Source organism: Triticum aestivum, chromosome 7B, assembly GCF_018294505.1.
Source record: "Triticum aestivum cultivar Chinese Spring chromosome 7B, IWGSC CS RefSeq v2.1, whole genome shotgun sequence".
In the NCBI taxonomy this organism is placed as follows: domain Eukaryota; kingdom Viridiplantae; phylum Streptophyta; class Magnoliopsida; order Poales; family Poaceae; genus Triticum; species Triticum aestivum.
The window spans coordinates 681371202-681443290 of NC_057813.1; the positions used below are offsets into that span (position 1 = coordinate 681371202).

A 72089-nucleotide genomic window follows, 5' to 3' on the forward strand; every position below is an offset into this window, starting at 1 on the left:
AATCATGGAGTACTTTGTGAATCTTTCCTTAATAGTTTCTTAAACAACAAGTTAATATACTAGGAATCTAAAAATGTTTTGTTAAAGCATTTACATCATACACTTTCTTTACCAAAATATATGTTTTGAACAAGAATCTTGAAAAAAACTAGACATGTTTTCTCGGATATGTCTACATATCATCCGATATATCACCCGACATCCGACATTTGATATGTCGAAGCCAAACCGATACGAACCCGATATCCGATATTTTGAAGCTTGGGCGTCAGTATGCTGATGAAAGAAGCCACAACTCTCGCGCACCAGATGAAGCCTGTGACAGCTGCCCTGGGCACGGGGCAGGCCACTGGAGTGTGATGTTTCTTTGCTGAAATTGATCCCTGAGCTCATATGAAGTGATGCTAGCTTGTGCACTTAGTTGGTTCCCCTTGTGTTGATGGGTTGGTTGTCTTTTGTTAGGGTTTCCTGGTTAGTAGTGTTGATAGACTTGCTAGTTATCATTTGTCTTTTGGTTTGAAACTATATCTGTATATGTGTTGCCAGGTTTTCACCCTGTAGCGAATGTTTCGAGCCGAGCATTGGCAATGGGTCTTCTGGCAATGCACCAACTCGCCTCCCCATCTTTTCTGTATCCTTTCCGTGTTGGTAATTGTATTGGTTCGGTGAACTTTGTATTTCCATTAAGCAATTAATGGAAAGGGGATGCCCGGTTGGATAAAATAATAATAATTGATTAGTTGAACAACCATTATCTCATCTGCCTCGAGCAGTGAATGGAGACACAGGAGGACTGGGTCTATACAAATAAGAAACAAGTATGGAGTACAACACATAGTGGGTAGGATGAAACATATATGGTCAACAAATAATAAATAAATGGGGGTGGCGCGATAGGTGGTTCTTTGTTTTGAATACTAGTATATAACAGTGGTCATTAATTGAACAGTTCAAAATACAACTCATCTGCCTCGATCAGCGAATGTAGACACTGGAGGACTAGGTCCATACCCACCATAAGCTCGCCATGGATGCATCGTGCCGAGGATAAACATAGTCAACGAAGAAGCGAAGCTCTGATGTAGGGAAGAGACACAAAAACGGCTCTCCCATTTCTCGGAAACACCGCCGAAGAAAGACCATGGTTCGGTGAACTTTGTATTTCCATTAAGCAATTAATGGAAAGGGGATGCCAGGTTGGATTAAATAATAATAATTGATTAGTTGAACAGCCATTATCTCATCTGCCTCGAGCAGTGAATGGAGACACAGGAGGACTGGGTCTATACAAATAAGAAACAAGTATGGAGTACATCACATATTGGGTAGGATGAAACATATATGGTCAACAAGTAATAAATAAATTGGGGTGGCGCGATAGGTGGTTCTTGGTTTTGAATACTAGTATATAACAGTGGTCATTAATTGAAAAGTTCAAAATACAACTCATCTGCCTCGAGCAGCGAATGTAGACACTGGAGGACTAGGTCCATACCCACCATAAGCTCGCCATGGATGCATCGTGCCGAGGATAAACATAGTCAACGAAGAAGCGAAGCTCTGATGTAGGGAAGAGACACAAAAACGGCTCTCCCATTTCTCGGAAACACCGCCGAAGAAAGACCATGGTTCGGTGAACTTTGTATTTCCATTAAGCAATTAATGGAAAGGGGATGCCAGGTTGGATAAAATAATAATAATTGATTAGTTGAACAGCCATTATCTCATCTGCCTCGAGCAGTGAATGGAGACACAGGAGGACTGGGTCTATACAAATAAGAAACAAGTATGGAGTACATCACATAGTGGGTAGGATGAAACATATATGGTCAACAAGTAATAAATAAATTGGGGTGGCGCGATAGGTGGTTCTTGGTTTTGAATACTAGTATATAACAGTGGTCATTAATTGAAAAGTTCAAAATACAACTCATCTGCCTCGAGCAGCGAATGTAGACACTGGAGGACTAGGTCCATACCCACCATAAGCTCGCCATGGATGCATCCTGCCGAGGATAAACATAGTCAACAAAGAAGCGAAGCTCTGATGTAGGGAAGAGACACAAAAACGGCTCTCCCATTTCTCAGAAACACCGCCGAAGAAAGACCATGGTTCAGTGAACTTTGTATTTCCATTAAGCAATTAATGGAAAGGGGATGCCCGGTTGGATAAAATAATAATAATTGATTAGTTGAACAGCCATTATCTCATCTGCCTCGAGCAGTGAATGGAGACACAGGAGGACTGGGTCTATACAAATAAGAAACAAGTATGGAGTACATCACATAGTGGGTAGGATGAAACATATATGGTCAACAAATAATAAATAAATGGGGGTGGCGCGATAGGTGGTTCTCGGTTTTGAATACTAGTATATAACAGTGGTCATTAATTGAACAGTTCAAAATACAACTCATCTGCCTCGAGCAGCGAATGTAGACACTGGAGGACTAGGTCCATACCCACCATAAGCTCGCCAGGGATGCATCGTGCCGAGGATAAACATAGTCAACGAAGAAGCGAAGCTCTCATGTAGGGAAGAGACACAAAAACGGCTCTCCCATTTCTCGGAAACACCGCGGAAAAAAGACCATGGTTCGGTGAACTTTGTATTTCCATTAAGCAATTAATGGAAAGGGGATGCCCGGTTGAATAAAATAATAATAATTGATTAGTTGAACAACCATTATCTCATCTGCCTCGAACAGTGAATGGAGACACAGGAGGACTGGGTCTATACAAATAAGAAACAAGTATGGAGTACAGCACATAGTGGGTAGGATGAAACATATATGGTCAACAAATAATAAATAAATGGGGGTGGCGCGATAGGTGGTTCTTTGTTTTGAATACTAGTATATAACAGTGGTCATTAATTGAACAGTTCAAAATACAACTCATCTGCCTTGAGCAGCGAATGTAGACACTGGAAGACTAGTTCCATACCCACCATAAGCTCGCCATGGATGCATCGTGCCGAGGATAAACATAGTCAACGAAGAAGCGAAGCTCTGATGTAGGGAAGAGACACAAAAACGGCTCTCCCATTTCTTGGAAACACCGCCGAAGAAAGACCAAGCTCGATCGGCAAGCTTACCTCGTTTCCTTGTATTGACATTTGACAGTGCTTGGTAAGTGTTGTTCGACCAGTCAGCAGGCCTCCCTTTCGCCAGCATCTGCATGAATCTCCGTCTTTCTTTTGTCCTTTTAAATATTATAAGATCGTAGGCAGAGGCGGAGAGATGCAGTAGCGGTAGCGGGTTCTGATTGATGGAGCACCTGCGAGAGTCCAAGGAAGAAGTGGAGATTGTAGAGGAGGAGGCCGAGAAATCTCCTCATGAGGCGCACAAGGGCGTTCTCTCTGATCCAAATCCTGCCAAAGGTGAGTCCCTCTCACCTACTAATGACTGCATAACTTGTTTCATTTCCATTGTGATATGATAAACTAGAAGGAATGCCCTGTTGCTTGCAACTGTTCTCCCTGTACTTAAAAGGAAGCCCTTTTTTTTATGTCACATTGTAATCATTTCTAGCATTTGCACCCAAGGGTGGCACCGATGGATTTTCTCTAGCCGGAGTACTTCCCAGTGAACAGAGGCGATATTTCCCTTTTCTCTGCCTTTTTCCCTGTGTTGTTCGGTTCCTTGATTTGAAGGGGTTTGTATGGGATTGAGAAATTTGATCCCGTACAAGTCAAAATCCACCTCAATCCTCTCCAATTCCTTTGTGGGAGGGATTAACCAAATAAGCCCTTAGGCTTTGTTCGGTCTGTGGGATCTAATCCTCTACATGATTCATTCCATCCATGTTACGTACCACTCCCTCTCTATTACTACCTCCATTTCATAATATAGTGCACATAGATTTTTTTAAAGTCATATTTCAAAAATTTGACCGAATTTATAGAAAAAACATTTATTCCACAATACCAAATATATGAAATATAAAAGTACATATTATGATAAATCCAATGAAAAATGTTTGGCATTCTAGATGTAAATATTTTTCTGCACAAAATTGATCAAAGTTTGTCAGGTTTGACTTTTCAAAAAATCTGTATACACAACATTATAAAACGGATGGAGTACTTACATTATAGGGGTACAATAATTACAGTGAAGGAAAAAAATCCAAAATTTAACTAACTGGGTTACGGCAGGTATATGTAAAGAGGATGAATAAAATAGTTCAACAGTGCATCACAAATTAAATATAATAATAAGTTGTACCATAAATATTAAAAAATGGCAAGTTGAAAGCCAAGGCGTCGAGCTTGAGATGCTTCATCTCCATCCATCCCTTGCTCAAATTCCGTTTCATCGAGTGCCAGATCAGCACCTTCAAGACTACCAACACCACCAAAGCCTTCAAGACCATCGCCACCAGCATACCACATTCGGCTTGGCGCACTTTCATAGACTTTGCACTTCCTTGGAAGTAGACGCAAGTTGTTGTGCACAAAAACCAAATCCTTAGAGCATCTTCAATAGATGATGTATATTTGGTGGTCCAAACCGGTGATGGTCCAAATTTGGAGCACCAAAAAGTGTTTTTTACATCTATGAAAAATGCTCAACTCCAACAGATGGTTCAAAACGGAGATGTAAAAAAAGAGCAACTCCAACAGATGGTCCAAAACGAAGATGCAAAACCGGCCGGCGGCCGCGCGGCTATTATTCAGCCACTATACAGCCGCACATATTACAAAAAACATCTAAAAACAACATAAAAAAATTATACATGTCCACGATATCAAATTATTACATAGTTCTTCAAATGCACGAGATCAGATGCAACACAAATACAACATAGTTTTGCACAATACGACATAGTTTTGCACAATACAACATAGTTTTGCACAAACAAATTATGAATCTATGCGGCTCTTTCGTCATGCCATTTACAATGCTCTTCCATCAAATCTTTCTGGAGTTGATCATGCACATCGGTGTCTCTAATCTCGCTGTACACCTTCATGAAACGTCTGATGCACTGTTCTTTTCGCATGGGGTTAACAGGAATGCCCATCAAGTGATAGAAGTTGTAATCTAAATGTTTTCCACGCTCGTTCTCAATGATCATATTATGCATAATCACGCAAGTAGTCATGATGTACCAAAGGATCTTTTGATCCCAGAATCTAGATGGTCCTCGCACAATAGCAAATTGAGATTGCAAAATCCCGAAAGCACTCTCAACATCTTTTCTAGCGGCCGCTTGTGCATTGTGAAAGACGAGTTCTTTCTTACCTTCGGGTTTTGCAACTGGCTTGACAAATGTACTCCACCTTGGGTAGATCCGATCTGCAAGATAGTAGTCATAGTTGTATGTGCGTCCATTTGCTTCGAAGGTCACTGGTGGTGCTTCTCCATTTGCTAACTTGGCAAACAGAGGTGACCGGTCGAGCACATTGATGTGGTTGCAAGATCCAGGCATCCCAAAATATGCATGCCAAACCATGTTTCATGATCAGCAACTGCCTCAAGAATGATAGTGGCATCCTTCCCATGACCCTTGAATTGTCCATGGCATGCTTTTGGGCAGTTCTTCCATTTCCAATGCATGCAATCCACATACCCGAGCATACCTGGAAACCCTCGAGCTTTGTTCATCTCCAAAAGCCTCTGAGTGTCCTGAGCATTGGGTGCTCTCAAGTACTGTGGAACAAACACTTCTACCATAGTCATTGCAAATTGCTTGACAAAGAAGATAGCAGTGCTCTCTGCCATCGCCAAGTTGTCATCAATGTAATCTTCTGGAACACCATATGCCTATTAGGGAACGTTGCACGCACACGCAAGATCTATCCATGAAGATGCATAGCTACGAGAGGGGAAGAGCATCTACATACCCTTGTAGATCCCCAAGTGGACGCATTTATCATGCGGTTGATGTAGTCTTACTCTTCGCGATCCGATCACGATCCAACCGATCTAGTGCCGAACGGATGACACCTCTGAGTTTAGCACACGTGCGGCTCGATGACGTCTCCTTCTTCTTGATCCAGCAAGCGAGAGAGGAGAAGTAGATGGATCACAACTAACACGACGGCGTGGTGGTGATGATGGCGGTGGAGCACCGACAGCGCTTCGCTAAGCGTCACCGGGATGAGGTGGTGGAACTATGGAGTAACATGAGAGAGAGGGGTGCCAAGGGCTTGGTGTGTCCTCATGGGGCAGCCCCTCCTCTCTATATATAGGTCGAGGGGCGTGGGAAACAGCCCCTCCAAGCCCTAGGGCGCAGCTAAGGTGGAGAGGACTTGGACTCCAAGTCCAATCCTATTTCTACTAGGACTCCTTCCTTTTTTGCCTTCCCTGGCCACATGGGCTTTTGAGGACTTGGTGCGCCTAGGACGATAGGTCCAGGGCACCTCCCCACAGACCATTCTAGCCCTTGGGTCATGGTGGACCCACCTGTGGACTTCTGGGTCCCTCCGGAATCCTCTGTAACCTTCTGGAAGCTTCCCGGTACAATACCGAAAAAACCGCACCTTTTTCTAGAACCCAAAATATGACTTCCCATATATAAATCTTTACTTCTCGACCATTCCGAGACTCCTCGTGACGTCCAGGATCTCAACCGGAACTCCAAACAACATTTGGTTACCACTCATCAAATATCCCAATACTACTCTAGCCTCAACGAACATTAAGCGTGCGACCCTACGGGTTCGGGAATTATGTAGTCATGACCGAGACACCTCTTTGGTCAATAACCAATAGCAGGACCTGAATGCCCATATTGATTCCTACATATTCCACGAAGACCTTGTTGGGGAACGTAGTAATTTCAAAATTTCCTACGCACACGCAAGATCATGGTGATGGCATAGCAACGAGAGGGGAGACTGTTGTCCATGTACCCTCGTAGACCGTAAGCGGAAGCGTTATGACAACGCGGTTGATGTAGTCGTACGTCTTCACGATTCGACCGATCCAAGCACCGAACGTACAGCACCTCCGTGTTCAGCACACGTTCAGCTTGATGACGTTCCCCAGGCTCCAATCCAGCAAAGCGTCAGGGATGAGTTCCGTTAGCACGACGGCGTGGTGACGATGATGATGTTCTACCGGCGCAGGGCTTCGGCTAAACTCCGCGACGATATGACCGAGGTGGAATATGGTGGAGGGGGGCACCGCACACGGCTAAGGAACGATCCGTAGATCAACTTGTGTGTCATGGGGTGCCCCCTGCCCCCGTATATAAGGAGCAAGGGGGAGGGGGCGGCCGGCCAAGGGAGGGCGCGCCAGGGAGGAGTCCTACTCCCACCGAGAGTAGCATTCCCTCCTTTCCTAGTCCAACTAGGACACCTTCCATGTAGTAGGAGTAGGAGAGAAGGAAAGGGAAGAGAGAAGGGAAGGAAGGAGGGGGTGCGGCCCTCCCCCTAGTCCAATTCGGACTAGGCCTTGGGAGGGCGCGCGGCCTGCCCTAGGCAGCCCCTCTCTCTTTCCCATATGGCCCAATAAGGCCCAATACTTCTCCCGGCGAATTCCCGTAACTCTCAGGTACTCCAAAAAATACCCGAATCACTCGGAACCTTTTCGAAGTCCGAATATAGTCGTCCAATATATCGATCTTTACGTCTCGACCATTTCGAGACTCCTCGTCATGTCCGTGATCACATCCGGGACTCCGAACAAACTTTGGTACATCAAAACTTATAAACTCATAATAAAACTGTCATCGTAACGTTAAGCGTGCGGACCCTACGGGTTCAAGAACTATGTAGACATGACCTAGAACTATTCTCGGTCAATAACCAATAGTGGAACCTGGATGTTCATATTGGTTCCTACATATTCTACGAAGATCTTTATCGGTCAAACTGCATAACAACATACGTTGTTCCCTTTGTCATCGGTATGTTACTTGCCCGAGATTCGACCGTCGGTATCCAATACCTAGTTCAATCTCGTTACCAGCAAGTCTCTTTACTCGTTCCTAATACATCATCCCACAACTAACTCATTAGTTGTAATGCTTGCAAGGCTTAAGTGATGAGTATTACCGAGAGGGCCCAGAGATACCTCTCTGACAATCGGAGTGACAAAACCTAATCTCGAAATACGCCAACCCAACATGTACCTTTGGAGACACCTGTAGAGCACCTTTATAATCACCCAGTTACGTTGTGACGTTTGGTAGCACAAAAAGTGTTCCTCTGGTAAACGGGAGTTGCATAATCTCATAGTCACAGGAACATGTATAAGTCATGAAGAAAGCAGTAGCAACATACTAAACGATCGTGTGCTAAGCTAACAGAATGAGTCAAGTCAATCACATCATTCTCCTAATGATGTGATCCCGTTAATCAAATGACAACTCTTTTGTCCATGGCTAGGAAACTTAACCATCTTTGATTCACGAGCTAGTCAAGTAGAGGCATACTAGTGACACTATGTTTGTCTATGTATTCACACATGTATTATGTTTCCGGTTAATACAATTCTAGCATGAATAATAAACATTTATCATGAAATAAGGAAATAAATAATAACTTTATTATTGCCTCTAGGGCATATTTCCTTCAGTCTCCCACTTGCACTAGAGTCAATAATCTAGTTCACATCACCATGTGATTTAACACCAAGATTCACATCTGTATGTGATTAATACCCATAGTTCACATCGTCATGTGATCAACGCCCAAAGGGTTTACTAGAGTCAATAATCTAGTTCACATGGCTATGTGATTAACACCCAAAGAGTACTAAGGTATGATCATGTTTTGCTCATGAGAGAAGTTTAGTCAACGGGTATGTCACATTCAGAGCCGTATGTATTTTGCAAATATTCTATGTCCACAATGCTCTGCATGGAGCTACTCTAGCTAATTGCTCCCACTTTCAATGTGTATCCAGATTGAGATTTAGAGTCATCTGGATTGGTGTAAAAGCTTGCATCGTTGTAACTTTTCACGACTGGCTCTTTTATCACCTCCATTATCGAGAAACATCTCCTTAGTCCTCACTAAGGATATTCTTGACCGCTGTTCTAGTGATCTACTTTTAGATCAAAATTGTATTCCTTTGCCAAACTCAGAGCAAGGTATACAATAGGTCTAGTACACAGCATAGCATACTTTATAGAACCTATGACTGACTGTTCATTCTTTTCTATTTTCTGCCATGGTCGGGTTTTGAGTCTTACTCAACTTCACACCTTGCAAAACAGGCAAGAACTCTTTCTTTGACTGTTCCATTTTAAACTACTTCAAAATCTTGTCAAGGTATGTACTCATTGAAAAAACTTATCAAGCGTCTTGATCTATCTCTATAGATCTTGATGCTCAATGTGTAAGCAACTTCACCAAGGTCTTTCTTTGAAAAACTCCTTTCAAACACTCCTTTATGCTTTCCAGAAAAATTCTACATTATTTCCGATCAACAATATGTCATTCACATATACTTATCAGAAATGTTGTAGTGCTCCCACTCACTTTCTTGTAAATACAGGCTTCACCGCAAGTCTGTATTAAAACTATATGCTTTGATCAACTTATCAAAGCGTATATTCCAACTCCGAGATGCTTGCACCAGTCCATTGATGGATCGCTGGAGCTTGCACATTTTGTTAGCACCTTTCGGATCGACAAAACCTTCTGGTTGCATCATATACAACTCTTCTTTAAAAATCCATTAAGGAATGCAGTTTTGACATCCATTTGCCAGATTTCATAAAACGTGGCAATTGCTAACATGATTCAGACAGACTTAAGCATAGATATGAGTGAAAAACTCTCATCGTAGTCAACACCTTGAACTTGTCGAAAACCTTTTGCGACAATTCTAGCTTTGTAGATAGTAACACTATCAGCGTCTGTCTTCCTCTTAAAGATCCATTTAATCTCAATGTCTCGCCGATCATTGGGCAAGTCAATCAAAGTCCATACTTTGTTTTCATACATGGATCTTATCTCAGATCTCATGGCCTCAAGCCATTTTGCGGAATCTGGGCTCACCATCGCTTCTTCATAGTTCGTAGGTTCGTCATGGTCTAGTAACATAACTTCCAGAACAGGATTACCGTACCACTCTGGTGCGGATCTTACTCTGGAAAACCTACGAGGTTCTTTAGTAACTTAATATGAAGTTTCATGATCATCATCATTAACTTCCTCACTAATTGGTGTAGTAGTCACAGGAACAAATTTCTGTGATGAACTACTTTCAAATAAGGGAGCAGGTACAATTACCTCATCAAGTTCTACTTTCCTCCCACTCACTTCTTTCGAGAGAAACTCCTTCTCTAGAAAGGATCCATTCTTAGCAACGAATGTTTTCCCTTTGGATTTGTGATAGAAGGAGTACCCAACAGTTTCCTTTGGGTATTCTATGAAGACGCACTTCTTCGATTTGGGTTCAAGCTTATCAGGTTGAAACTTTTTCATATAAGCATCACAACTCCAAACTTTAAGAAACGACAACTTTGGTTTCTTGCCAAACCACAGTTCATAAGGCGTCGTCTCAACGGATTTAGATGGTGCCCTATTTAATGTGAATGCAGTTGTCTCTAAAGCATAACCCCAAAACGATAGCGGTAAATCACTAAGAGACATCATAGATCGCACCATATCTAGTAAAGTACGATTACGACGTTCGGACACACCATTTCTTTGTGGTGTTCCAGGTGGCGTGAGTTTCGAAACTATTCCGCATTGTTTCAAATGTAAACCAAACTCGTAACTCAAATATTCTCCTCCACGATCAGATCGTAGAAACTTTATTTTCTTGTTACGATGATTTTCCACTTCACTCTGAAATTCTTTGAACTTTTCAAATGTTTCAGACTTGTGCTTCATTAAGTAGATATACCCATATCTGCTCAAATCATCTGTGAAGGTGAGAAAATAACGATATCCGCCATGAGCTTCAACATTCATCGGACCACATACATCTGTATGTATGATTTCCAACAAATCTGTTGCTCTCTCCATAGTACCGGAGAACGGTGATTTAGTCATCTTGCCCATGAGGCACGGTTCGCAAGTACCAAGTGATTCATAATCAAGTGATTCCAAAAGTCCATCAGTATGGAGTTTCTTCATGCGCTTTACACCGATATGACCTAAACGGCAGTGCCACAAATAAGTTGCACTATCATTATCAACTCTGCATCTTTTGGCTTCAACATTATGAATATGTGTATCACTAATATCGAGATTCAATAAAAATAGACCACTCTTCAAGGGTGCATGACCATAAAAGATATTACTCATATAAATAGAACAACCATTATTCTCTGATTTAAATGAATAACCGTCTCGCATCAAACAAGATCCAAATATAATGTTCATGCTCAACGCTGTCACCAAATAACAATTATTCAGGTCTAAAACTAATCCCGAAGGAATAGGGAGTGTGCGATGATGATCATATCAATCTTGGAACCACTTCCAACACTCATCGTCACTTCCCCTTCAACCAGTCTCTATTTATATAACTCCTGTTTCGAGTTACTAATATTAGCAACTGAACAAGTATCAAATACTCAAGGGCTACTATAAACACTAGTAAGGCACACATCAATAACCTGTATATCAAATATACCCTTGTTCACTTCGCCATCCTTCTTATCCACCAAATATTCAGGGCATTTCCGCTTCCAGTGACCATTTCCTTTGCAGTGTAAGCACTCAGTTTCAGGCTTTGGTCCAGCTGTGAGCTTCTTCGCGGGAGTGACAACTTGCTTGTCATTCTACTTGAAGTTCCCTTTCTATCCCTTTGCCCTTTTCTTGAAACTAGTGGTCTTGTCAATCATCAACACTTGATGCTCTTTCTTGATTTCTACCTTCATCGATTTCAACATCACGAAGAGCTCGGCAATCGTTTTCGTCATCCCTTGCATACTATAGTTCATCACAAAGTTCTACTAACTTAGTGATGGTGACTAGAGAACTCTATCAATCACTATCTTATCTGGAAGATTAACTCCCACTTGATTCAAGCGATTGTAGTACCCAGACAATCTGAGAACATGCTCACTAGTTGAGCGATTCTCCTCCATCTTTTAGCTATAGAACTTGTTGGAGACTTCATATCTCTCAACTTGGGTATTTGCTTGAAATATTAACTTCAACTCCTGGAACATCTCATATGGTCCATGACCAAAACATCTTTGAAGTCCCGATTCTAAGCCGTTAAGCATGGTGCACTAAACTATCAAGTAGTCATCATATTGAGCTAGCCAAACGTTCATAACGTCTGCATCTGCTCCTGCAATAGGTTTGTCACCTAGCGGTGCATCAAGGACATAATTCTTCTGCGCAGCAATGAGGATAAACCTCATATCACGGATCCAATCCGCATCATTGCTACTAACATTTTTCAACACAATTTTCTCTAGGAACATATCAAAATAAACATATGAAAGCAACAACGCAAGCTATTGATCTACAACATAATTTGCAAAATACTACCAGGACTAAGTTCATGATAAATTAAAGTTCAATTAATCATATTACTTAAGAACTCCCACTTAGATAGACATCCATCTAATCCTCTAAGTGATTACGTGATCCATATCAACTACACCATGTCCGATCATCACGTGAGATGGAGTAGTTTCAATGGTGAACATCACTATGTTGATCATATCTACTATATGATTCACGCTCGACCTTTCGGTCTCCGTGTTCCGAGGCCATATCTATATATGCTAGGCTCGTCAAGTATAACCTGAATATTCTGTGTGTGCAAAACTGGCTTGCACCCGTTGTAGATGGACGTAGAGCTTATCACACCCGATCATCACGTGGTGTCTGGGCACGACGAACTTTGGCAACGGTGCATATTCAAGGAGAACACTTCTTGATAATTTTTAGTGAGAGATCATCTTAAAATGCTACCGTCAATCAAAGCAAGATAAGATGCATAAAGGATAAACATCACATGCAATCAATATAAGTGATATGATATGGCCATCATCATCTTGTGCTTGTGATCTCCATCTCCGAAGCACCATCATGATCACCATCGTCACCGGCGCGACACCTTGATCTCCATCGTAGCATCGTTGTCATTTACGCCATCTATTGCTTCTACGACTATCGCTACCGCTTAGTGATAAAGTAAAGCAATTACAGGGCGTTTGCATTTCATACAATAAAGCGACAACCATAAGGCTCCTGCTAGTTGCCGATAACTTCGGTTACAAAACATGATCATCTTATACAATAAATATAGCATCACGTCTTGACCATATCACATCACAACATGCCCTGCAAAAACAAGTTAGACGTCCTCTACTTTGTTGTTGCAAGTTTTACATGGCTGCTACGGGCTTAGCAAGAACCGTTCTTACCTACGCATCAAAACCACAACGATAGTTTGTCAAGTTAGTGCTGTTTTAACCTTCGCAAGGACCGGGCGTAGCCACACTTGGTTCAACTAAAGTTGGAGAAACTGACACCCGCCAGCCACCTGTGTGCAAAGCACGTCGGTAGAACCAGTCTCGCGTAAGCGTACGCGTAATGTCGGTCCGGACCGCTTCATCCAACAATACCGCCGAACCAAAGTATGACATGCTGGTAAGCAGTATGACTTATATCGCCCACAACTCACTTGTGTTCTACTCGTGCATATAACATCAAGCATAAAACCTAGGCTCGGATGCCACTGTTGGGGAACGTAGTAATTTCAAAATTTCCTACGCACACGCAAGATCATGGTGATGGCATAGCAACGAGAGGGGAGAGTGTTGTCCACGTACCCTCGTACACCGTAAGCGGAAGCGTTATGACAACACGGTTGATGTAGTCGTACGTCTTCACGATTCGACCGATCCAAGCACCGAACGTACGGCACCTCCGTGTTCAGCACACGTTCAGCTCGATGACGTTCCCCAGGCTCCAATCCAGCAAAGCGTCGGGGATGAGTTCCGTCAGCACGACGGCGTGGTGACGATGATGATGTTCTACCGGCGCAGGGCTTCGCCTAAACTCCGCGACGATATGACCGAGGTGGAATATGGTGGAGGGGGGCACCGCACACGGCTAAGGAACGATCCGTAGATCAACTTGTGTGTCATGGGGTGCCCCCCTGCCCCCGTATATAAGGAGCAAGGGGGAGGGGGCGGCCGGCCAAGGGAGGGCGTGCCAGGGAGGAGTCCTACTCCCACCGGGAGTAGGATTCCCTCCTTTCCTAGTCCAACTAGGAGACCTTCCATGTAGTAGGAGTAGGAGAGAAGGAAAGGGAAGAGAGAAGGGAAGGAAGGAGGGGGTGCGGCCCTCCCCCTAGTCCAATTCGGACTAGGCCTTGGGGGGGGGGGCGCGGCCTGCCCTAGGCAGCCCCTCTCTCTTTCCCGTATGGCCCAATAAGGCCCAATACTTCTCCCGGCGAATTCCCGTAACTCTCAGGTACTCCAAAAAATACCCGAATCACTCGGAACCTTTCCGAAGTCCGAATATAGTCATCCAATATATCGATCTTTACGTATCGACCATTTCGAGACTCCTCGTCATGTCCGTGATCACATCGAGGACTCCGAACAAACTTCGGTACATCAAAACTTATAAACTCATAATAAAACTGTCATCGTAACGTTAAGCGTGCGGACCCTACGGGTTCAAGAACTATGTAGACATGACCTAGAACTATTCTCAGTCAATAACCAATAGTGGAACCTGGATGTTCATATTGGTTCCTACATATTCTACGAAGATCTTTATCGGTCAAATCGCATAACAACATACGTTGTTCCCTTTGTCATCGGTATGTTACTTGCCCGAGATTCGATCGTCGGTATCCAATACCTAGTTCAATCTCGTTACCGGCAAGTCTCTTTACTCGTTCCATAATACATCATCCCACAACTAACTCATTAGTTGCAATGCTTGCAAGGCTTAAGTGATGAGTATTACCGAGAGGGCCCAAGATACTCTCCGGCAATCGGAGTGACAAAACCTAATCTCGAAATACGCCAACCCAACATGTACCTTCGGAGACACCCAGTTACGTTGTGACGTTTGGTAGCACACAAAGTGTTCCTCTGGTAAACGGGAGTTGCATAATCTCATAGTCACAGGAACATGTATAAGTCATGAAGAAAGCAGTAGCAACATACTAAACGATCGTGTGCTAAGCTAACGGAATGGGTCAAGTCAATCACATCATTCTCCTAATGATGTGATCCCGTTAATCAAATGACAACTCTTTTGTCCATGGCTAGGAAACTTAACCATCTTTGATTCACGAGCTAGTCAAGTAGAGGCCATACTAGTGACACTATGTTTGTCTATGTATTCACACATGTATTATGTTTCCGGTTAATACAATTCTAGCATGAATAATAAACATTTATAATGAAATAAGGAAATAAATAATAACTTTATTATTGCCTCTAGGGCATATTTCCTTCAGACCTATTATCGGTTGAACCTTTATGACAACATAAGTAATTCCCTTTGTCGGTCGGTATGTTACTTTCCCGAGATTCAATCGTCGATATCTCTATACCTAGTTCAATCTCGTTACCGTCAAGTCTCTTTACTCGTTTCGTAAATTGGGAAAAAAATATAGTGTTGAGAACCATGTTTAAGTAGAGATTACAGTGGGGAGAAGGGGTGTTATACCGCTGCATAGAGGGAAGAACGTTGGTGTTGATGGTAGCAAGGTTGTTGATGTAGATCGCCGTCACGATCCTAGCCCCGGCGGTGCTCCGGCACCACCGGGAGAGAGGGGGAGAGAGCCCCCTCCTCCTTCTTTTTCCTTGGACTCCCCCCTAGATGGGAGGAGAGTTCCCCCTCTGGTCCATGCCCTCCATGCGGCGGAGGGGTGGGATCGCCTCCGAGATTGGATCTATCCCTCTGTTCTCTTCTGTTTCGCGTTCCTCAGATCTGGCCGAAAACCATTTCTTAAATATCCAGAGATCCGTAACTCTGGTTTCACTGAGATTTTAACATGATTTTTTTTCCGGATATAAGATTACTTGCGCCCGAAGTAGAGCTCGAACCAATATTCGAGGAGGGCACAAGACCCTGGTGTATGTTGGGGGCTGTGGGCCCCCGTTTGCATTGACTCCACCTCCAAAAAATCTCATATATTCCAAAATAATTATTCGTAAATTTTTATCGCGTTTTAATTTTGTTTGATATGGATATTCTGCGAAGCAAAAAACAGGAACTGGCACTGGGCACTGGACCAATAGGTTAGTCCAATAAATCATATAAAATGTTGTCAAAAGTATGTGAAAGTTGTAAAATATTGGCATGAACAATAAAAAATTATAGATATGACGGAGGCATATCACGGCCACCGGAAACAATGGCTTCAGTGTATGTGGATGGCCTCATGGATGTTCTCAAGATGTTCTGCACAACTGAAAGCATAATGAACAATGTCACACTCTTCAATTAGGCATTTAGATTTCTTAATGACTCTCTTGCTCCTACCATCTACAAGAGACTGAACTTGCTGCAAAACAGGGGGTGAGTGTTGCACAACATCATCATCGTGAACCTCCGTATCTGGAGCATCATCAACATTGTCATCAACATGTGCATCTGGAGCAACATCATCATTATTTGCAATTGCATGTTCTTCCTCATCAAAGTGTTGCACATGCATAGTAACTCGTTGTGGCTCTATATCAAAAGTATCTGTGGACAGGTCATCATGATACATAACAAATTCATTGAAAACAACACTCCTGCTCATAAAAACCTTATTAGTTTCAGGATCCCATAACTTGTATCCTTTTACTCCTGATCCGTAACCAACAAACACACACTTAATAGCTCTAGGCTCAAGTTTTCCATTATCAACATGTGCATATGCAGTGCAACCAAAAACTCTCAATTTTGAATAATCAGCTGGTGTACTAGACCATACCTCAATGGGAGTTTTCTTATTAAATGGAATGGATGGTGGCCTGTTGATGAGGTAGCAAGCGGTAGAGGCGGTTTCAGCCCAAAAACGTTTGCCCATGCGAGAATTGGACAACATGCAACAAGCCCTGGAGATGATGGTTCTATTCATGTGCTCAACCACACCATTCTGTTGAGCAGTGTATGGGACAGTGTGGTGCCTGACGATGCCCAAGTTTCTGCAATAACTGTTAAAAACTTTTGAACATAATTCCATACCATTGCCATTACGAAGTATTTTTACCTTCCTCTTAGTTTGCCTTTCTACCATAACTTTCCAATCCTTAAAGGCACCAAACACATCATATTTATTTTTCTGAAAATAAGACCACACTTTTCTAGAGCAATCATCAATAATTTTAAGCATATAACGAGCACCATCAAGTGAGGGTTTACAGAAAGGTCCCCACAAATCAACATGTACATAATCTAATATATCTTCTGTGGTATGAACAACAATATTGAACTTTACCCTTTTGTGCTTACCAAAAATGCAGTGCTCACAAAACACCAACTCACTTACATTGCAACCATCCAGAAGTTCTCTCTTGGTGAATTTTACCATGCCAAGTTTACTCATATGCCCAAGGCACATATGCCAAATATTAGTTTTACTGGATTTATCAGAAGTAACATCAGCAACAATAGTACCAGTAATAGTGCTTCCTCTCAGAACATACTCCCTATGTAAACAAATATAAGAGTGTTTACATTACTACTTTAGTAATCTAAATGCTCTTATATTTCTTTATGGAGGGAGTACAACTTAGCAGAATTCATGTCACCTATCATATGAACGAGGGAACCTTTTGTTACCTTCAGAACTCCACCTGAACCGGAGAGTTTGTACCCTTTGGCGTCAAGAGTACTCAACGAGATGAGGTTTCTGGCCATGCCTGGTTTGTGTCTGACATATGTCAACATGCGTATCATGCCATCATATGTCCTGGTCTGAACATAACCAATGCCCACAATCTCATGTGGGTTGTCATCTCCCATATGCATAACATCTCCACTCTTCGCAAATCCATAAGTACTGAACCAAGCTCTGTTACATCATATATGAAACGAACAGGCAGAATCAAGTATCCATTCATCATGCCATGAAACACACCCAGCAAAAACAACTGAAGCAACATCTTAATCAGACTTATTACCAGATCTAACATTTACTTTACCATCACCATCGGATTTGTTTTTAGGTTTCCATGTACTGTTCCTCTTCTCCTTATTTTCCAACTTCCAACATACATCAATGAGGTGACCCTCTTTCTTACAATACCTGCAAAAAAAAATCTTCCCAGATTCTTTGGACTTCGAACGACCTTCGTCATTCTTGCTTTTATCGCTTCTCCTTTGGAGGACGATCCCTCAGATTGCAACATATCTTTCATCTTTTCCTTCTGTTGAAGGGCCTAATATACTTCAGCAATAGTTTGTTCATCACGACTATGTAATATGGTATCTCAAAAATTAAAAAGGAACTGGGTAGAGAGCATAAAAGCAGAAGACCTAAATCTTCATCATCATACTTTACTTCCATAGAATGTAACTCAGAAACGATCTCCTTGAAGATCAACAAGTGGTTTAGCACCGAACCACCTTCTTCCAACTTGTGTGTGAACAACTTCATCTTCATGTGCATTTTACTGGTTAGATCCATGGACATGCGGATTGACTCCAGTTTCAGCCAGAGAGCTGCTACGGATTTCTCCTCCAGCACTTCTTGCACAATTTTGTTAGATAGATAAAGATGAATCATAGACAAAGCCCTACGATCTCTGTGCTTCTCATCCTCGATCCAGGCCTTCGGTTCTTTTCCACCGAAGCCATCTAGCGCCTTGTCCAGATCGGAATGCGCCAGGATATCCTGCATTTTCATTTGCCACAAGGAACACCTCGTGTCCTAGTCCAGCAATGGAAGATCGAACTTCATCGATGCCATGTCATTGAAACCCTAGACAGAAACAAGGCTCTGATGCCACTTGTTAGGGATACGACACGCAATTGAATACGATGAATAACAAAAACAAACAAGGGACAAGAGATTTAACGTGGAAAACCTCTCCAACACTAAGGGGGAAAAACCACGGCCGCCAGCTAGCCAATCTTCACTATATCGGGGGAGGTTACAAACGCCGGTGATTTACGACTAATCAACTTATCTTGTGCGGCTGCTTACAAGAGGTATATATAACAAAGGTGACCTAGTTCAATACTCTCCGCTTCGGCCCAAGCCTACCGGCGATGGACCTCGCTCCGCTCGCTCGTCAGAAGTTAGGCTTTCTCTTTATACATTAATTTGGAGCATAACAAAATAGTGCCAGTGGCGTTGGTTTAGATCTGGCCATGGGCTGCATCGGGTTGTTTCTTGCGGGCCTCCTCTTTCCGAGATCCGGCACACCTACTATGGGCGCGGCCGGTAGCTAGCCGGCGAGTGGTGGGGGTGGGATGGGCAGGTGTTTTGGTGGTGGCAGAAATGCTATCGGTGGCTACTACGCTCTGGTTAGGTGGTCTTCGGGAGGCTCCGGGCCGATGGAGATGGCGTGCGCATCGACTGCATGAGCGGTGCGGTCGGGCTTTGAGGTGGTGGATGACGTTCGTCGGCGAGCAGGTGCAGAAGGCCGACTTGTCCGCGTTGGTATGTTCCTCCACGTCGTGCTCTCCTGGCCTGTGGTTCCGATCGTGGCGTCGGTCCAAGCTAACCTCTCTAGTGCAGCCATGCCGTCGTGTGGGCTCGCCTAGGCCATAGCCAGAGGCCAGGGTTGAGGCTTGCTGCGGTGGCCGTCGGCAACAACTGGGTTGTGTCCCCCTCCCCCTCCCCCCTGACAACCGGGACTGGCTGGGGACACAGGTGTTGGCGCTTCCTACGGTGGAGGTGCTGACCCAAACCCGATGGCTGATGCCGGGGTAGGAGTGGAAGGAGGTGCCTTCCACTCTTCCTACCGTGGTTGGTGCATGCTGATGCATATGGTTGGCAGTGTCTTGGGACATGGATGCCGGGGCGGCGGCCCCGGGATGACTGTCCGCAGCGGTGGTGGCCATTTCTCTTGGCTGCGTGGGCGGCGCAAGATATAGTGGCGGGTGGCATGGGTGCGTTCTGTAACGGTGCCCCGATTTGGTTCTGAGAATCTGAACCCGTCACGCTTGTCCTGGAGTCCTCGTGGTGATACGAAGGAGGGCCGGCCGAAAGCTCCGCACTTTGTTGCCGACGACGGCGACACTCGTGGGCGTCTCTGTCTTCCTAAACACGTCGTCATGGTGCTCTTCTTTGTGTCTGGGTTCCGGGTGAAAACCTTTGTCTAGTGTGGACCTGGCAGCGATGACGCTTTGCGCCGTTCTCCCTCTTGAGTGTGTAGTCATGGAGCTTAGGTGTACTAGGTCCCAACGTGGCGTTGTACTTAGATATTCCTAATTGTTTTTCGTTAGTGTAGTCGCTCCGCGTGATCCGTTTATCTTGGGATCAGCTTTGTAAGAGGGTCACCTCATCCTGTATCATCCGGCCGTGTATTTTGGTTGGTTGTTGCTTTACATATAAAGCGCGGTGAAAGCTTGTTTTGAGACCACTGCTAGGACCTCGTCTAGGGCATCGCCGATCTCCAGTTGCGGGAAACCAGTTCGGCTGGGGTAGTCCCCTGAAATTCATGATTCGTATCATGGACCTGGCTCCGGTGCTTCCGATCGGGGCATTAATATTTGGGCTGTGGGTTGTTGTGTGGGCCTCTGTGCCCTTCCATGATTCATGCAGAACTTTTGAAGCTTCGAGAGCAGAAAACGCTGCTCCAACAACGGCGTGACAACTCCCCCCGTGACCTCCCCCCCCCCCCCCCCCCCCCCGCCCCCAGCGAACGACCCTCACTCCGCCGCCGCCGAGGGCATCGCAGGCTAAGTCTGCGGGCCGCAGCGGTGGCGGCGGCAACCTTCCTCGGCCGACGATCGGATCTGGATGGCGGCGACCCACTCCAGCCGATTCAAGGGCGATGGCGCGGGCCGGCGGCGACCCACTCCGGCCGATTCAAGGGTGATGGCCAGGCTGGCGGCGACCAGGGTTGTCGTGCTGGCGGCAGCGACGAAGAGATCACATCGGCGCCTAGGGTGCCCGATCTGGATCCCATTCGGATCTGGGTGGTGGTTCCTCGAGCCGTCGTGCGCACCCTTTATTCCGGCGCGGCAAGCGGCCTCCGGACTAGGCCAGCGACACGAGGACGTCGGGGGCTCCGACCCTGGGCGTGGAGGTGGTGGCCATCTTCTTCGCCGGAGGTGGTCAGTTAGATGGTTGTGGATTCTCGCATCCAGTCCCGACATCAAGTGGGGAGACAAGGCTACCAGTGAAAACCATGCTATGACTCGGGTCATGGCGGGCGATGGCGGCGTTTTCGCATCGTTATCTTGTTGAAGACATCGCCACTATAGCTTCTGTCAACTTGCTTGCGCTGCTCCGGGTGAAAACCTAGACATGGAGTTTCCAGATCGGACGATGGCGGTGCTTTTGGCGTCGTTTTCCCTCATGGGGGCATCGTATTTGAGCAGCGGCTGGATGTAGGACCAGAGGACGGATTCTTTGGTGGAGCGGTGCATCATCTCACTCATTGATGGCGGCGGGTCTCGGCGGCATGGCGTTGTGGTGACTCGGCGTCCGATGCGCGGAGATGGACTCGCGCAAGAGGGTGACACGGTCTGGCGTCGTGGTGGCGTCGACGACAGCTAGACCGAGCAAGATAGATGCAGCAGTACAACTCTGAAGATGGATTGGTGGCAGGTGGTTGCGGCGGTCTCATACCCAGCAGGCGTCCTGGTTGAGGAGTGCGTCGGACCAGTGAGTGACCCATGCCTGGCAGGCGTCCTGGATGGGACCTCCGATCTTAGATGTTAGATTTGGCCACGAAGTCTTATTGGTATTAGGCCCAGACTATCGGCATTCCTTCATCAATTGAATAGGAGTAGCGACAGATGTTTTCTAGACGATGGCTTTAGTCTTACTGTTGTATTGCTTTGTAAGGTCTTGTGTGAACAATTAATAAAGTGGCTGCATGCATCGTCCATATGCAGAGGCCGGGGGTCTTCCTCCTTTTAAAAAAAATGTAGTCATGCATCCCAAGGATTTCGTAAAGATGGCCGTCACACTTTTATGCAGTATGGACGGCGTGCAGAAAAGCTATACACGAGTCAATCGTTCAAAGTCCAATGTCAACTCACCACTTCGTCAAAAGTTTCATGGCAGAGTTGGATGGCCTGAACATGACAGCCAACGCGGCCACTGAGGCGAGATGCCCACATGTGATCACTGCGCAAAAATCTTGGAAACCACCTCCTTTCGGCCATGTTAAAATCAAAGTAGATGGTGGTTTGTTCCATGATGGGAGTGTTGGTGGTGCTGCCGCAGTATGCAGAGACGCGCAAGGTCATTACCTTGGGTCTTCAGCGATTGTTTTGCCAGGTGTTTCTAATCCAACAGTTTTAGAGGCCATAGCTTGCCGTGAGGCCTTGGCATTTGCTGCTGACCTTTCTATGGATCATTTGGTGATTGTCTGCGATTGCAAACCAATTGTGGACAACATCAAAAAGGGGTTGGGAGGCCCCCATATCACAATTGCTTCTGAGCTTGCTAAGATTTCATTTTCGAAGGTCGAGCTTCGAATGTGGAGGCGCATAACCTTGTAAAATTTGTTGTCTCACTTCCTCAGGGTCTGTCATTTGTGGCTTCTATTCCCTCATGACCCTATTTGTATCCCGTTCAATATTGCTTTAGGTTAATAAAGTGTGGGATCCCTAGAAAAAAATGGCATGCATCCCACTAAGCAGCGGGGACACGTTCGTTTCCTATACTTGTTTTTTAGCGATCTAGTTTGTTTAACGATCTTTTAGGGGCAAGTGAGGCAATGAAACATAGTGTTCCCGTACTGGTTCTTTTCACGGTAGGGGCCCCTCCATATTGGAGCCTTGTGCAGTCGCTCATATCTCTCGCCCTCATCGAAGGGCCTGAGGCAGACCATAGTTTTGTACTATGGAATATTGTGAGAAAACAGAGAAATAAAATAGAGAGAAAAAGAGAGGCACGATATGTGCCTTTGGGCAAAGGTTTTGTGTTCGCGTGTTCGTCGTGATTTGATGTGATCAATTTTGTGGATGAGTTCCAACAATTGGTATCAGAGCAAGGTTCGAGGATTTGAAGCCGCGCTTGACCCGGGGTGACGACCTATTAGCGCCTCGGGACGGCCCATGAAGTCGCTAGATGGTGCAGCGACGAGAAGGAGCAGGCGATCATTGGTCTGCGGAGCGACAAGAAGAAGTTGCGAGGTGATGGGCGACTGTCATTTGGCGGAGCCACATGAAGGGAGATGATAAGCTGTCGTCGGCAAGACAGTGGAAGATGACCGTTGATGGATGCAGTGGTGCCAAGGTGCGGTGCAGGAGTTCATCAACATCGTCGTCCAGAGGAGTATGATGAGTCAAGGAGTCGTGCAAGTTTGCATGTTCGGTCGACGTCGTGTTAGTGAGTTTTGTAACATCGTGGAAACACAGGGAGAAAATAAGAAAAGCAATAAAGAAGAAAATTAAGGGTACGAGACGTACCCTCGGCTATCAGTTTTTCGTGCACGTGTCCGTTGTGTGAATTGATGTGATCGATTCGTGGGCAAGTTCCAACATATGGTAGTACTTATAGTTATTTTTACTTTTGTTTGTTTATGTTTAGGCATTTCAAATCAAGGTGGCAGAAAAGACGGAGGCAAAATCAGGGAAACGGGGGCCCCAATAAGTGCTTCATTAGGTGCCATGAGACCCCTTATTGCAAAGCTGAACAAGATGCTCCTAGATCCCTCACAGGGATGCTCCTCCAAGAGTGTCAAGGTCGGGATGCACCTCTTCAAAGAAGATGTTGAAAAGATGAGCTCCTACCTTGATGAACTGTCAGAGGTGGAGGACCCTCCCCTGACGGCCAAGTGCTGGATGAATGAGGCACGCGACCTCTCTTACGACATGGAGGATTATATCGACAGTTTATTATTTGTGCAGCCTGCAGATCCCTCCCTAGTTGCCAATAACATCAAGACCACGAGATCGCTCCTCAAATTGCTCGGTCATGTCAAGAATCCCAAGAGGCTCCAGCAGCCCAAGAAGATTATAAAAACGGTATCAGACTTCAGGATATATGTTCAGGAGGCAATTCAAAGACACGATGTGTATGTTCTGTCAGATTCTGCTCCATGCTCTTCCAGCATATTGAGGCGTAGATCTGTGTCTGTTGGCCATATGTTTCCAACGCCGTATGAAGAAACTGCTCACATAGTGATAAATGGTCGGATGAATTTTTTTATCAATTCACTTGTTAACGATGGGGACAAGAATCTCAAGGCGGTATCTGTTCTTGGACCTGCCTGTCTGGGTAAAACTACACTTGCTAAAGTATTGCACGACAAACTTGGTGAGCAATACAATTGTCGAGCTTTCATTCGGGTGTCAAAGAAACCTGATATGGAGAAAATTTTCCTTGACATGCTCTCGCAACTCCAGCGACTGGATCCCCTAGAATATCGTAATGAGGCTGAGCTCATTCACAGGATCAAGAATTATCTACAACCTAGAAGGTGCTTTTGTTTTCCTCCTTACAAAATTAAACTAAAACTCCGTCATGTTCCCTGAACACTAATCTGAGGTAGTTATTGGCATGCAGGTATTTAATTATTATTGATGATCTATGGGATACATCAGTATGGGATAGTATTATCCATGCTTTTCCAAAGGGTAGTCATGGGAGCAGAATAGTAACAACCACACAGATTGAACATGTTGCATTAACATGTTGCTCTTATCAGTCAGAGAATATTTTTGAGATGAAACCCATGGATGATGATCACTCAAGAAAGCTATTCTTTAACAGACTCTTTGGCTCTGAAAGTTCTTGCCCTCCAAAGTTGAAAGAGGTTTCAAACGAAATAGTTGAAATATGTGGTGGTCTGCCACTAGCAACAATCAGCATAGCTAGTCTTTTAGCAAGCCAGCCTTTCATGTCACTTGATCTATTGACATGCATCTGTGAGTCATTAAGCTCTTGTATCTCGGCAAGTTCTACTTCAGAGAGAACTAGACAAGCACTGAATCTGAGCTTCAACAAACTTCCCCATTACTTGAAGACATGTTTGCTTTATCTCAGCATGTATCAAGAGGGCTACACATTCTCCAAGGATGAATTAGTTAAGCAATGGATGGCCGAAGGGTTTATCGATACAACAGAAGGGCAGGATATGGAGGGAGTTGCAGAAAGCTATCTCCATCAACTTATCAGTAGAAGATTCATACAGCCTATATGTATCAACTATAACAACGAGGTGTTGTCATGTACAGTTCAGGACGTGGTACATAATCTTATTGTACGCAAGTCTGCAGAAGAGGATTTTATTGTGGCAATGGACTACAGCTGTCAAAAGAATACATCACTTTCTCATAAGGCCCGCCGACTCTCTATCGTCTTTGGTGATGCAAGATATGCCAAGACACCAGCAAACATCAGAAAATCACAAGTTCGGTCAGTTAGATTTTCTGGATTGTTCGAGTCTATCCCCTGTATTACAGAGTTCAAGCTTGTTCGTGTTCTAAACCTCCAACTATCTGGTTATGGCCGCTGCAACAATAACAAGGTCGACCTCACTGGGATTTCAGAATTGTTTCAACTGAGATATTTGAAGATTGCAGGCGATGTCTGCATAAAACTGCCAAACCATGGGCTACAGTGTTTGGAAACACTAGATATTACTGATGCAATACTCGTTGTTGTTTCACGGGTTACTGATCTCCTACACCTGTTGCACCTCAGTCTTTCTGTTGACACATGGTTCTCGAATATGGATATGTTTGACAAGCTGAAATACCTGCAGGATCTTCGTCTTACCACTTCTTCGGAAGTAACATCTGGCGATCTGGAGAGAAGCATTGTACGTTTGTTTGCTTCAATATCAGGATACCCCAACCTGAAAACTATAGTAGTGTCTCATGGCTCCTCGGTTAAAAATATTAGGGATAATGGCACTTCAAAAGTAACCATTTCAAATACCGTGGATCGCATGGCACCTCCTCAACTTCTCCATAGATTTGAATTCTCACCGCATAGCCGCATCATGTTTTCCCAAATCCCAGAGTGGTTCAAAACATTTGGCAGCCTATGTATTTTGAAGATTGAACTTCAGATACTCACGATATATTGTGTTGGTATTCTCAGAGGACTGCCTGCCCTCACTGCTATGTCGCTGTACGTGGAGACAGCTCCAGTTGACAAGATCATATTTGGCATGGCGGGGTTTTCAGTTCTCAAGTATTTTAGGTTGAGTTTCATTAATGGTATATCTTGGCTAAAATTTGAGGAAGATTCATTGCCTAATCTCTTGAAGCTCAAGCTAGTTTTCAACACGATCCTCCAAATCGACCAATATGAACATGGTATTATCAACATCGACCATATGCCAGCCGTTAGAGAGATCTCTGTGAAATTCGGTGGTGCAGCTGCTGATCGAGAGTATGCCTTGACGACCTTCGTTAGAAATCATTCGAGCAATCCTACAATCAACATACCATTGGTGGATTATAGTTTCGATGTTGACGAAGGCACAAAACTGAAGCAACACCAGCATGAGATTATGGAGGAAAAACCAGACGAATCTTGCAAGAAACAACTAGATGAGACGATTCTGCAGGATGAATCAGATAAATCATACATACAACAACCAGATAAGATTGTGAAGGAAGAACCAGATAAGATTGTGGAGCAAGAACCTGATGGATCATATAAACAACAACCAGATAAGACAGTGGAGGAAGAACCAAATGACTGCCACGAAGAACCAGATATGCAGCAAAAAACAAACGAATATGACAAGACACTGGAGATACCTGATGATAAAAGGTACTGCTAATGTTCATTGAAAAAACAAATGTCATCCTCTACTTCAACTTTGATTGTTCAGTTAACCAGATTTAGCACTTCATGTTGTAATCTCGATTTCAAGGTCACCGGAGTATCCGCGTGCTTTCACACCGGACGAGATCCTATCCGCCACCCTTTATTTCTCGAAGAACAACTTCCTCGGTGGTACCACCTACAAGGGCACTGTCGACGGCGAGCTCATGGTAGCCGTCAGCAAATTCACCTCCAACAGCTCACTGGTAGGTTCTTTAGTGTCCCTGTTCAATTCTGCCTTCAGCTGGAAATTCAAATCACCAACTACAACCGCTCACTGAGTAATTCAGTTCATCTTTGATCGATCAGCTGCAGTGGGCTACTGATGAACGAACTAGTCCTCATCTGGTGAAAAAGCTGGGTTACTGCGACCAAGGCTATATAGTCCACGAGTACATGCCCAGGGGCAGCCTCCAGTACCTCCTCTCGGAGACCAGTAATCATGCAATTTTTTTCCCCTTTTTGTGCATAGGAAGATAATCTCCAGCATCGGATTTAGTAGCATGCAGAGTTACTTTGCTAAGAGTGTATATATGCATGATTATATGGCTGCAGATCTCATTGCGTCGTTACCTTGGTTAACACGGCTCAAGATTGCCATCGGGGCAGGTAAAGGGCTGGCCTTTGTGCATCAGTCAGGCGAAAGATTGACACAGGATTTCGATAGTTCGATCATTCTACTCGACTCGGTGAGTTTCACACATCACCCCACATCATCATATAAGAGAAACTCTAAGAGAGTAGTCATATCACAGCATCCAAAACACATTTAAAATGCGTTTCCATAATTTTATCGAGGTTGCAAATGTTGTGCATAAACATAGAGTCACCGTATGTAGCCCCGCCATACATTTTTTTCGCTTTCTTGCATTTACTCTACTAGTCCAATTTGACATCCACATTAAAGAATTCAACCAATTTGCGATCTCGCACTGTTCCTCCATACTTCTTATACTTTAGATTAGCAATTCCTGCATTGCTTATGCTATGTGCAGTTTGGGGTGGGATTAAGACCCTATGATTGTGACATGCACACATTATTTGCGCCGCATCAATATGTACGACTCAATGCCAAATCCATGTCACTTTACAAGAAACATTGAAACATGCCCGTCCCTCCCGTCCCTCCCCCGTGCGGCGGTGCCGCCCCGCACCTGGGAGCCCCTGCCCTCCTCCTCCTACAGCCTCGCCCCTCCTCCGCTCCCCTCCGCCGCCGTCGCCCGGGGCGTCACAGGGCAAAGCCCTTGTGGCGTGGCGGCGGCGGCGGTTTTTCCTCAGATCTCGATCTGGTTGGGAGGCGGCGCTCCTCTCCGGCCAGATCGGCGGCGGTGGCGCAGATCGATGGCGACATGGAAGTGGTGCGGCAGCGGCAGGGGAGGACGGCATCAGCAACGGCGGATCTGGCCTTGACTCATGTCGGGCTAATTCGTTGTGCTACCGATCTCAATCGTCGTCGGCGGGGCACTGCTCCTGGACTTGATCTGCAACACGAGGATGTCTGGGGCGCCGGCCCTAGGCTTGGTGGTGGTGGCCTTCTTCTTCGTCGGAGTTGGTCGGCCGGCTGGCTATGCTCGCATGGTCATGCAGTGACCGGCGGCTTGGCCGGTCGGCGCCGGCGGAACTTGGCCGGTGGCAGCGGCAAAGTTCTGTCTGGATCCCGGGGCGGCGACCCTGGAGGGTGGAGGCCGATGAAGCTCCGGCTTCTCGCGGCGGCATGGCATGGTGCAGTCCCTGTCCAAGGCGGATCTGTGACGGCCATCTTCTATGGATTGGTTCGGATAAGAGATGGCGACGAGCGCGCGGGTTCCTTCTCGGCGGCTCTCGCAGCTTCGCGAGGCGGGGTGGGAGCCCTCCTCCTAGGCTCCAGTGGTGGCACACTTAGGCAGTGACCGGTGTGCCAGGGGTCCCACAGTGGCACTGTTGTTGCGGTTGGTCGCCGGATCTAGGCGGCTGGATCTGGGGCTTTGAAGGCGGTCGATACGGTGCACAGGTTGTTGGGTGGATTTCTTGGGACGGATCCGGGTGAAAACCTGATCTTCGGTCGATGGCCGGAGACGGTGATGACGATGCCCTTATCATCATTTCCTTCATGAAGGCATCATCGAGGTGAAGCTCCCAACTCCACTCAATACCTCCGGGGGAAACCCTAGATTAGCTGATCGGATGTTAGCGGCAATCATGTGTCGTAACCCCCTTGGGGGCAGCATTCTTGGAGGTGCACTCGGCTTCGCGGGACCAGCGGATGGCTTCTTTGGTGGAGCGGTGCTTCATAAATACATTGATGGCGACGGATCTGGATGGCGTGGCGCGGTGCAGATTTGGAGTTCGATGTGGGAGGATGGACTCGCGCAGGAGGACAACGCTGTCTGGCGTCATGGTGGCGTCGATGGCTGAGAGACCTGGCATGGTAGATGCAACAGTACATCTCTGAAGATGGACTCGTGGCAGGTGGCTGCGGCAGCCCCATACCCGGCAGGCATCCTAGTTGAGGAGTGCGCCAGACTGGTAGGTGCCCCATACCAGGCAGGCGTCCTGGTTGGGACCTCAGGTCTTAGATGTTTAGGTTTGGCTGCGATATCTGTTTGGTATTAGGCCCAGACTATCAGCGCCCCTTCATCAACTGGATAGGTGTAGCGATAGTTGTTGCTTAGACGGTGGCTTCAGTCTTACTATTGTATGAATTTGTAAGGTCTTGTGAGAATAATTAATAAAGTGGCCGCATGCATCGCCCAGATGCAGAGAGGCCGGGGGTTATCCTCCTTTTCTAAAAAAATGAATTCTCTAAAAGAAACAAATATATCTTACTTGCATAATGAATGGAGAGGGATTGGTGGAATCAATCGATGTATTGTCTAAGCCTCGTGGTGCACAGGATAAGATAAAATAATACTATGCTATCCTATACTTCCTAAATAATCACGATACTCAACATCCCCCCACAGTCACAACAATAGCAACACAGACGGTAAGACTGGAGAAGAATCTGATGCTAAGCCGACGGACATCCCCCATAGTCATAATGGTTGATGCATCGTGTAAGTCATGGCTGGAGTGTAAACCGACGAGGTTGCTCAAGCATGGCAGTAGCACTTTGTTCCGATGTCGATGTAGCCAAGAGCGTAGGATGATGTAGTCGTGGTTGAGGTTGTTGTGCGAGAGATGCCGTGGTCGATGTGGAGTCAGGGTGGTCGGTGTAGAGGTAGTCGTCATGGAGGAGCCGTGTTAGCCATAGGCGCAGTGGTGTCGATGTAGTGATACGCCGGGAAGAAAACGATGTTGACGAGGCATCGCGCTGGGTTTGCCAAGCCCGATGACACATCATGGAAGAAGGCACGTGACGGTGTTGCCAGCACCTGGCATGCATAGACGAACCAAGTCTATGTTGACAAGGCACCACACCAGGCTTGCCGGGCCCGGGGACATGTCGTGGACGTAGGCACGCGACGATGTTGCCAGCACCATGCATGTGTAGAAGAGAACCAGTAAGAGTTGTATGCCATGTCAAGGGGGGTGGCACAGGAGGACTTGATGACGGTGGTCGCGCTAATCGGTACGACAGCCGATGTTGCCCGTGATTGTCGAAGTAGATGAAGTGGTCAGGGAAGATGACGGCGGAGTTGGCTATGAGTCGGTGCTTTACAAAAAGAGGTGGATGGCGGGTGGTGGCTATGGGGGTAGTGGTGGAGGCGATTGCAGAAGAAGAGTGACGGCAGCGGCCTAAGGAGACGGCGGCTGCTGCAGCTAGGTTAGTAGCATGTCAGCCATGCTCGAAGTTGACAAGGAAGAACCCGACAACGTGACGAAGATCGAGCGTGGACGCCGAGGGAGGTAGCGTGGTGCATACCACGTGGAAGTCGACTCATGGGGTCGGCTAAGTGGTTCACGCCCCGCGATGCTATGGCCAAAAGGGATGGCACACTAGCAACACGCGGGTTGGGACGACGACAAGGAAGACCTGAGTGTGGTGGCATCGACCGCGTGCCATGGCACTATGACCCAAGGGGCAACACAGCGGTAGTGCTAGGTTCAGTGCAGTCGCAGGGACGGCCTCGGGGTGACGGCGTGGACCGGGTGCAGCGGGGTTACGCCCCGAAGGGGCGACGCAGCGGCAGGGCACGGTTTGGTGGAGCCGCGGGTGAGGGAGTCCTGGATTAAGGGGTCCTCGGGCTATCGGCCAATTGTGATTGCTGGGCCGATTGATGAGCTACTATGGGGCCAAGCAAGAGTACGGATCCATGTCCTGATAAGGAATCTTCGGGGTCGTGATGTGCCCTCCAAGCCAAGATTAGGCAGGATCTTTCCTTCCTTGTAACCGATCGCATGTAACCCTAACCCTACCGGTACCTATATAAACCGTGGGGTTTTAGTCTTAGGGTTTAGCTGATCCATCACCTCATCGACTTAGGGTTTAGCTCATCTGATCTCGAGCTAGATCTACTATGTAACCACATCATACATCAAAAACAATCAAGCAGGATGTAGGGTTTTACCTCTTCGAGAGGACCCGAACCTGGGTAAACACCATGTTCATCGCCCCTTGTTCCCCATTGATTCTAGATCCATAGCTCGAGACCCCCTATCCGAGATCCGCCGGTTTTGACACCGACATCGGTGCATAGATTGAGAGTTCCGTTGTTGGGTCGCCCAAGGATCAATGGCTCTCCTGATCATTAGAGAGGGCGTCAGCTCTGGGGACCTCTTCGCCCCCAGCCAACTCTTTGTGTTCGGCAGCATCGTGTTGCACGCCAACCCAACTGGTCATCTAGACCAAATCGACAACTTCGTCCCTGAGCACCTGATTCGATTCGGCAATTTGGAGTACGTTGCAGACGTAGGAGGCGATCTGGTCTTTATCGGATTCACAACCTCTCCCCGCACCTCCATGGGCCTCTCTGTGCCCGCCCCGGAGCCTCTTGCCAATCCAAACTATGGATCGGCCCCGGTCCTTCACCCAGCCTTGAGCGCGGATGGCTCCACTTCGAGCGGAGGCCAGGAATCCCCTTCTGCCACGCTCAGAATACCCACCGAAGAAACATCTTCGGGCCTCGATGCGGAAGCAGGGTTTGGACACCGAGAGTCACTCTCGGTCCAACCCTCTCCTCACGACACGCCTTCGGCCTTGAGCCCTTGCGACGAGTCGACGGTCGGTAGCCAGGAATCACCCCTGGCCCAAATGAACTCGGCCTCGAGCCTCAGTATGGAAACAATGTTCAAAGACTAGGGCCCACCTTCAATCTCCGACGACGGTCCGGTCCCGAGCCCCGAGCTCAACTCGGCCCTTGAAAACCAAAACCCGGTTAGGGCACAGATTATCCCTCACCCCGCTATGACGGAGTTCGGCCCGGAACACCAACCGCCCGCAAGCTCAGAGACCCTCGCCCTATTAGACGAGGCGCTGGACCGAATCCAGAAGATGACTATTCGGGAGGACCTGCCCTCAGCTCGCGTTCAACAACCCTTCGAGGCATTCTCGGGCAATTTTGCGCCCCACCCACCACCCACTTAGTAGCCATTGTCGAAGATTTAACCAACATGATGGATTACATCTCAGAAAATACCGACATGGATGAGGAAAGTGGAGCCACGGCTAACATTGACGCCAGTCCCCCTATTACCGGCTGCTGGACTGCCACATCCACCTATGACGTCTACATGGTAGACACCCTGAAGGGAGACGACGGCACCCTCGGGAAGGATAACGACATGCCCAGCAAGGAACCGCCAAAGCGCCGCAGACAGCCACGGGGCAGCAGCGTCAACCGCGGGCCGCGGTGCTACGGTCCAAAGGGGTGACGCGGTAGTAGCATGCGGGTCGGTGCGACCGCGGGGACGGCCTTCGGGTGGCAGCATGGACCGCGTGCCGCGGCGGTGTTGCGGCCCGATAAGGTTACGCAGTGGCAGCCCGTTGCTCGATCAGTGGAGGGGCGCACTGTTCTCGGGAACGATCTTCATGGGACTTGGGGAGGCGCACGCAAGTGACTGGCCAAGTTGGTCACACGGCACGGATAGAGCGGATCACGGGCGGGCGGGTGATCAATCCGATCGCGCACGTGGTCGAGGACGTTGCTTGGTGATGAAGGGGCCGAGCCTTGAAGGAGACGCCCAAACGATCGTGCAAACGGCCGACGCGTGCGTGCGGCCCATGCCTGAGCGAGGCGCGGAGCAGGGCAGCACAGACGCAACCAGCCGACGCATTACGTGCGTGATGGCGCTAGGGCCCAGTGGCCCGATGCAATCGACCGGGATGAAGATGATAAAGGATCCCGATCCAATCATGACGACGACGGCTGGCATAGAGCGACGGGCAGACGGGCGCGTGGACGACGGCCAGTGGCCACCCTGTGTTGCATGAGGCCGCCTTGTTGCAAAGGCAGGTGGAGTTGACGTCGAAGTCGGAGTAGACACGTGTGAGGGTCGACGTGCTGCGGCAGGCGACGCACACCGATCTTAGATCGGAAAACCAAAAAGAAGCACCGATCAAGATGACCGGCGTGTGAGAGAAAAGCCCGGATCAAGGTTCTATAGAAAAACTCTCTAGGACAATGGATCAACACGACGGGGTAGAGGAACCCTAGGTACGGAGGCGCGGCCCCCGGTGGCGATCATAGAGATTGACCGCCCGAGGGGCGGTGCGGAAGCAGCAGCGATGGCTAGGGTTTTGGGTTGGGGTTAGACTGATACCATCGAGAAGAAATAGAGAGGGGTTGGTAGAATCAATTGATGTATTCCTAAAGCCTAATGGGCATATATGTAGGAGTACATGATCATTTTCTAGTACAAGACAAGATGAAATAAATCGTGCGCTATCCTATGCTTCCTAGATGACCACGATACTCAACATTAATTATCTTAACTCAAAATGAAGCTACCATTGTCCCAATTTTTTCTAATATTACTTGAGTTTGAGATTTATATGCAGATTCAGTTTAAGGTGACCTACATATCCTTAATGGTTTTCATTAGTCTTTTAAAGTGAAAATTTAAATATTTATTAACTCTTGGATGCCACACGAACTCTCAAATTTATTTTGTACCCGTTGCAAAACGCATGCTCCTTTCCTAGTTAAAAATAAGTTTGAACTAAATAATTTACAACCTTGTGTTTTTGTTATATTCTTTAGGATTGCACGGCAAAGCTGTGGGGTTTTGACATCCATAGTTCGCAGTTCTGCACTGCGGAAAATCACGTGTACGACTTCGGTGTCGTGCTCCTAGAGCTGCTGACTGGGCGGCTGCACATCGACAGGCAGCCAATTGGCCCGGAAGAAAATCTGGTGGAGTGGACGCGTCCCTACCTGCGCCGTGAGGACAAGTTGCACCGTATCATGGACCCGAAACTGGAGGGGCAATACTCATTTTCGGCAGCGTGGATCACAGCCAAGATCGCGAACCGGTGCCTGCATGACAAGGCTCGGCGGCCAAGCATGCGCGAGGTCGTGGACATCCTTGAGCCGCTACTCACTGATGACCGTATCGGCGGGCGACAGTCAAAGAAAACTAATATGTTACCCTCCGCCCGTCCAAGAAGCAGCCGATAGTATATAAAATTATCACTACCCCGTAACTCTGCGTCGCTCCCATCGATCAAAGCGCTTGGCTTGTATACACAAAGCCAACATAACCTTTCTCTCTCTCAAAAAAGAAGCCAACATAACCTTGTTGCATTTGCGAGTGCACCAAATTTTCATCCGTAAAGCATTCTGATGATGTTTTTGTCGCCCCCAACTCTGTCCGTGTACTGTAATACGTTGCTCTTGGCGATTATTCACATTCTGTATAACAGATAATTCTTTCTTTTTGCGGGAAGTATAACAGATAATTCAGAAATAAACACATTCATTTTGTCTTATCATACATTCTGCCTAGGCCCCCTCTTCAAATATTTCGTTCTGCCCAAGATTCTTTATACTTGGTTACCAATCGAGCATTTCTTCCGGAGTGCGGTTTTTTGTAGACTGGCCTCCATAGAACAATCTTGATGGTGTCCTGGACTGCTGGGTGTGTGGCACGTCGTATCCCGACTAGGTGGGACCGAGGATCCGCGTGATAATTATTGGTGGCCCACGTTCTTCAGGCTCGGGAGCGTCAAGATTGGAACTTTTTAACACTTGACGTTTGCTCCAAATTTAGAGGTCATCTACACCAGGTTACCTTAGATGCAACCGACCTATGTGTAAACCCTAAGCACCCCGGGTATCTATACAAACCAGGGGGATAGGACTCTAGGTGACAGACTCATACACACACGATCTCATGGTAGATCAACCTATACTCTGTACTCCCACAAAATCAACACAATCAAAAGCATAACGTAGTGTATTATCTCTTCGAGAGAGTCCAAACTTGGGTAAAATCATGTGTCTCTATGACCATCGCACCAAGGGTACCAGTATCTCTTCGAGAGAGTCCGAACCTAGGTAAAATCATGTGCCTTTGTTACCATCGCACCAAGGGTATCAGTTTGGGACTCCTTACCCGAGATCTGTTGGATTTGACTCCATCATCACTATAAAAAATATGTCAACTTGTGACCTTCTGTTAGTGACCCTGAAAGGATTGGTCATAAATCTATGACCATTTGAGAACAATTGGTCAAAAGCTGTCCAGGGGACTCCAAACTCTAAACCATAACGACCATTTTGGTCAAAAAGATCATAATTTCCTTACATGAAATGGTCGTAAAGCAAACATAACTGATCACCAATCTCTTGAAGCAAAAACAGGGCACATGAACCGACCAAAAAAAAAACCCAGCAGGGCACAAGAACAACACGAGTATGGATTCACATTGTTATTAATTCGGATAATATGGAGGTGATAGATACCATGAAGGAAGGAGGACGGTTGGCAGGGGCGGTGCTGGCAAACTTTGATGATTGTTTCCATTTAGCTTGTGATTTTCTATTTCTAGATTCAAGCAGTGTAATAAAGAAGCAAATAAAGTTGCTCAAAAACCTGCTAGATTGCCTTGCAATTTTGATTGGTTCGAGGAACCACTTAATGAAATTGTACAAATCCTCGTAAACGATGTAACAGTTATTGCAAATGAATAAAGCTTGAGTTTTCCTTCAAAAAAAAAACACAAGTATGGATTCTCAAAAAATAAAAACAGGATTACGGGCTGGGCCGAGCGAAAGGCCAGGCTGGCAAGCCCACCTTGTGCCCAAAGCCCCGGACGGCCATGGCGTGAGGCACCTTGAAATACCTCGGCTTGGCGCCCAACGTAACCGCCTCAACCAACAGCTTTTTCTCGCCTCTCGTCGCCGGCCGGAGCCCCAGCGAGCCAAGAACCCCTCCCCCGCCCTCTCTCCACCGCGCAGCGCCCACCTCCAAGCGCCACAGCGCCGGCGACCGATGGACCAGTTCCACGACGGGCAGCACGTGCGGCTGCGGAGCCGCAGGCGCGGCCGGTACGTCCGCGCCGCCGCCGACGGGGTGAGCGTCACCCTCAGCCGGCGCCGCGCGTCGCTGAACGTCGCGTGGACGGTGCACCTGTACCACAGCGCCGACGGCGACGGCCCGTACCTGCTCCTCCACAGCGCCGCCTACGGCCGCTACCTCGCCGCCACGGACATGCCGCTGCCGGGAGGGCACGGCCGCTTCCGCGTCGAGCAGCGCAGATACGACCAGCCGGAGCTGCGGTCCATCATGTGGCAGGCCATCGGGGGCGGCGGCGGGGGCGGGGTCCTGCTCCGCAACGTCGGCGGCCTCCACCTCAGCGTCCGCGTCCGCGCCTGCCGCACATTGTTCTACTGGGCCGTGGAGCCCATCCCCGCCAGAGAGGCCGCGCCTCGCCTTCCACCACCGCTTTCGGTGAGATAGCTCCCGAACTGCTTCTTGCCGTTCTCGCCATTGTTTGCCAACTCTGTTTCTCGAAATTCAGATTGCTTCTTTGATTGGATCTCCTCCTCAGCATAGCAATCCATGGTTCTTTGGTAGTTCGGGCAGGAGGAGCCGAGGGCGGAGCGGCGGATCCGGGTCGTGCAAGCGACCGCCGAGGGGCTCTACGCCGACGAACGCTGGTCCCAGCTCCAGTTCTTCGGGAGGTGCGTGAACCACCTGAGGAACGCTCTGGCCAGGCACCTCAACCTGCCGCTGAGCTCCGCCTTCCTCATGTGCGTCCGAGCGGGCCGCCACGGGAGGCTCACCCCACTCGTCGTCGACCTGCCCCACGGCGGCTCCGGCGAGACCCTCGAGGTCGTCGTCATCCTGTCCGGGACCCCCGGTGAGAGCCACTCTCCCATGTCTTACTGAATTTGGTATGCACAATGTGCAGATCTGATCGTAAAAGATGGTCTGAACTCTGAAGTCTGAAGCTAGTAGAAAGAAACTACTGTTTCCGCATTTCTTTTCTTGATCCAGTTAATTCAGTTCGTCCATTTCATAACACTTTGCCGATAAAAAATATGGAGCCTAAAAAACCAAACCAAGTCCAGTCATCTCATTTCATCTTTTGCAGATAATATACTGTGCAAATTCAGCCAATGAACAAAATTCAGACTGTATTCTACAATGGACAGTGCATAAAAGCTTAGTTCCTCGCACATTTATATTGTTTTTGGTTTTGCCTTCTTGATGCCGTCATTATACTGTTATTCCTCATTGGTCTGCTGCTTAACTTCCACATTATTTCTGCTGATTCAGCCTGTGATGCGTTGCGACACCCGGATGTCGACGCAGAGTAGAGAAAGATCAGAGCTGAAGTCCTGACACAAGTTTCGCCGCCTCCGATACGATGACTGCAGAACTGGACGCCTACTTTTGCCTATAGATAGATAGAATAGATATAGATTGAGAAAACTCAGCAGCTCTCGCATTTCTTCTACTAGCTGAACTTGGTCCGTTCTCAGACAGGGAGAGGGGGAAGCCCTGCCTGTTTTGGCCTCGCTGTTCTTTGATTCAGAATTGCCGAAGGCATTGTTGCATCCCATGGCTCAACAATGTTTGTTGGGAACTTGGGATGCTAGTTGTAGTAGTTGCTGCATTGTCGCTCTTCTGACATTCATCTCTGATGTGATTGCCGCCGTTTCTTTTCACTGTAGGGGTTCCTGTAATGACTAATGAGTTGATGATCCTGCAAACAAATAAAAATAAATAGATCATGCATTTCGGGTAACTGAAAATGTTGTGATTTATGCAATGAGCTGATGGTCCTGCATCCCTCTTAGAATATGCATTTCCTGTATAACTGAAAAATGTACTGGGTTTTTCCTGTGAGCAATAATGGGATTTCTTATGCATGAAAATAATACTGTTGACAAATAGTACTCACTTTCGCTTGCATGCTGGGTCGCTAGCCGGAACGTATACGTATGCTTGAGGGGTAGCGTCAAATAGACGCCAACTCATATTTATGGGCTCCAACCTGGGTTGGCCCATTTACATTTTTCTTTCCTTTTCTTAAGCTTCAAAAAAATATTGCACCAGTTGGGATTCGAACTCAAAACCAACAGGTTTAGTTCCCACCGTAGTTACCAGCTGGGAGATATAACTGGTTGTGCTATGAGTGTGGGCTTTTGGCAGGCATGGATGTCGGGGGTTGGATACGACATATGCCAAAGGATGGCTTATCATGGTGGGAGCGAGTAGAACGTCGCCGGTGCCTGGAAGCGGGATGAGGCGAAGACATGCACGCCGGCGGAACTTACCCAGCTTCAGGGCTCTCCTAGGAGATAACACCCCTACTGCTGCTCTGCGGGGTCTCCGCATAATCACTAAAGCAAGATAACTACAATGGTGCTCCTGGAGCTGTTTTTGGAGGTGGAAGAGGACAAGGCTAGCTCTCTCCTCCCTGGGCTATCTAGTCTATCTTCCTCTCTAGGGTCGAACCCTTTGTATGGGTGCCCCGGGGGATTTATATAGGCCTACCCCCGAAGGTACAATAGTAATCCGGCTGGGCGCGGGTCCCAGCCGTCTGTCTCTCAGGCCGCCATCCTTCCTGCCGGCTTCTGGGGCCCACCGACTGGCGGGTCCCGCGGACAGGCATGACACTGTAGCGGCGCTCCTGATGACGCAGGCCCGGTCATCGGGTCGTGGCAACAGTGCCGCCGTCTATCGGGCGATCACTGTCGCCATTCCCCATCTTATCTGGTTAATGGCTTGTGGGGCCCGAGAGGAGTCGGCCGACTCCAGGGAGGCCGACTCCCATGGGCCCGTCTTCGGGGTGCCCAGGCCGGCTTCGGCCCTCTCACTGACAGGCGGTCCTGCCGCCTTCGGGTCGTACAGGCCGGCGTCGTGGGCACAGTGCACTGCGTACTGTGGCTGAGGTCAGGGCAGGCACGGCAACAGTGTCGTATCCCACCGGAGATCTTCCAGTGGTACGGCCTACTGTAGCCATGCCGGCCCTTCGTAGGCAGGGGGAAACGGCCATGCCGCGACCGTACCCTGCGTCGTACTTCGGGATAAGGGAGGAGTCTTGGGCCGACTCTCCGTAGTCGGCCTCCCTGGAAGTCGCCGCCTGGGAGTCGGCTTATCTGGGAGCCGCCGCCCGGGACTCGGCATATCTTGGAGTCGGCCCCGGGACTCGGCCTGAGGAGCGCGGCTTGCCCCGATGTCTTGAAATGTCCTGGGGCTCGGGTTAGCCTACCCGTGGCCCATTACTCCGACAGTAGTCCCCGAAGCTGGTGAAACCCTGCGGTCGCTGTATTGTGGGGCTTCAACAGCTTCAATCTTTTTTAAAAGGGCAAACTCTGGGACTCGGCTGCCGTCTTCCCTTGGGCCGACTGTCGAAAGTCGGAGCTTCGGCGAAGAGCCTCAATTCGAAGGTCGCGGCGGGAAACCAGGCGGCGTACCTGATACGCTTCCCCGCAGCCATCAGGGCGGTCCTATCGCGCGGCGCCACGTGGGAAGAACAGTCTGCCTGCCCACGCGCGCAACGGGACGGGCCGTCAGGCGGGGCCCGCCACTACCGCGCCTCGGCATACGGACAGATCCGTTGTGGCCGAGGACGGTTGGTTTTCCCACGTCGTTACTGCGCGCAATAACTTCGTGGGTAAATCGTGGGGCAGCGTGGGGCATCGTGCGCAGTTAATCCCACGCCCGCCCCCTCGGCTTCTCAGCCCGCAGGGCTATAAGTAGGCGGGGGGAAGCGGAGCGGCACAGCTTGCGCGCCCTTCTTCCCCGCTCCCCCGCCTCATCTTGCTTCTTCTTCCTCCTTCCTCCGCCATCGAGCAGGAGCGCAGCCTACCGCGGCGATGAGCTCTTCCTCCGCCGCGGCCTCTGCCGTGCGCTCCGGCGTGTGGGACGGCTCGGAGGTAGAGGAAGAACACATCGAGTTCCTCCGCCAGACCCGCCGTCTCCCCAGCGCGGACCTCGTGCGCGCCCGCGCCGCGCCGGAGGGGGAAATCCGGCCGGCGCCGGAAGAGGGCGAGCGGGTCATCTTCCGCTCGCACCTTATGCGCGGCCTGGGGCTGCCGGCGAGCGGCTTCTTCCGCTCATTCCTGGAGTTCCATAGCCTTCAGCCGCACCACCTCACACCGAACACGGTGGTGCTGCTTTCCGCCTTCGCCACCCTGTGCGAAGGCTTCCTCGGCGTTCTCCCCACCATCGAGCTGTGGGGAGAATTCTTCTCTTCTAAGCTCGGCACGCACATCGCCGGCGTGCCGGCCCAGTGTGGCGCCTTCATCGCGATGCGGCGCTCGACGACCGACAACCCCTTTCCTCCCATCATGCTGATCAAGTCGGTGAAGATGTGGCAGCGCTCGTACTTCTATGTGAAGAACCTCGCCTCCGACGGTGACTGGGTCAACTTGCCGCCTTACAACGCCGCTCCCCTGACTGGGCGGCTCCCCGGCTGGTCCCACCGAGTCAAGACGCTGACTCCCGCCGAAGCCGCCGCCGTGGCGCGACTCCGAGTCTTGACGCAGTCGGAGGGACTCGTCGGGGCCGACTTGCTGGCTGCCTTCGTGGCACGCCGAGTTCTCCCGCTCCAAGGCCGGCCTCACCTGATCTGTCAGATGAGCGGCCTCCGAGACCCAAGTCGGACGAGCACCAAGGAGATGCCCCGCAAGGAGGTGGCGAACTTGGTAAATTACATCGCGCACTGCGAGTACAAAGAGGATTGGCAGTTCGGCAAGGAGTCGTACTCGCGCGTCAACCCTCCACCAGTGGTAAGTCGCGTCTCCCTGCTGTTTTATCTTTTTCCGTAGCCGACTCCGGCTTCTGACTCTTGTTAGCTTCTTCTGAACTAGAATCCTCTTATGCAGCCTGCCGCCGGCGCCACGAGGCAGCCCCGCGAGTATGTCCTCGATCGCACGAAGAGCGACGTCGACGACCCCGACTTGGGGGCGGCGGCAATGGAAGCCGACGCCGAAGGCGGGGGAGGGGGGGCAGAAGGCGACTTTCGGCCCTCGGCCACCTTCGCCGACTGGCCTGACGACGACGCCGAAGGTGAAGTCGCTCCGCGCCACCAGCTGAAGATCGGCCCGTCGGGCGCCGGCTCCTCTGCCGGCCAAGGCGGCGCGAAGAGGCGTCACGCCGGGCCGAGTGCGCCCGACGGTAAATTGAAGAAGTTTAAGGGCGGCCACCGCGACCAGACGAGAGGAGGCGGCTGCGAAGGCCAACCGCTTCCGAAGGGAAGTGAGAAAGCCGCCGCTAGTATCCGCATAAGTCTTTACGCTCTTTTTATTTTCTTCGTTGAGTCTTGTCCGAGTCTTCGTTTATATACTCCCTCCATTCTTCTTCAGGGCCCCTCTCTTCCTTGAGAGAGTCGTCGTCCCCTCCGTCATGGGGTCGGCAGAGACGTCCGCCAATACTCGGCGGCCCGACCCTGCCGCCGACCTCCGGGAGGCGACGGAGCGGAACGCACGGGAGAAGCGCGAGGAGGAGGCCGCGCGTTTGGAGAAGGCGGAGGCCGACAGGGTGGCCGCCTCCGCCCAGAAAAAGCTGGATGATGCCGAACCCGTCCTTGCGGCGAGACGGCGCGCCGAGGAGGCAGCGCGTCGCCGATCGGCGATGCTCGTCCCCCCACTATCGTCTGCACCGCCGCCTCCGGAGTTCACGGGGCAGACCGGGGGAGCCGGCACCGAGAACCCCATCGCGGAGAAGGAGAGCGGCGAGGCCTCCATGTCGGATGCTCTCGTGTCGCCGCCGCCTCCACCGCCGTCTGGGAGGCCGCACGGCAAACAGCCGGTGGATCCGTCGGAGCCGCCGGCCATGGACGAGGCCGAAGCGCGGCTGCTTCTCCAATTCACCTCGCCGGTGCGTCGCCGTCTTGAGAGGGCGACCTCGGCGCCGTGACCTCGGGATATCACCGTTGCCAGCTCGGCAGCTCTGGACGCCGAGGCCACAAGCGCCGCGCCACCGGGTGGGTGCGCGGAGGCGGCACCGGGCCGCTAAATCAATCGCTCTTGGAAGTCCAGGCGAAGTTGCGGGCCGAAGGCGACGCCCTTCAGGCCTGCACCAGAGCGCATCTGGCCGCGCGAACGGCCGTCCGAGTAAGTTTCTTCTCCTTCTTGATTCTTGTTTTTCTCTGTGGGGGCGCGCCATCGCTGTAGGGGAACGTAGTAATTTCAAAAAAATTCCTACACACACGCAAGATCATGGTGATGGCATAGCAACGAGAGGGGAGAGTGTTGTCCACATACCCTCGTAGACCGTAAGCGGAAGCGTTATGACAACACGGTTGATGTAGTCGCACGTCTTCACGATCTGACCGATCCAAGTACCGAACGTACGGCACCTCCGAGTTCAGCACACGTTCAGCTCGATGACGATCCCCGGGCTCCGATCCAGCAAAGCGTCGGGGATGAGTTCCGTCAGCACGATGGCGTGGTGACAATGATGATGTTCTACCGGCACGGGGCTTCGCCTAAGCTCCGCGACGATATGACCGAGGTGGAATATGGTGGAGGGGGGCACCGCACACGGCTAAGGAACGATCCATAGATCAACTTGTGTGTTATGGGGTGCCCCCCTACCCCCGTATATAAAGGAGCAAGGGGGGAGGAGGCCGGCCCTAGGAGGGGGCGCGCCAAGGGGAGTCCTACTCCCACCGGGAGTAGGACTCCCTCCTTCCTTGTTGGAGTAGGAGAAGGGGGGAAAGAGGGGGAGAGGAGGAAGGAAAGGGGGGCCGCACCCCTTGTCCAATTCGGACCAGAGGGGGGCTGCGCGCCTCCTTCCTTTCGGCCTCTCTCCTCTATTCCCGTATGGCCCAATAAGGCCCATATACTCCCCGGCGAATTCCCGTAACTCTCCGGTACTCCGAAAAATACCCGAATCACTCAGAACATTTCCGAACTCCGAATATAGTCGTCCAATATATCGATCTTTACGTCTCGACCATTTCGAGACTCCTCGTCATGTCCCCGATCTCATCCGGGACTCCGAACTCCTTCGGTACATCAAAACTCATAAACTCATAATATAACTGTCATCGAAATCTTAAGCGTGCGGACCCTACGGGTTCGAGAACTATGTAGACATGACCTAGAACTATTCTTGGTCAATAACCAATAGCGGAACCTGGATGCCCATATTGGCTCCTACATATTCTACGAAGATCTTTATCGGTCAAACTGCATAACAAGATACTTTGTTCCCTTTGTCATCGGTATGTTACTTGCCCGAGATTCGATCGTCGGTATCCAATACCTAGTTCAATCTCGTTACCGGCAAGTCTATTTTCTCGTTACATAATGCATCATCCCGCAACTAACTCATTAGTCACATTGCTTGCAAGGCTTATAGTGATGTGCATTACCGAGAGGGCCCAGAGATACCTCTCCGATAATCGGAGTGACAAAACCTAATCTGGAAATACGCCAACCCAACATGTACCTTAGGAGACACCTGTAGTACTCCTTTATAATCACCCAGTTACGTTATGACGTTTGGTAGCACACAAAGTGTTCTTCCGGTAAACGGGAGTTGCACAATCTCATAGTTGCAGGAACTTTGTATAAGTCATGAAGAAAGCAATAGCAATATACTAAACGATCAAGTGCTAGGCTAACGGAATGGGTCATGTCAATCACATCATTATCCTAATGATGTGATCCCATTAATCAAATGACAACATATGCCTATGGTTAGGAAACATAACCATCTTTGATTAATGAGCTAGTCAAGTAGAGGCATACTAGTGACTTTATGTTTGTCTATGTATTCACACATGTATCATGTTTCCGATTAATACAATTCTAGCATGAATAATAAACATTTATCATGAAATAAGGAAATAAATAATAACTTTATTATTGCCTCTAGGGCATATTTCCTTCAGTCTCCCACTTGCACTAGAGACAATAATCTAGTTCACATCGCTATGTGATTTAACACCAATATTCACATCTGCATGTGATTAATACCCATAGTTCACATTATCATGTGATCAACACCCAAAGGGTTTACTAGAGTCAATAATCTAGTTCACATCGCTATGTGATTAACACCCAAAAGAGTACTAATGTATGACCATGTTTTGCTCGTGAGAGAAGCTTAGTCAACGGGTCTGTCATATTCAGAGCCGTATGTATTTCGCAAATATTCTATGTCCACAATGCTCTGCACAGAGCTACTCTAGCTAATTGCTCCCACTTTCAATATGTATCCAGATTGAGACTTAGAGTCATCTGGATCAGTGTAAAAGCTTGCATCATTGTAACTTTTTACGACGGGCTCTTTTATCACCTCCATAATCGAGAAACATCTCCTTAGTCCTCACTAAGGATATTCTTGACCCATGTCCAGTGATCTACTTATTAGATCAAAATTGTATTCCTTTGCCAAACACAGAGCAAGGTATACAATAGGTCTGGTTCACAGCATAACATACTTTATAGAACTCCTTCTATTTTCTGCAATGGTCGGGTCTTGAGTCTTACTCAACTTCACACCTTGTAACACAGGCAAGAACTCCTTCTTTGACTGTTCCATTTTGAACTATTTCAAAAATTTATCAAGGTATGTACTCATTGAAAAATCTTATCAAGCGTCTTGATCTATCTCTATAGATCTTGATGCTTAATGTGTAAGCAGCTTCACCAAGGTCTTTCTTTGAAAAACTCCTTTCAAACACTCCTTTATGCTTTGCAGAATAATTATACATTATTTCCGATCAACAATATGTCATTACATATACTTATCAGAAATGCTGTAGTGCTTCCACTCACTTTATTGTAAATACATGCTTCTTCAAAAGTCTGTATAAAACCATATGCTTTGATCAACCCATCAAAGTGTATATTCCAACTCCGAGATGCTTGCACCTGTCCATAGATGGATCGCTGGAGCTTGCACACTTTGTTAGCATCTTTAGGATTGACAAAAACTTTCTGGTTGCATCATATACAACTCTTCTTTAATAAATCCATTAAGGAATGCAGTTTTGACGTCCATTTGCCAGATTTCATAAAATGTGGCAATTGCTAACATGATTCAGACAGACTTAAGCTTCGATACGAGTGAGAAAATCTCATCGTATTCAACACCTTGAACTTGTTGAAAACCTTCCGCAACAAGTCGAGCTTAGTAGATAGTAACACTACTATCAGTGTCCGTCTTCCTCTTGAGGATCCATTTATTTAACATGGCTTGCTGATCATTGAGCAAGTCAATCAAAGTCCATACTTTGTTCTCATACATGGATCATATCTCAGATTTTATGGCCTCAAGCCATTTCGTGGAATCTGGGTTCATCATCGCTTCCTCATAGTTCGTAGGTTCATCATGGTCTAGTAACATGACTTCCAGAACAGGATTACCGTACCACTCTGGTGCAGATCTTACTCTGGAAGACCTACGAGGTTCTGTAGTAACTTAATCTGAAGTTTCATGATCATCATCATTAACTTCCTCACTAATTGGTGTAGTAGTCACTGGAACAGATTTCTGTGATGAACTACTTTCAAATAAGGGAGCAGGTACAGTTACCTCATCAAGTTCTACTTTCCTCACACTCACTTCTTTCGAGAGAAACTCCTTCTCTAGAAAGGATCCATTCTAAGCAACGAATGTTTTGCCTTTGGATTTGTGATAGAAGGAGTACCCAACAGTTTCCTTTGGGTATTCTATGAAGACGCACTTCTCCGATTTGGGTTCGAGCTTATCAGGTTGAAACTTTTTCATATAAGCATCGCAAGTCCAAACTTTAAGAAATGACAACTTTGGTTTCTTGCCAAACCACAGTTCATAAGGTGTCGTCTCAACGGATTTTGATGGTGCCCAATTTAAAGTGAATGCAGCTGTCTCTAATGCATAACCCCAAAACGATAGTGGTAAATCGGTAAGAGACATCATAGACCGCACCATATCCAATAAAGTGCGGTTACGATGTTCAGACACACCATAACGTTGTGGTGTTCCAGGTGGCGTGAGCTGTGAAACTATTCCATATTGTTTTAATTGAAGACCAAACTCGTAACTCAAATATTTGTCTCCGTGATCAGATCGCAGAAACTTTATTTTCTTGTTACGATGATTTTTCCACTTCACTCTGAAATTCTTTGAACCTTTCAACTATTTCAGACTTATGTTTCATCAAGTAGATATACCCATATCTGCTCAAATCATCTTGTGAAGGTCAGAAAATAAGGATACTTGCCACGAGCATCAACACTCATTGGATCGCATACATCAGTATGTATTATTTTCAATAAGTCAGTAGCTTGTTCCATTGTTCCGGAGAACGGAGTTTTAGTCATCTTGCCCAAAAGGCACGGTTCGCAAGCATCAAATGATTCATAACCAAGTGATTCTGAAAATCCATCTTTTATGGAGTTTCTTCATGCGCTTTACACCAATATGACCTAAACGGCAGTGCCACAAATAAGTTGCACTATCATTATTAACTTGACATCTTTTGGTTTCAATATTATGAATATGTGTATCACACGATCGAGATCCAAAAAACCATTTTCATTGGGTGTATGACCATAGAAGGTTTTATTCATGTAAACAGAACAATAATTATTCTTCTAACTTACATGAATAACCGTATTGCAATAAACATGATCAAATCATATTCATGCTCAACGCAAACGCCAAATGACATTTATTTAGGTTCAACACTAATCCCGAAAGTATAGGGAGTGTGCGATGATGATCATATCAATCTTGGAACTACTTCCAACATTCATCGTCACCTCACCCTCAACTAGTTTCTGTTTATTTTGCAACTCCCATTTCGAGTTACTACTCTTAGCAACTGAACTAGTATCAAATACCAAGGGGTTGCTATAAACACTAGTAAAGTACACATCAATAGCATGTATATCAAATATACCTATGTTCACTTTGCCATCCTTCTTATCCGCCAAATACTTGGGGTAGTTCCACTTCCAGTGACTAGTCCCTTTGCAGTAGAATCACTTAGTCTTAGGCTTAGGTCCAGACTTGGGCTTCTTCACTTGAGCAGCAACTTGCTTGCTGTTCTTCTTGAAGTTCCCCTTCTTTCCTTTGCCTTTTTTCTTGAAACTAGTGATCTTGTCCACCATCAACACTTTGATGTTTTTATTTGATTTCTTCCTTCGCCGATTTTTGCATCGCGAAGAGCTTGGGAATTGTTTTCGTCATCCCTTGCATACTATAGTTCATCACGAAGTTCTAGTAACTTAGTGATGGTGACTAGAGAATTCTGTCAATCACTATCTTATCTGCAAGATTAACTCCCACTTGATTCAAGCGATTGAAGTACCCAGACAATCTGAGCACATGCTCACTAGTTGAGCGATTCTCCTCCATCTTTTAGCCATAGAACTTGTTGGAGACTTCATATCTCTCAACTCGGGTATTTGCTTGAAATATTAACTTCAACTCCTGGAACATCTCATATGGTCCATGACGTTCAAAATGTCTTTGAAGTCCCGATTCTAAGCCGTTAAGCATGGTGCACTAAACTATCAAGTAGTCATCATATTGAGCTAGCCAAACGTTCATAACGTCTGCATCTGCTCCTGCAATAGGTTTGTCACCTAGCGGTGCATCAAGGACATAATTCTTCTGTGCAGCAATGAGGATAAACCTCAGATCACGGATCCAATCCGCATCATTGCTACTAACATTTTTCAACACAATTTTCTCTAGGAACATATCAAAATAAACATATGAGAGCAACAACGCAAGCTATTGATCTACAACATAATTTGCAAAATACTACCAGGACTAAGTTCATGATAAATTTAAGTTCAATTAATCATATTACTTAAGAACTCCCACTTAGAAAGACATCCCTCTAATCCTCTAAGTGATCACGTGATCCAAATCAACTAAACCATAACCGATCATCACGTGAAATGGAGTAGCTTTCAATGGTGAACATCATTATGTTGATCATATCTACTATATGATTCACGCTGGACCTTTCGGTCTCCGTGTTCCGAGGCCATATCTGCATATGCTAGGCTCGTCAAGTTTAACCTGAGTATTCCGCGTGTGCAAAACTGGCTTGCACCCGTTGTAGATGGACGTAGAGCTTATCACACCCGATCATCACGTGGTGTCTGGGAACGACGAACTTTGGCAACGGTGCATACTCAGGGAGAACACTTCTTGATAATTAGTGAGAGATCATCTTATAATGCTACCGTCAAACAAAACAGAATAAGATGTATAACAGATAAACATCATATGCAATCAAAATATGTGACATGATATGGCCATGATCATCTTGCGCCTTTGATCTCCATCTCCAAAGTACTGCCATGATCTCTATCGTCACCAGCAAGACACCATGATCTTCATCATCTTGATCTATATCAATGTGTCGTCACATGGTCGTCTCGCCAACTATTGCTCTTGCAACTATTGCTATTGCATAGCGATAAAGTAAAGCAATTATTTGGCACTTGCATCTTATGCAACAAAGAGACAACCATAGAGCTTCTGCCAGTTGCCGATAACTTCAACAAAACATGATCATCTCATACAACAACTTATATCTCATCACGTCTTGACCATATCACATCACAACATGCCCTGCAAAAACAAGTTAGACGTCCTCTACTTTGTTGTTGCAAGTTTTACGTGGCTGCTACGGGCTAAAGCAAGAACCGTTCTTACCTACGCATCAAAAACCACAACGATAGTTTGTCAAGTTAGTGTTGTTTTAACCTTCGCAAGGACCGGGCGTAGCCACACTCGGTTCAACTAAAGTTTGAGAAACAGACACCCGCTAGTCACCTGTGTGCAAAGCACGGCGGTAAAACCAGTCTCGCGTAAGCGTACGCGTAATGTCGGTCCGGGCCGCTTCATCCAACAATACCACCGAACCAAAGTATGACATGCTGGTAAGCAGTATGACTTGTATCGCCCACAACTCACTTGTGTTCTACTCGTGCATATAACATCAACGCATAAAACCTAGGCTCTGGTACCACTGTAGGGGAACGTAGTAATTTCAAAAAAATTCCTACGCACACGCAAGATCATGGTGATGGCATAGCAACGAGAGGGAGAGTGTTGTCCACGTACCCTCGTAGACTGTAAGCGGAAGCGTTATGACAACGCGGTTGATGTAGTCGCACGTCTTCATGATTCGACCGATCCAAGTACCGAACGTACGGCACCTCCGAGTTCAGCACACGTTCAGCTCGATGACGATCCCCAGGCTCCGATCCAGCAAAGCGTCGGGCATGAGTTCCATCAGCACGACGGCGTGGTGACGATGATGATGTTCTACCGGCACGGGGCTTCACCTAAACTCCGCGACGATATGACCGAGGTGGAATATGGTGGAGGGGGGCACCGCACACGGCTAAGGAACGATCCGTAGATCAACTTGTGTGTTATGGGGTGCCCCCCTGCCCCCGTATATAAAGGAGCAAGGGGGGAGGAGGCCGGCCCTAGGAGGGGACGCGCCAAGGGGAGTCCTACTCCCACCGGGAGTAGGACTCCCTCCTTCCTTGTTGGAGTAGGAGAAGGGGGGGAAAGAGGGGGAGAGGAGGAAGGAAAGGGGGGCCGCACCCCTTGTCCAATTCGGACCAGAGGGGGGCTGCGCGCCTCCTTCCTTTCGGCCTCTCTCCTCTATTCCCGTATGGCCCAATAAGGCCCATATACTCCCCGGCGAATTCCCGTAACTCTCCGGTACTCCGAAAAATACCCGAATCACTCGGAACCTTTCCGAACTCGGAATACGGTCATCCAATATATCGATCTTTACGTCTCGACCATTTCGAGACTCCTCGTCATGTCCCCGATCTCATCCGGGACTCCGAACTCCTTCGGTACATCAAAACTCATAAACTCATAATATAACTGTCATCGAAACCTTAAGCGTGCGGACCCTACGGGTTCGAGAACTATGTAGACATGACCTAGAACTATTCTTGGTCAATAACCAATAGCGGTACCTGGATGCCCATATTGGCTCCTACATATTCTACAAAGATCTTTATCGGTCAAACTGCATAACAACATACTTTGTTCCCTTTGTCATCGGTATGTTACTTGCCCGAGATTCGATCGTCGGTATACAATACCTAGTTCAATCTCGTTACCGGCAAGTCTATTTTCTCGTTACATAATGCATCATCCCGCAACTAGCTCATTAGTCACATTGCTTGCAAGGCTTATAGTGATGTGCATTACCGAGAGGGCCCAGAGATACCTCTCCGACAATCGGAGTGACAAAACCTAATCTCGAAATACGCCAACCCAACATGTACCTTTGGAGACACCTGTAGTACTCCTTTATAATCACCCAGTTACGTTGTGACGTTTGGTAGCACACAAAGTGTTCTTCCGGTAAACGGGAGTTGCACAATCTCATAGTTGCAGGAACTTTGTATAACTCATGAAGAAAGCAATAGCAATATACTAAATGATCAAGTGCTAGGCTAACGGAATGGGTCATGTCAATCACATCATTATTCTAATGATGTGATCCCATTAATCAAATGACAACACATGTCTATGGTTAGGAAACATAACCATCTTTGATTAATGAGCTAGTCAAGTAGAGGCATACTAGTGACTTTATGTTTGTCTATGTATTCACACATGTATCATGTTTCCGGTTAATACAATTCTAACATGAATAATAAACATTTATCATGAAATAAGGAAATAAATAATAACTTTATTATTGCCTCTAGGGCATATTTCCTTCAAGCGCACCCACTGGGTGTAGTCCCCGAGTTCCGGGCCGGCTGCTGAGCAGGCGGTTCAGAACTCCCTCTGGCGAGTTCAAACACTGACTTCGTCTTCAATGACTTATTGCAGGAGTATCACAACCTCCGCGCCACTGCCTTCAACCGCAATGTTGAGGAGTTGAGCAAGCGGGCTGCCGACTTGTCGGAAAGCCGGAGTGAGTTCTTCTTCTTCGTGGGGGCGCGCTGGCGCACCCGCGGGCTGTAGTCCCCGAGATTCGGGCCGACTGCTGAGCAGTCGGGCCGGATCTTCCCGGAGATCTTCTTTGCTGACGATTGATTCGTTTTATCTTTCGATTTTCAGGAGCCAACGCCGCTCTTCAGGAGCAGCTGGGCGAGGCCAATACCGCCCATCGCACCAAGGAGGAGGAGTGTGACAGGCTCACCACGGAGCGCGACCTGCTGGCGGCGCAGCTGGCCGAGCAGAAGGAGATGCTCAAGAAGGCGCAGGACGAGGCTGAGAAAAAGGAAGCCGCTCTCCTGGCCGAGTTCGAGAGCGAGCGCTCCTCCTGGACTGACAGGGAGGCGATGCTGACCTCCGGTTTCCACGAGATCGAGGATATTGTGGATGGTATGTTTTTTTCGATTCTTCGCGCTTCCGACTTAGTGTCGGGCCGATTTCTGATTTTCGACTTTCTTGTTTTCGTCTTGGCAGACTTCTTCCCCGGCCACTCGCAGGCGGTCCCTCTAGCCATCGAGGCTGCTCGTGAGGCGCGAAGGGCGAGTTGTGAGGAGATCTCCGCCAATGCCCCCCGAACCGTTGACGAACAGCTCCTGACCATTGAAACCCGTCTTCGTCCGGTCCATCGGCAGATGTGCCGGCTTCAGCGTGCTGGCGCCCAGGCGGTTGCCGCTTTGTGGCTAGATATGCCGGCTCTGCGCACCACCAGTCGGACCGCCGACTGGCTGGAAGTCGCTGCCGGCCGTCTTGAGGCCTGGAAGGGCTCCTCGGCCCGGGCCGGAGCGCGCCGGGCCTTGGAGTTTGTCAAGGCGTGGTATCCAGGGCTGGACCTGGACTGCCTGGCCGCGTTTCGGTCAGAAGCCCAGGCCGAACTGGAGGCCGTGGAGGGCGCCCTTGTCGAGCGTGCGGCGGCCATCGTCGAGTACACGGACACCAGCGTCTTCGTGCCCGAGCGGGCTGAAGGCGGCGAGGAAGTGCCGGCAGAGTGGTTCGGGATGAACCCAGAGTATGGCGAGGACTCGGCGGAGGTGATCGACTCCAGCACTGAGGAGGAGGACGAGGCAGAGGCCGAAGGAAAGGCGGAGGTGCCAAAAGACGGAGCAGGCGGCCAGCCTCAGCTCGACCGCGCCTCCAGCAACGAGCCGCGTCAGGAGAAAGCGACTACCGCTGGAGACGATCAAACCGAGACCGCCCAACCGACTCCCCCGGCACCTGACACTGCCGTCTCCTCCGACCCTCCAATCCCAGACGCCGCCTCCTACGCTGCTTTTTCCGCCACTGTTTGTCTGTCTTTAGTAATCTTTTGAAAAATTTGTTAGATTCGAACAATTCCACCCGCGGGGTGTATCTTGAACTTCTATTCGAAGATTCGGCCAAGGGCCTATGTAAATATTAATCTGCTTTCCGTCTTTCCTTGCTTATTGCTCTTTAGGCTTTTTCCTTTTGCCGCCTTCCTTTAGTCGCTGCCTTGTCAGTCGAACAGCCGCTCTGCGGACTGTCGCTGGGTCAAGTGCTTGGCTACTTTGGGAAGGCAAGGATTTGGCCGTTTAGAGTTTCTTTAGCAAGTCGGATAAGAAGCGACATGCCGACTACCCAAGAGTCCGCCGTCCTTAGTAGAGGTTAATGAAGACAGCGAGCCGGCTATTCATGAGTCGGCCTTCCGCTTCAGAAATGTTGGAGGCCGTCTTATGCTATGTTCGTGCTTTAGGTCCTTAGCCATTTTTCGTGTGGGTGCCCGCTCTTCCTCACTCCTGCCTGCCTCACAGTCGCTCTGCGAGCTGCGGCTTTGCCAGGAGGCGGATTGGGCACCGCACACTACTTGTCTGACTGCGGGAAGCTTCTCATAGCGCAAGGCGGCGAGTCCCCGGGCCGACTAGTCGAGCCTGGTGCCAAGCGGCTTGTAATGAAAGCAATGTACTTGGAGGCATAATTCTTATCGTACAGATAACAAAAAAGGCAGTCCCCGAGCTCGTCTCGGGGGGCCCAAAGTCTTAGTACTTTAATATAAAGGGGTAGTGTGATACATACTGCATCAACTGTAAAATCTTCGAAGAAGATTCGCATTCCACGGGCGTTCTATCTCTTTGCCGGAGTCGTCCCTCTTGCGCGCTCGGGGCTTCTGGGCGTCGATCAAATAGTAGGCGTCATTTCCTAGCACCTTGCTGATGACGAAGGGGCCTTCCCAAGATGCTGACAGCTTGTGCTGGCCGGCTGTTTGTTGGATCAGCTGGAGCACAAGGTCGCCTTCTTGAAAGGATCTTGGCCTGACCTTCCTGTTGTAGTATCGATGCAGACTCTGCTAGTAGATGCCAGACCGTCTGAGTGTCAACAGCCGGCCCTCTTCCAGCAGATCGACGCCGTCTTGACGCGCTTCTTCTGCTTCTTCCTCGGTGTACATGGTGACTCGCGGGGAGTCGAACTCTATGTCCATTGGGATGACGGCTTCGGCGCCATAGACGAGGAAGAATGGTGTGAAGCCGGTTGACTTGTTTGGAGTCGTGCGCAGACTCCAGAGGACGGCTGGCAGCTCCTCGAGCCAACAGCCGGCAGATCGCTCCAGTGGTGTGACAAGTCGAGGCTTGATGCCGGATAAGATGAGGCTGTTTGCTCGCTCCACCTGGCCGTTTGACTGCGGGTGAGCAACGGACGCTAAGTCCAGTTGGATGCCCTGTGTCGCGCAGAAACGGGCCAAGGCGCCTTTGGCAAAATCCGTGCCATTGTCGGTGATGATGCTATGTGGGATGCCGTACCGAGTTGTGATGTCAGCGATGAAGGTTACTGCAGTCGGACCATTCAATTTCTTGATGGGCTTCACCTCCACCCACTTGGTGAACTTGTCCACCGCGACAAGTAGGTGAGTCAAGCCACCTCGTGCCATCTTGAACGGTCCCACCATGTCCAGGCCCCAAACCGCAAAGGGCCAGGCGATGGGGATAGTCTTGAGTGCGGAAGCCGGCTGAAGCGGCTTGGAACGAAAAACCTGGCACCCCTTGCACTTTTGGACTAACTCTTTGGCCTCTTCCAGAGCGGTTGGCCAGAAAAAACCGTGCCGGAAGGCTTTGGCGACAAGTGCCCTTGAGGCCGCGTGGTGACCGCACTCGCCTTCGTGGATGTCTCTGAGGATTGCCTGACCTTGTTCTGCTTCGATGCAGCGTTGGAAGACGCCGGTAACGCTGCGCCTGACCAGCTCTCTGTTGACTATGGTGTAGGCTGCTGCTCGGCGTTGCACTTGCCGAGCCAAGATTTCGTCCGCTGGCAACTCTCTGTTTACTAAAAATCTGAGGATGGGCTGGGCCCATGAGGGTGCTGCTATTTCTTCAACTGCCACTAGCGTGACATGGATAAGAGCGGCCGGGCTAGGAGGCGGCGGGTTGGAGTCCGCAGCCGCTTGCTGATTTGACAAAGTCCCAGGGCCGACTGGAGCAGTCCCCGGGCCGGGTTCTGAAGTCCCCGGGCCGGCTTCGACTGTATGTTTCTTGGAGCTAGATCCGTCCTCCTCAGGTGGAGCCGGCACATAGATTGAATCCGATTCTGGTGACGGCTTGATAGAAGGCTTGAGGAGGCGCCGGAGGGCGACACCAGATGGTATTGCCTAGCGGGTGGAGCCGATTCGTGCCAAGGCGTCTGCTTGGTCGTTGTCGTTCCTTGGCACGTGTAGGAACTCGCACCCCTCGAAGTATCCGCTGAGTTGCTGGACAAGGAAACAGTAGCTCGCCATATTTGCGTCCTTGGCGTCCCAATCGCCAGATGATTGCTGGACCACCAAGTCAGAGTCGCCATAACACAGGATCCGGCGAATGCCGAGTTCTTTGGCAAGCCGGAGCCCGTGGATGAGCGCCTCGTACTCGGCCACGTTGTTGGAGGCGGCGAAGTGGATCTGTAGCGCGTATCTGAGCTTGTCACCCTTGGGGGAAGTAGGACGACGCCGGCTCCCAGGCCGGTGCGCATCTTGGAGCCGTCGAAGTGCATCCGCCAATGGGTGGAGTCGGGCGCTGGCGGCAGATACTGGGTCTCGGCCCAGTCGACGAGGAAGTCGGCCAGTGCTTGTGACTTGATGGCGGTGCGGGGCTCGTAGTAGATGGTGTAGGGAGCCAGGTCGATGGCCCATTTGGCCACCCGGCCGAAAGCATCTTGGCTTCCGATGATCTCGGCCAGTGGAGCTATGCAGACCACAGTGATTGGATGCTCTTGGAAGTAAGGCTTCAATTTCTTGGCGGCAAAATGCACGCGGTAGCACATCTTCTGATAATGGGGGTAGTTCTGCTTGGAGGTCGACAGCATCTCGCTCAAGTAATATACTGGTCTCTGGACGGGTAGCGCCTTGCCTTCCTCCTTGCGCTAGACTACAATGACCGTGCTGACTACTCGGCTGGTGGCGGCAATGTATAAGAGCATGGGCTCTTTGGTAGTCGGAGCCGCCAGCACAGGGGGAGTAGTCAACATCTTCTTTAGTTGGAGAAAAGCCTCGTCCGCCTTGGGAGTCCACTCAAAGAAGGTCGTCTTCTTCATAAGCTGATACAAGGGGAGAGCCTTCTCGCCCAGTCAACTGATGAATCGGCTGATGGATGCCAAACAGCCGGTGAACTTCTGCACATCTAACAGTCGTCTGGGTGCCTCCATCCTCTCGATGGCCTTGATTTTTACTAGATTGCACTCTATGCCACGTTCGGAGACCAGGAAACCGAGGAGCTGGTCGGCTGGTACTCCGAAAACGCACTTCTCCGGGTTAAGCTTGATCTGGAATCGGCGCAGATTCTCAAATGTTTCCTTGAGGTCCTCCAGCAAGGTTCCGCGCTTCTCCGTCTTCACTACCACGTCATCCACATAGACGTGGGCGTTTCTGCCGAGTTGCTTCAGGAGGCATTTCTGCATGCAACGCTGAAAGGTGGCGCCGGCGTTTCTCAGGCCGAACATCATGGTCAGGTAGCAGAAGGCTCCAAACGGCGTGATGAAAGCGGTCTTCAGCCTGTCAGCCGGGTTCAGCTTGATCTGATGATATCCTGAATATGCATCTAGGAAACTCAACAGCTCGCATCCGGCTGTGGAGTCTATCACCTGTTCAATTCTTGGCAGAGCAAATGGGTCCTTGGGGCAGGCTTTGTTGAGGCTCGTGTAATCAATGCACATTCGCCACTGCTTGTTCTTCTTCAGCACCAGTACTGGGTTTGCCAGCCACTCTGGAAAAAATACTTCCATGATGAAGCCGGCTACAAGAAGCCGGGCTATTTCTTCTCCAACAACTCTTCTTTTTTCTTCTGACAGGCAGCGCAAGGGCTGCCTGACGGGCTTCACATCAGATCGGACGTGTAATTTGTGCTCGGCGAATTACGTCGGGACACCAGGCATGTCCTTGGGGGACCATGCGAAGATGTCGCGATTCTCACGGAGGAAATCGACGAGCTCGCCTTCCTATTTGCTGTCAAGGCCTGTGCCCATGACAGCGTACCTCTCCGGGTGCTCCGGGTCCAATGGTATCTTCTTTGTTTCTCTGGCCGGCTTGAATGATCCTTCTGCTTCCGACTCCTTGGGGTCGGGCGATAACTCGGGCTGCTTGCCGGCCATCGCCACGACCCGATCAAGGAGCCGTTTCTCAGCTGCGATCACCAAGGACTCGGCCAGCCGACTGCTTTCGGCCGCGCAAGCGGACGACTTCCTGTAGTCGCCGGATACGGTTAGGATTCCCTTGAAACTCGTCATCTTCATCTTGAGGTAGGCGTAGTGGGGGACCGCCATGAACTTGGCCAAGGCGGGTCGGCCAAGCAGGGCATGATATGGGCTCTCAAGGTCCACCACCTCAAACCAAATTGGCTCTCGGCAAAAATGATATTTGTCTCCGAAGAGGACATCTATCAGGATCTTGCCGATTGGTGAGCAGGAAAGGCCAGGGACGATTCTGTGGAACACAGTCCGGCTGCTCTGAAGTTGTCTTCGCTTGATTCCTAATTTCTCCATGGTATCCTTGTACAGGATGTTGATACTGCTGCCTCCGTCTATCAGTACTTGCGAGAAGCGAGCGGCCCGCCTATCCGTGGCGAGTGTGGCGCCTAAGACTAAGGCGTAGGAGCCTGGACTCGGCATCACCTCTGGGTGATCAGCTCTGCTCCAACTGATAGGCTTCTCGGACCAATGCATAAATTCTGGAGTGCTTGATGCAACCGCGTTCACTTCTTGCTGCTGCTGGCACCTGCTGCGCCGGTCATCCGCTACACTGGTGAACACCACATAGGCTCCGTGCTCCTCTGGGAACTCGTCTTGTATCGCGCCGACTGGCCTGACAGCCGGCTGCTGGGGCGGTGGTGGAGGAGGTGGCCCGGCAGGAGCGGGAGGGAGTAGGCCGTCCCCCTTGGCGATTTTGGTTAGCCAGTGGCATTTCCTGGTGGTGTGGTTTGATGGCTTCGCGCCGCTGTGAAACTTGCAGGGACCATCTAGAGTCTGCTCGTAGGAGAAAGTCGGCAGCCAGTTGGACTTGCCGCCCTTCTGCCGCTTCGCCGGAGACGGTCCCTCCAGCTGTTGGCCCTCTGCCGTTGCCACTTGCCGACTGCTGGAAATCGGCTGCGGGGCTTTGCGCTTCTGGTCATTCTGCTGTTGCCGCCGGCTGGTGTCTCCAGCAGGAGTTCTTGGAGCCTGAGGGGCGACTTTGCTAGTTGTGCTGACCCGAATCTCCGCCTTCATGGAGAAGTCGGCCGTGGCGTACTTGTCCGCTGTGATCAGCAGCTCGTCAAGGGTCTCCGACTCGTCGCAGAGGAGCTTATGCTTGAGGAGGGTGCCTTCTCTGCACCCGGCAGTAAAGTACTCGATGGCCTGCACCTCGTGCACGCCCTCGCAGGAGTTCCGGAGTTCGCCCCATCGCGTGAGGTAGTCGCGAGTAGACTCGTCAGGGCCTTGCACGCACAAGGAGAGCTGGCGTGGCTTGGGAGGTCGCTTGTACGTGCTCATGAAGTTGCGGACGAAAGCCTCGGTGAAGTCGACCCAGCTATTGATGCTGCGAGGCTTCAGACTGTTTAACCACGTCCGGGCCGAGCCCTGGAGCATGAGCGGGACGTATCTTACGGCAACACGCTTGTTGCCGTTCGCTATGTTGACGGCTCTGGAGTAGTCGATCAGCCAATCTTCCGGCTTCACGGTGCCGGTATATTTGGGCGTGTCTTGGGGGAGCGTGAACCCTTTGGGAAAGGGCTCATCCCGGATGCGGGGTCCAAAGCAGGGGGGAACCAACTCGTCTTCTTCTTCCAGCGCCAGGGATCGGTGGAGTCGGTCGATCCGGTGGCGGGCATCGTTCTCTCCGACTCCCTCTCGGCGGCCAAGGCGGTCGCCGAGAGTCGGATGTTCCACGGGCGGCGGGGAGACTTGTCTTTCTCTGCGAGGAGGGGGAGGTAAGTAGTCGTCCCGCCGTTCCACCGCTCTAGGGCGGCCGTCTTGGTCGCGCTCGATGGTGATGTGAGTCCGACTGCAGCTGGCAGCCGGCTCCTTGTCCTTCTTCCCACGGGCCCCGCCAGTCGGCGTTCGGGACGTCGCACCTTGGTCTCGGCGAGGCGGTGGGTCGTCGTTTTGGTGCTGCAGCGCCTCGGTGCGGCAGCCGGCGTTATTCTGCGCGGCAGACGCGTCGAGGAGCTGCTGAACTCGCTCCGTCATTATGCGGCGCTCTTCGCCTTCGGAGTTGTCGAGCTCGTCTGCTGCCGCCTGGGCAGCACGGATATTTTCTGTGGGCGTGGCATACATAGGGCGATCCGCCCCGAAGAGGTTGGCGATTGCCGCGCCGTGCTGTCGGACCGCGCCTAGGCGGCTAGGCCTGGTTGGAGCCGGCGAGCCGCCTACGGCACGATCCATCTCTCGTTGGTAAGCTTCTGACAAGCGCCTCATGCTTGCCAGTTTCTTCGCGCCCTCGATGAGCTGAAGGCGGAGCGCCTCCAGCGTCCCGGCGTCGGCGTCTTCCGGAATCAGTGCTGCAAGGTCTCGCAGGGCCGCGTCAAACGGGTCATGCGCTCCTTCGCCGGAGCGCTCGCCGTGCTCGAGGACGAGGACCTCAGTGATGGCGCTTCCGCCGCTCCCCGCATACGAGAGCGGCTCGTCGTAGACCACCACATTGGTGGGGAACGCGTCGAGCGACGCGGTGTCGGAGTCGTCCAGCATCGGGTCGGTGGATCCTATGGACTCCAGGTCCGCGGCAGGCTCGCCGGCGATGTGGAGTTGGTCGAGGAGGCCCACGAGGGGGCCCTCGGGGCCACCCGTGCCTGCGTCGGGCGCAGGCTCGTCGGAGAGGCAAACCTCGCCAATAAGATCGGCGAGGCAGCTGGCGGCACAGGAGATCTTAGCTCCGCACAGCGCGTCGACACAGATGCCGTCCGGCGTGCCGGGCTGGCTGTGCTCGCCGGGGAGGAACAGGGTTCCCGTCCAGAGCAGATCTCCAGACGACGGTGCACCTCGCCCCACGGTGGGCGCCAAATGTCGGGGGTTGGATACGACATATGCCAAAGGATGGCTTATCATGGTGGGAGCGAGTAGAACGTCGCCGGTGCCTGAAAGCGGGATGAGGCGAAGACATGCACGCCGGCGGAACTTACCCAGCTTCAGGGCTCTCCTAGGAGATAACACCCCTACTGCTGCTCTGCGGGGTCTCCGCATGATCACTAAAGCAAGGTAACTACAATGGTGCTCCTGGAGCTATTTCTGGAGGTGGAAGAGGGCAAGGCTAGCTCTCTCCTCCCTGGGCTATCTGGTCTATCTTCCTCTCTAGGGTCGAACCCTTTGCATGGGTGCCCCGGGGGGTTTATATAGGCCTACCCCCCGGGGGTACAATAGTAATCCGGCTGGGCGCGGGTCCCAACCGTCTGTCTCTCAGGCCGCCGTCCTTCCTGCCGGCTTCTGGGGCCCACCGACTGGCGGGTCCCGCAGACAGGCATGACACTGTAGCGGTGCTCCTGATGATGCAGGCCCGGTCATCGGGTCGTGGCAACAGTGCCGCCGTCTATCGGGCGATCACTATCGCCATTCCCCATCTTATCTGGTTAATGGCTTGTGGGGCCCGGGAGGAGTCGGCCGACTTCAGGGAGGCCGACTCCCACGGGCCTGTCTTCGGGTTGCCCAGGCCGGCTTCGGCCCTCTCACTGACAGGCGGTCCTGCCGCCTTCGGGTCGTACAGGCCGGCGTCGTGGGCACAGTGCACTGCGTACTGTGGCTGAGGTCAGGGCAGGTACGGCAACAGTGCCGTATCCCACCGGAGATCTTCCAGCGGTACGGCCTACTGTAGCCATGCCGGCCCTTCGTAGGCAGGGGGGAAACGGCCATGCCGCGACCGTACCCTGCGTCGTACTTCGGGATAAGGGAGGAGTCTTGGGCCGACTCTCCGTAGTCGGCCTCCCTGGAAGTCGCCGCCTGGGAGTCGGCTTATCTGGGAGCCGCCGCCCGGGACTCGGCATATCTTGGAGTCGGCCCCGGGACTCGGCCTGAGGGGCGCGGCTTGCCCTGATGTCTTGAAATGTCCTGGGGCTCGGGTTAGCCTACCCGTGGCCCATTACTCCGACAATGGATGTGGTTATTTTGAAAAATTAGATAATCATATTTTGGAGTTTCAAAAAATTCTGAAAAAAATGTACAAATTCATATGAATGTATTCAACATGTATATAAATTCTGACAATGAAATACATTGTGCTGAGAGCTACACAAAAAAATCCTGCATTTCTAATAGTGAACAGTGTAGGTACTGTTTATCAGTTTGAAACTAGCGATTTGTCTTTTTTGTGTAGCACTTACCATAATTTATTTCATCTTCAAAAATTTACACACATGCAGAATACATCCATGTAAACATGTACTATTTTATCAGATTTTTTAAACTTTTAAATATATTTTTTGATCTTTTTTTATAAAAACGACCTCCATGGAGGTTGACCGCCATTGGCATTTACCGGCTATGCATAGCTCTACTTCTTCATCTTCTTGTTGTGTACATTTCCGGTTCAAGTTCTGCAAGGTTTTTCTGGGTGTTTTTTCTTTTGGTTTTTTCACGCACGGTTTTTGCTTGGTTTTTCTCTTTCTTTTTCCTTTTTAGTTCTAGTTTTATTTGTCCTTTTTTCATTTTTATTTTTAACGAACTTTCTTTCCAATTTGTGAAACATTTTTTCAAATTTGTAATTTTTTTCCAAATTTGGACACTTTTCAAACTAGTGAACTTTTCTCAAATTCGTAGTGTTTTCAATCCATGAACCTTTTCCAAATTCATGTTATTTTAAAAAAACTCATAACAATTTTCAAAGTCACGAACTCTTTAAAATTTAACTCATGAATACCTTACAAATTCCTGAACTGTTTTTAAACCTTGTGAACTTTTTTCAAATTTCATGACATTTTTTCAAACCTAGTGGGCGAAGCGATCGAGCTAACACAATATTAAACTTTTTTACAGTGCCCATATTTGTCTTTTTTTACCAGGAGCTACTCAAATTTCCAAATGATCAGAATTTTGTAGAGGACATCACACACCAAATTATCTATCATGCAAAAAATTTGGAATTTATTGATTTTTTCAAGTATTTGTTTTGAAAAAAAATTCTTCAGATCGGGTGCAGATGAGTCTAGTCACTGAATCGGTGCTCTCTCTGAATTGGCACTCCTAATATGGAAGTTGCAGTAATGGACAATAACAACCGGTCGATATATGGCTGACAAATCATACGTACCCCACAGCACACAGAAACATCCCATGGCATAGCTGCGGCATGATCAGCATGTACAGCATTCTAAATGGGAGCAAAGAAACAAAGCTATCCTATGCCTGCTCCATGGAAATAAACAGCTCATGAAACATCGAGAACCATTACAAAATGACTTTACAAAACCATTCTTTTCACTCTAGGGGTTCCTGTAATGAGTAATGAGTTGATCATGCATTCCGCGTAACTGAAAATGCTGTGATTTTGCAATGAGTTGATGGCCCTGCATCCCTTTTAGAATACGCATTTCGTGTTTGACAGAGAAATGTAGTGGGTTCTTCCTGTGAGCCGTAATGGAATTTCTAACAGATGAAAATAAAATCAGATTTTATCCAGGAGCTCTACATGAAAACTAGTTTGTGCACATCACACTGTTTTCAGGTTAGGCCCCACTTCAGTACCCCCCCCCCCCCCCCCCCCCCCCCCTTCGCATGCATGGTGGGTCGCTAGCCGGAACGTATAGGGTCAAATAGACACCAACTCCAATTTGGCGTCCATTACAGGCTCCGTCTCGGGCTTGACCGATTTACGTTTTTCTTTCCTTTTTTGAGCTTAAATATATATTATGCCAGTTGGGATTCAAACACGAGACCAACAGGTTTAGTTTCGACCACAGTTACCAGTTTGGACAGATAACAGGATGTGCATAGTTCTACTTCTTCATCTTCTTACTGTGTACGTGTCTGGTTCAAATTCTGCAAGGTTTTTTTGGGCGATTTTTCTTTCGGTTTTTTCAAGCACTGTTTTCGCTTGATTTTCCCCTTTACTTTACATTTTTAGTTTTATTTTTATTTTTCACAAACTTTCTTTTGAATTTTCGATCTTTTTTAAAATTTGTGAAACATTTTTTCAAATCTGCAGGTTTTTTCCAAATTTCTGAGAAGTTTTCTAACTCGTGATTTTTTTTCAAATTCATCAACTTTTTAAAATTTTACCTCATGAACAATTTTCAAATTCTTAATTTTTTAATCCATGAAACTTTTTCCAAATTGATGATCTTTTAAAAAAGCTTAAGTCGTAACAATTCAAAGTTATGAATTTTTGACATCTTTTGAAAAACACAAACCAAAAAAGCTTAAGGCGAAGCGAGCGAGCATGGGAAGCTGGCGAGCAGGCGAGGGAGCTGGTGCAGTATTAGGCCGCAACCTACTAGCAAGCAAACGCAAATACTTAACCGGCTCTTAAAGCGCTGACTAGGAGCTCCCGAAAAATATGGTGCCACACACAAGAATTTTTACGAAATTTCAAAAATTGTCAGCCTTTCCTATTTTGTTAAAACAATTACTACTATTAGCATTTCCCAAAATTGTACAGAAATTTAATAAAAAAATCTGTCTTTGAACATTGCTCAGAATGTCAAAACAAAAACATTTTTCAATACGAACAATTCTGGATTTTTGATATCTTTTGAAAAACACTAACAAATTTTAAATTTCGAAATAAATCTTAGAAAAATACGAACAAAAGTTTGAAACCAATTGGTTTTAGAATTTCCTCGAACATTTTTTATTTGTCTAGAATGTTTTTGAAAACAGGAATATTTTGAAAATTCTGAATTTTTTAAAAACGAATATTATTTTAGAATCACATTTTTTATTTTTTGATCATTTTTGAAAAAAGCGATCATTTTTTCAATTTGGGAACTAATTTTGAGAACAGGGATATTTTTTGAATCAATGAACTTATTTTTAATACGCGAGCGCTTGGACCTGGCCCAACAGCGGACCGACGGGAGCTATGCCATCGCCTAGTTGGGCAAAGGCCTAATTTTCTTTCTCAATTTGTTTTTCGTTATTCTGTTCTTCTTTCGTTAATTCATTTTTCTCCATTTTGAACTTTATTACTCTTTTGGAAACATGTTCAAAAAATTGAAATATTATTTGGAATATGAAATAATAGTTTTAACTATCTTTTTAAAACTTATTAAATTGTTTTAAAAAAGAGTTTTCTATTTTCAATTTTATCCATTTGTACTTATTTGTTATGTGAAATACTTAACTAATAGTTGTAAGTACCCATTTAAATTATGATTTCCTACAAACCTGGCATTGACACCATGGGCATGCCCACGTGCTCACAAAAGTTTGGGCCATTTCAAGAATGTCCAAAAAAACACCATGCTCAAAGTAGGGTGTCCGGGTAGGCCATAAGTTTTGTTTGACAGCACGTTATTTCTCGACATGCGTCAAATGACACAATTTCCTCCAAAAGAAAAATCAAATGACCCCAATTGTTTTCATTAGCTTCTATGGCCAATTCAAGGTACCATCCCAATTAGTTTTGGGTTTTAGTAAATTTTGTAGTTTCTGAAGTTTTCTCAGTCAAAAAGGCTAATAAATGGCTGGACGTGGCATAACTTGCATACGGTATCGGAAATCGTTCAAACCTCACATGGATGCCTACCATAGGCATGCCCATCTGCTTGCAAAAGTTGGGGTCATTTCAAGAATGTCCAAAAATACACCATGTTCAATGGAGGATCTGCAGGTAAGCCAGAAGGCCCCGTCTGAGACCAAGTTGTTTCTCGACATAATTGAAATGACCTCATTTTTTTCCCATGGCCTTGTATGACCAATTCCATACAATCTTTAACATGTTTAAACAATTTTAAATTTAACTATTTCAATCATATTTATATTACCTTAAATATGTGTTACATAATGAAAATTTGAGATAACTTGTTCCAAATGATGGAAATGTTTAAATAATTTTGTTTAAATAGTGAAACTGTTAAAATCAGTTTTTTGAAGCAATTTCGTTATTGCATAAAGTGTGTTTCATTTATTGAAAAGAATAGCGATACAAAAAAATTCATTATATCAAAAAAAGTGATTTCAGCTAGCTCAATTTGATACTTTAGTTTTTGAAATTGGACTTTTGAAAGTAACTGAAATGACCTTTGGAAATAGTTGCAATGTATCTTTTAAAATAGTTGAAATGACCTGTTTTAAATAATAGAAGTGGGACTTTTGAAATAATTAAAACGGGTCTTCCCAAATAATTGAAATGTTCCTTTTTGAAATAATTGAAATGGATATTTAAAAAAAATTGAAATCAATCTTTTGAACTTCTTGAATTTGGTAGTTTGAAACCATTGAAATGGATGTTTTGAGAAATTAAAATGGGTCTTTTGAAGTAATTGTAATGAGACTTTTGGTTTTTTTTTAAATGAGACTTTTGAAATGACTTTATTGAATGAGTGAAACCGTCAAAATCCCTTTTGAAACAATGGAACAATGTATTACTCTCTCCGTCTCAAAACAAGTGTCATGGTTTTAGTTCAAATTTAAAGTAAAACCATGGCACTTATTGTGGGACGGAGGGTATGAATGCTAATTTCAAACATAACCGAAACAGGACAGTAAAAATCAGCCGAATATGTCGACTGCATCTCTCTTCAAGCATCTATTTGGGCCTGACTCGTGTCCCCCCAGAGAGAGACGTGCTCCGGAGTATGGGTTGGGCCGAAAAGACGTCTGAGAAGCCCAGCTGGTTCCCAAAGCCCGGAACGGCCATGGCGTCTGGCACCTTGAAATTCCTCGGCTTCGCGCTCAAAGTAACCGCCGCGCCCAACAGCTTTCTTTCGCCTCTCCTCGCCGGCCGGCCGGAGCCCCAACCAACCAAGAACCTCTCTCTCGCCCTCTCTCCGCCTCCAAGCGGCACAGAACCGGCGACCAATGGAGCAATTCCACGACAGGCAGCACGTGCGGCTGCGGAGCCGCGGGCGCGGCAAGTACCTCCTCGCCGCCGACGACGGGGAGAGCGTCACCCTCTGCCAGCACCGCGCGACACTGAACGTGGCCTGGGCGGTGCACCTCTACCACGGCGAAAACGGCGATGGCCCGTACCTGCTCCTCCACAGCGCAGCCTACGGCCGCTACCTCGCCGTCACGGACACGCCGCTGCCGCGCGGGCCCGGTCACTTCCGCGTCGAGCAGCGCAGCAACGACCAGCCCGGGGTGGGGCCCGTCATGTGGCAGGTCATCGGGGGCGGGGGCGGGGGCTTCCCGAACGACGTCCGGCTCCGCAACGTCGGCGGCCACTACCTCCGCGTCCACGGCAGCTTCCCCGCCGCGTTCTACTGGAGCGTCGAGCCCATTCCCGCCAGAGAGGGCCCGCCTCGCCTTCCACCCCCGTTTCCGGTGAGACCTGGCCGCTTCTTGAATAGCTCTCGAATTGCTTCTTGACACAACAATTCATGGTTCTTTGGTGCAGGAGTATCCTCCGGCGTGGCGGCTGGTCCGGTTCCGGCTCTACACCGACGACGGCTGGTCCCAGCTCCAGTTCCAGGGGAGCTGCGTGTACAACCTGAGGAATGTCCTGGCCAAGCGCCTCAACCTGCCGCTGCTCCGGCGCTACGCCTTCGTCATGTGCGTCCAAGCGGGCCGTTACGGGAGGCTGACTCCACTCGTCGTCGATCTGCCCCACGGCCGCTCCGGCGAGACCCTCGAGGTCGTCGTCATGCTGTCCGGGACCCCTGGTGAGAGCCTCTCTCCACGACTTGCTGAATTTGTTATGCACGACGTGCATATCTCCATGATAGTCCTTGATATGGAAATGTTGGTTTCATACTACTGCCCTTTTCACATAGTTCAGTTCCCCCTATTTGGTGCCATATTCATTTGATTTAGCCTATTTTACTTGTGTTGAATAACCTGTAAATAAAATTCAGGTTCGTACAATACTGAATTAAATCTAGTTTCTGCACATGAGCATGAATATTGTTTTCAGAAATGTACAGAAATTCAGGTGGTCCTGAATCTGTTTGCACAGATTTTGGTGTACATACCGTTTACTACATGGACATGATATTTGGAGTCTTACTTTAGTTGAGTGCTATGCTAATCTCATCGTGCTTGGAAAAAAGATATTATTATACGTTTCTTTAGGACTTGGGACTAGTCTGAAACTTGTTGTAGCCGTGTAGAGAAACAAAACTAGTTGAATGGGATGTGGCAAAAGATGGTCTGAACTCTGAAGCTAGTAGACACTACTGTTCCCCCATTTCTTTTCTTGATCCAGATAATTCAGTTCGTCGATTTCATAACGTTTTTCCCCCTAGTAGAATTATGGAATATAGAAAGCCAAAACAAAGTTCAGTCATCTCATTTCATCTTTGCAGAGAATATACTAAGTTTACATCCAATGAATAAAAGCTTAGTTCTTCCTCATTTCATCTTTTCAGGTTGGATTCTTTTGATCTACACTCTTCATCCGCGGCGGTTGCTGTTCTGGTGTGTTGGTTCTACAGGGTCTTAGCACGACGACTTCCCGACTGTCTACTACAACAAGGTTTGCCCGGCTCCGGCGATGGAGGGGCAATGACAGCGGCGCGCCTTCGGCTCGCTTCAGTGCTTGTAGTCGTCGCTAGGTGGTCTACGGATCTAGATGTAATTTTTATTATTTCTACTGCTCGTTGTACTACCATGATTGAAGATGAATAGATTGAAAGTTTTCCCCGCAAAAAAAAAAAGCTTAGTTCTTTTCATATTATAAAATTTAGGGTTCTACCTTCTTGTTGTTATCATCATGCTGTTATTGATCACTGGTCTGCAGCTTAACTTCCTCATTATTTCTGCCGATTCAGCCTACGATGCGCTGCGGCACCCGAATGTCGATGCGGAGTAGAGCTGGAGTCCTGACACAAGTTTCGCCGCCTTGGATATGATGACAGCAGAACTGGACGCCTACTTTCGCCTATAGATATACAGAATATAGGTTGACAAAACTCACCAGTTCTTGTATTACTTCTTCTAGTAGCTAGACTTGGCCCGTTCTCCTGACAGGACACAGAGAGGGGGAAATCCTGTCAGTTTCGGCCTCGCGGTTCTATATGATTCAGAACTGCTGAAGGTGTTGCGTCCAATGGCTGAAGTATGTTTGCTGTGATGCATTGTTGATCTTCTAGCATTCTCTAAGATGAGGTGCTACCGGAGCACCTAATATTCTCCCGGAGATGCTCTTAGGTGGTCGTTCGAATGGCCGCCACGCGGCAGCAGTACCCAGCTATAAAAGTCTGACGGTAACGCGTCCCCATCGCCCCACGCCTTAGCCACTGCCTCCCAGGGGTGGTCAACGTGCACGTGTGTTATCAGTTGTGTGTGAGTGTTTTCCAACACATAATAATAAATATATCATATCCAAAATGTTGTATTGCGATTCCATCAACAAATAATTAAAGTGAAAATAGTAATGTACAATGCAAATGTAGTAATACAACAACATCATGCACTATCATACTAGCACATAATTCGAAGCGATGTGAGTGGCCTTAAGTTGGGCAATTCCTTCTTGGGTCAAGAGCGCTGCCACCTTTCTAGAAGTTAGTTCATTTTCTGTTTATACAACACCTTCGATCGAACGTAACCGCCCACATTACGTAGAAGGGAAAATAGAGAAGTCATGACTGATGCGTAAGAACTGTTAGTAGCATCCTTTTGAGATTGAGGTGGAGGAGAAGCGGCAACCTTATTCTCCACTGCCACATGGTCAGTCTTCACGCTCTTCGCCTCTCTTGATCCAACAACAGATCCGACACCTTTCTTGATCTCGTTTTCTTGATTATCGGCTTGACTTATCGCAACCGGCGGTGTTTCAGACTCAATAATTCTTAATATGTCACTGAGGACAAAATAGCCGCCACCTTCTTGTGGTGCAAGGAAGAAGGACTGTGTAAACTTGCAAGCACGATCAACCTTGGTTAACGATCCGGTGACAACAATGAGCAGACCATCATTGTGAGAGAGCACTGCATCTGTAGTCTCTATGGCGGTCGAGTATTCGCTGAAGTCCCTAGACATTAATTTTTTGCTGATCTCCTGTTGTTCAAATACAAAGGGGTGGAAATAATTAAGAAGAATTAGTCAAAGTGTTTCACATATAAAGATTGATACCAGTTTGCAGAAACAAAATAGTTTTCATACACAGGAACTTACAGGAAATGTTGTTACATATTCGACGACCCCATCGGAATCTGCCCGGCCAACCATGCTCATGTCATGATAAAACTTGTGCACATGCTCTGGTGCCCGTTCTAGAACAAGGTAGTATTGCTGAACAAATGCAGCGCCAATCTATGCAATACAAAGAAAAAATTAGGTCAGTCGAAGGCTCGAAGCTAATACTTATTGCATGTACGTACTAAATAGTAGGAGTACTATGTAGCTAGCTTTATAATGGAGGGAGGATCCTGCGTACCACTTGAGTAAGACTAGGATGTGCTTGCATTGCCATTGCGCAACTGAAAGGAAATCAGTATACATTAACGGCTAAACATGAAGAATATTTGATGAATATTAGGTGATCAAACATGCACGTAGAGATGGAGAGATGGAAGAGAAGGTAGAAGGGGCCGGAGACGGACGGTACCTCGATCAAGCACGGAGGAGCAGAGCACAAGAAATTTGAGGCTAAAACCCTAGAAGCAGAAGGAACAGAAAGGCGGCGTGCAAGTCCGTTTGGTTACACCACGAAACAGCAGGGCCGGGGATTGTCTTTTGCGTGGCACGACAGCAGCAGCAGGGGAGGGGACGGATTTTTCTAAAAGAAAAAAAAAAGCTATGTTGTAACAAGATGAAGACCTGCGCTTTGAAGGATGGCTTCGTCACATTGAAGCAGTGATGGGCGCCCAGAGCACTAGCTAGATTGCAAGGACTTCGAAGGCAATGATAATAAGCTATTCAGCTGGATGCATGCTTATCAATCAAGGGCAAGCAGCTGGCTGCATGCATGGCTGCATGCATAGAAGCGGATCGAGAGAACTCTAAAAACATAAACAACGTCATAGGTACTCAGGTGTCGTACCTATGTACTTATATTATTGTCTTCATGAAAGTATGGCTGCATGCAGTTTTGACATCAGCTTATTTGAGCTAGGACTTCAAGTTGATTTGTGTTTTTCATTAGTGCCACATCTCTCACATTTTATATACACAGAATAATTACACACCGGTCTTCGTCTATATAGAACTCGAGGTCTACCATGACAAAGTATATCTGTCGCTGCATTACAGAGCCAATATATGGATCATCAAATTTATTTTATACCCGTTGCAACGCACGGGCCCTTTTGCTAGTAATCTTTCCTTAATCTCTCCCTAATAATAAAGCACGGATTGAGTTTGTCGGATTCATCGTCACATCTTTTTTACACAAAAGCCCCTATGGTTTTTAGGAGTTAACCCGCAATCCCGTCCCAAATAACGGTTCGTTCGTTGGGAAAAAAGAAAGGTCACCCGGGCGCCTACGCATCGCCCCATGGCTTTTCTGGACGCGCTGCGGGCCACCCGTCGGGCGCCGCCTCGTCCGCTCAGCCGCCACAGCCGCGCGCTGTCAAGGCCGCTGCCGACTCGGTGCTTGCGCTCAAGGCGTGCGGGCAGTCGCGCTGGAGCCACACCATCCTGCTGGCCGGCGCCACGTCCTGCCGCCGCCGCGTGCTCATCAAGGCAGGCGGGAAGATCCGACACTACCGCCGCCCGCAGACGCGCGCCGCGGCCGCTGCGTCCAAGGCCATCGCCCGGAGGAGGCAGTTCGTCCGTTCACCCCTCAGCCCCCGAATCCACCCTCGCCTCCTCGAGCCGCTTCCGACCCGTACGCTGAGGTCCTGCGCCACTGCCTGCAGATGGAGCGGAAGCGGGTGCGGTCGGCCATGGATGGCACGAGGCAGTGCATGCCAGGTGCTCGATGAATAGCTTGACGGGCAGAGATGGGGACGAGCAGGCGAGGTTGCCAGGGGAGGATGTGCCACGGGGGCATGTGAGGTCCTGCACGGGAGGCAAGATTGGCGAGGGACGCAGGGCCGCACGGAGATGTGAGGTCGCCAGGGGGAGGGCTCAAGGAGCTCGCTGGCAGTCGGGAGGGGTGTCGACTGTCGACCCTGATGTAGGAGGGTGATGGCGATGCAGATGAGTGGGCATCATGCAAGGCGTGGAAGATTGCTGCTGCTCTCGTTGGAGAAGAGAGACATAGAGAGGAGGAAATTGTCCTGTTGCGGACTGATTTGCTATCGCATCAGCTGTTGTAGTAGTGCAAGCCATGGCTTAAGAGACCAAGTAACATAGATTCATTGACAGAGAAATATTGCTTTGGCATGATGCTGCTACTTGTCGAGTACTGCTATATGTTACTGATGTCTGCTAGATGTTGAGAGGAGAGCCTGTGAGACTGGTGATTTATGTTGTAACTAACTAATTTTGTTTCACTGAGTTTTCTCCTTTTTGTTCTCACTTCAGTTGGCTCTTTTGATTTGTTCATTCATTTGTATCTGTTTTAAAAGAAGTTCATAGAGAGTTTTTTTAACACAGTTCATAGAGTGTTGTTGCTGAAGAAAATCAGAGAAGTAGGGATGAACGTCATCTATATGAAGCAGATTTGGTGGGTTTATTTGTTTGTTCTCAACTGTCACTCGGTCCGTAAGTGTGTGATGATTCATTTAATTTCCTTTTGGTTCTGCAATCCACTATGATGAGCTCAACTGCAGTTGTGCTTGTAGAATTTATTTGGTGCAGGTATAATTGTATAAATACCTTCGGTACCTTGCAATACCATGGAATTTCTTAAACATTGATTGACGCCATGATTCATGTGTTTCTAGAGGGAGCACTAGCAGAGGGAGGCGGTTGAAATGCTAGAAGAAATCATGCTAGGTGAAGCAACCACCGCAGAAGAAAAAATGCAATAGCAAAAAGAAAAAGAAAAAGTAGAGAAGATGCATCATTGTAGTGAGAGGAAAAGATAGAGAAAGTTTGGCAGAGAAAAGACTACCGCATCCCCATGGCGCATCAGCCAATTTTTTTTCTTGTGCAAAAAAAATAAAAATGCTACTCATATTGTGGTTAGACCTATCTATGGATTAAGAAAAAAAACTGGGAGGTACTATGCAAGGTATCATAATAAATAGCAAGACAATGTTGTTGTATCGAATTTTTTGAATAATCCCAGTGTTTCAAAATTACAATCCTTGGGTAGGAAGAGCTCAAATGACTTATACTTGCAAACATCGGTATTTTTCTTCAGCTTAACTCTACAAAATCACCAACAATACATAGACAAAAATGATCGGAACTTCTTGTAGGACGACTACTGCCAATCCGAACGCTTATGTCCTCGTGCCTCTAGGAGGATCTTGAGCCGGTCCACCGCTGGTGAGTATCACTAGCGTTGACATAGACGCTTCTATCACAAATTTTATCTTAAATATCAAATATGATCTGTCTCATTTTCAGATTAAAAACTTGGGCCTGCCCACGTATCTGGTGGAGCCGGCAAAACAATGAATAACATATTGGTAAACAAAGAGGCG

General features: G+C 48.3%; 2 protein-coding genes across 5 annotated transcripts; both read left to right on the top strand.

Moving 5' to 3' along the window:
* The first annotated feature begins 2900 nt into the window (after positions 1-2900).
* LOC123162768 (disease resistance protein RGA5) lies at positions 2901-34663 on the top strand. Of its 4 annotated transcripts, none has more exons than XM_044580532.1 (8): positions 2901-3132; positions 3230-3383; positions 23560-24451; positions 24538-26760; positions 26864-27020; positions 27124-27250; positions 27370-27503; positions 33936-34663. In XM_044580532.1, exons 2-8 carry the CDS (start codon positions 3272-3274, stop codon positions 34350-34352), a joined length of 4062 nt encoding a protein of 1353 aa, XP_044436467.1. In that variant the 5' UTR covers positions 2901-3132; positions 3230-3271; the 3' UTR covers positions 34353-34663. The 4 variants fall into 4 exon arrangements, 3 of the variants coding, with proteins under 3 accessions (XP_044436467.1, XP_044436468.1, XP_044436469.1); XM_044580533.1 differs by having other exon boundaries at positions 2905-3132; positions 3223-3383; XM_044580534.1 differs by having other exon boundaries at positions 2924-3132; positions 3234-3383.
* A 1408-nt stretch (positions 34664-36071) lies between these two features.
* Positions 36072-37851, top strand: LOC123163187 (uncharacterized). Its single transcript, XM_044580931.1, has 3 exons — positions 36072-36627; positions 36754-37039; positions 37459-37851. Exons 1-3 carry the CDS (start codon positions 36169-36171, stop codon positions 37497-37499), a joined length of 786 nt encoding a protein of 261 aa, XP_044436866.1. The 5' UTR covers positions 36072-36168; the 3' UTR covers positions 37500-37851.
* The last annotated feature ends 34238 nt before the right edge of the window (positions 37852-72089 follow it).

Bases quoted from the DNA above. Each gene is read 5' to 3' on its own strand.
- LOC123162768 (XM_044580532.1), top strand. From the start codon at position 3,272: ATGGAGCACCTGCGAGAGTCCAAGGAAGAAGTGGAGATTGTAGAGGAG. The intron at 26,761-26,863 runs GTACTGCTAATG...CTCGATTTCAAG, and splicing joins GAGATACCTGATGATAAAAG to GTCACCGGAGTATCCGCGTG. The intron at 27,504-33,935 runs GTGAGTTTCACA...TATATTCTTTAG, and splicing joins CGATCATTCTACTCGACTCG to GATTGCACGGCAAAGCTGTG.
- LOC123163187 (XM_044580931.1), top strand. From the start codon at position 36,169: ATGGACCAGTTCCACGACGGGCAGCACGTGCGGCTGCGGAGCCGCAGG. The intron at 36,628-36,753 runs GTGAGATAGCTC...GTTCTTTGGTAG, and splicing joins GCCTTCCACCACCGCTTTCG to TTCGGGCAGGAGGAGCCGAG. The intron at 37,040-37,458 runs GTGAGAGCCACT...CTGCTGATTCAG, and splicing joins CATCCTGTCCGGGACCCCCG to CCTGTGATGCGTTGCGACAC.